Source organism: Daphnia magna, unplaced genomic scaffold (assembly GCF_020631705.1).
Source record: "Daphnia magna isolate NIES unplaced genomic scaffold, ASM2063170v1.1 Dm_contigs083, whole genome shotgun sequence".
NCBI lineage: Eukaryota > Metazoa > Arthropoda > Branchiopoda > Diplostraca > Daphniidae > Daphnia > Daphnia magna.
Genome location: NW_025533121.1, coordinates 14,605 through 86,693, shown reverse-complemented (window position 1 = coordinate 86,693; position 72,089 = coordinate 14,605). Strand labels below are relative to the sequence as shown.

General features: G+C 41.8%; 4 protein-coding genes and 2 long non-coding RNA genes across 6 annotated transcripts; 5 read left to right on the top strand and 1 right to left on the bottom strand.

The window, feature by feature from the left end:
* Nucleotides 1-6,697: 6,697 nt before the first annotated feature.
* On the bottom strand, nt 6,698-7,667 carry LOC123477545. Its single transcript, XR_006652667.1, has 2 exons — nt 7,143-7,667; nt 6,698-7,064 (listed from the first exon to the last, which is right to left on the bottom strand). It is a non-coding gene; the product is annotated as an uncharacterized LOC123477545 (long non-coding RNA).
* Nucleotides 7,668-8,057: 390 nt separating this feature from the next.
* Nucleotides 8,058-9,975, top strand: LOC123477551. The gene has a single exon (XM_045180932.1). The coding sequence runs from the start codon at nt 8,058-8,060 to the stop codon at nt 9,771-9,773; it is 1,716 nt and encodes a 571-aa protein (XP_045036867.1). The 3' UTR covers nt 9,774-9,975.
* A 28,202-nt stretch (nt 9,976-38,177) lies between these two features.
* LOC123477544 lies at nt 38,178-39,480 on the top strand. Its single transcript, XR_006652666.1, has 3 exons — nt 38,178-38,360; nt 38,527-38,718; nt 39,418-39,480. It is a non-coding gene; the product is annotated as an uncharacterized LOC123477544 (long non-coding RNA).
* Nucleotides 39,481-39,489: 9 nt separating this feature from the next.
* On the top strand, nt 39,490-40,148 carry LOC123477542. Its single transcript, XM_045180919.1, has 2 exons — nt 39,490-39,664; nt 39,745-40,148. The coding sequence occupies exons 1-2, from the start codon at nt 39,571-39,573 to the stop codon at nt 40,119-40,121; spliced, it is 471 nt and encodes a 156-aa protein (XP_045036854.1). The 5' UTR covers nt 39,490-39,570; the 3' UTR covers nt 40,122-40,148.
* A 12,778-nt stretch (nt 40,149-52,926) lies between these two features.
* Nucleotides 52,927-54,934, top strand: LOC116919330. Its single transcript, XM_045180931.1, has 2 exons — nt 52,927-53,799; nt 53,861-54,934. Exons 1-2 carry the CDS (start codon nt 52,927-52,929, stop codon nt 54,932-54,934), a joined length of 1,947 nt encoding a protein of 648 aa, XP_045036866.1.
* A 1,656-nt stretch (nt 54,935-56,590) lies between these two features.
* On the top strand, nt 56,591-57,553 carry LOC116927531. Its single transcript, XM_032934570.2, has one exon. It carries the CDS (start codon nt 56,591-56,593, stop codon nt 57,551-57,553), a length of 963 nt encoding a protein of 320 aa, XP_032790461.2.
* Nucleotides 57,554-72,089: the final 14,536 nt, after the last annotated feature.

Genomic DNA, 72,089 nt, shown 5'->3' with positions numbered 1-72,089 from the left:
CAATCAACTTCCCTTTTAGCTAAGTTTACGTCAAAATTGTCACCCGTTAATCCTACTCCCAAATCTTCGTCAAAAACCAGTTTTCTCTCGAGCACAATTTTAAGTTTTTTCAAGAGGAAGAACACAACTAATGGAAAAACAGTTGACACTGAGTCTTCACCACCTATACCACGAGATCACGACGAATCAGGAGAAGATTTTCCAGATTCAGACGAGCAGGTTGCCATCCCTAATACTAGCCATCAGGAGCCTGAAGGAGAGGGAAGCGGATTTCCAGTCGAACGACCCGAAGATCCGGACCCAACTAATCTGGTTGCTAAAGGACATCCAATTGACATATCTTTATCCGAACAACCCGCAGATAACGGAGTGGAAGAAACCAACGTCTCTTCTGAAATATTTGACGGCGATTCTAGAGGTGAAACTCAGCATACGGGCGAAGAAGACGAAGAAAACGGAACAGCAGGCGTCCGAACTAACGGCAATTTTCACGACATATGCGAGGCAGTTTCTGACCTTCCTCTTCGGACAGAATTACAACATCACCGACTTAACGAAACTCACTCAAACGAAAAACAAGATCGTTTGTACTATATTTCCGAATCTGCGGATCACGGGAAGCGACGTAAGACAACCCACCTCCCACCTAATTCTGGAACTGAAAGAGTTCTCCTTCCATTTGGAACGTCTACTACTAACCCACCAACAAACATTTCTGGCGGAAATTCACAACCTTGTCCTATACCTAAAAAACCTTCAGTTACTTACGCTATTGGAACCACTGACCCCGGAGATAAAATCACTTCTGACAAAACTGGACAACTTCCCAGCAGTCATCAGACCAAACAACGTGCAGTTGACGGAGAACATCAAACAAACGCTAATCCAAACCAAAACAAACTTGAGACAATTGTTACCATTGAATACCACAAGCCAACCGAACCAAGCACTACAGCAGTCGAGACCCAGACGACGTCCGAGGCCATCACCACACAGAGACTAACGTCACATCCAGCAATAACTCAATCGGTACCCAAATCGACGACACCCTTTCTTGGAACAGAAGTCGTATCAGCTACAAACAATTTTAGGGAATCTGGAACAATTCCAGTTAGCATTCCAGAACTCGTTCAGAATCCGCAAAAGAGAAGCTTAACCTCCCAATTTCCCAATCCAAATAGCAAAATGGCGTACTCTCTTTCCCACACTAGAGCAGCTACTGTTAAAGATCTGGATGATTTCCAAAACAATCAACATACATTCTCTCGTTTGCAATTACTTCCTTCTTTTTCTGGAAGCCCAATTATCCGTTTTGACTCTTGGCTGGAATCTTTTGAAAGTATAGTAGATGGATCTGGATGGTCAAATGAAAAAATAATTCAGATGTTACGTGCAAAATTTACTGATCGAGCATTTTCGGTTATCCAAGCCATTTTAAAAGAAAATCCAGACGACTATGCTTCCATTAAGGAATCCTTGCTTGATCACTTTCATGGTGATGAAAATGCTGATTTATATCTTAAAAAGTTTAATAAAGCAAAACGTAAGCCAGGAGAGAAAATTGTAGATTATGCCCATCGTTTACAGGAAATTTTTAAACGTGCGTATCCCATGGGCTATGGCGAAAAGTCGTTTACGGTTATTTTGATACAAAAATTCATTGAGGGATTGGATTCTAAATTACAGTCGAAAGTAAAATATAAAGAATTTAAAGATTTCAATGACCTTGTAGCATCAACTCGCGTTTATGCCCTTCGATTAGAAGCATTAGAAACCGACCGCGATAAGAACGAGTTTATTAGGAAAATAGACGGGTCTTACGAATCTAAAGATGCTGAATTAAAAGAAATTAAACAAATCATAATTGATCAGAAAGAACTTATGACTAATGCAGTAGCCAACATTCGTCTCGGAAATCGGCAGGTGGAAGAACCCAAAAACAAAAGCGATGAGATTAAAAATGTTCTTCATGAACTAACACAGGCCGTGAAAAAACTGCAATTTGATGCAAAAGATGGCGTTTCGTACACACCTAACGCACCATTTCGTAAACAGGTTTCTTTCCAAACCCCCACTTTTAATCGCGAAAAGAATTGGAATTATTCTCCCTCACGTTTTGGTAGTAACGACAACAACACTCAGCAATTTTCGAGATTTCCGAATAAACCTAGGAATTTTACTTCGTCCTTTTCAAGACCTTCTAGTGATTCCCCATACAGGCCCTCACAACCTTTGATGACTTGCAATTTTTGTGGATTTCGAGGCCACACCCAGTCTACTTGTCGCAAATTTCAACGCCAGAATCTAGAACAGGCACAACCCCCTATTTGTTATTCTTGCCGTGAAATAGGTCACAAATCTAATAATTGTCCTAAGATAAGAGAACCAAATAGACCTAACATTCCAGGCCCACCTCAACGCCAGGGAAACCACTAGGGATCAACTGTAGCTTCGGGTCAGTTGATATCGAGCCTCCTTTAAAAACCCGACAAGTCGCAAAATTAACAACCATTACAAATGAATCGACCCCAAGAATTCCATTAAAGATTTTCCAAATCCCTTTACAAGCATTATTTGATACAGGCGCGTCTAAAAGTATTATACACGAGAGATTATTTAATAAGTTGCCCCCTAGAGGTCAAGTGATCTGCAGTCAGCTTGATTTTGATTTATACGATGTAGGGGAGAGAAAATTACACACACTGGGAAGAGTGACATTGCCCGTTCGATACGGAGAGTCAGTTTTAAGACAAGAATTTATTGTTACAAACGGTGTTACAGAAGACTGTATCCTTGGATGGGATGCAATCCAGAAACACGGATTTCGGCTTGATGGAGAAGCCAAGAGCATTTATTTAAAAAGAGATGAGCAGGGCCCTTTAGCTATCTCTAGGGTACCAGACATGGCAATTACAACGGTCAAAAAGACGACGCTATTTCGTCAGACGTCGCTGGTAATTGCAGCGCAAATGAAAGGTTCATTTCCGTATGTCCCCCCTCAAACAGCATTTATATTTACCCCAGAAGAAAATTTGCCGGCAGGATTATATATCGAAGAATTCATTGGAAAAGTATCGGGAGATGGAACGTATAATATTATGGTCGAAAATCATTCATTCACTGAAGTCAACATACCAAGAAACACTAAGTTAGGAGTAATTGAAATAATTCGTCAAGTAATAGGAAAAGTTGCTTTAAACAAATCAGACCACAAACCTAACGAGAAATTTGAGCCTGTTGTAATTTCGGATGTCGACCCGGAATTTCAAGTACCACTCTCTAAATTATTAAATGACTTTCACGACTTGTTCGCTTCAAAAGATTCAGAATTAGGGAATACTAATCTCATTAAACACACAATTGATACACAAGGACGAGGCCCCCTTCGACAACGCCCATATAGAGTAACAAACAATCAAAGAAAATTGTTAGAGGACAAAGTGCAAGAAATGCTTGAGGCGGATGTAATCCGATATTCACATTCACCATGGGCTTCACCCGTGGTATTAGTAGAGAAAAAGAACGGCGAAGTTAGATTTTGCGTCGATTATAGAAAATTAAATAGTATTACAAAAAAGGATTCTTTTCCCATGCCACGAATTGATGAAACTTTAGACAAATTATTCGGAAAGAAATTTTTCACAACTCTTGATTTAGCTTCTGGCTATTGGCAAATTCAAGTAGATGACTCAGCTATTGAAAAAACTGCATTTGTAGTAGAAAACAACCTTTATGAATTTAAAAGAATGGCATTTGGTCTGTGCAATGCACCGGCTACTTTTCAAAGACTAATGAATTACGTACTAAAAGACGTCTTAGGAAGTAAAGCATTAGTATATTTGGATGATGTCATCATCTTTTCGGACTCTTTTGAAGATCACTTACGTGATATTCGTGAAATTTTTGACTTATTAAAGGCTGCTAATTTAAAATTAAAGCTTAAGAAATGCCAGTTTATAAAACAATCGGTAAACTATCTCGGTCATGTTATTTCAACAGACGGTATTAAACCCGACCCTGGAAAAATTGATAAGATAGTGAACTATAAAACACCCACGTCTGTTGACGAAGTACGGTCATTTCTTGGACTTGCTGGATATTACAGAAGATTTATTAAAGATTTTGGATCAATTGCTAAACCACTGACTAGATTAACACATAAAGATCTTAGTAGAAAACCTTTTGCTTGGGGAACTGAGGAACAACTTGCTTTTGAGAAATTGCGCAATTCTCTAGTAACGCCCCCAGTTCTTGCTTACCCCAATTTCAATGAAAAATTTTTACTCTTTACTGATGCATGCGATTATGGAATAGGATCTGTACTTTCTCAAATGCAGGATGGTCATGAACATCCAATTGCATATTCAAGTCGACAACTGACTAAAGCTGAATCGAAATATGGAACGACAGAAAAGGAAGCATTGGCCGTAATTGATGCAATTAAACATTTTAGGCATTATCTTTTAGATAAACCGTTCGAAATTATTAGTGACCATAGACCTTTGCAATGGTTAAAGAACCAAAAAGATAACAATGGAAGATTAGGAAGATGGGCTATACTTTTAGCAGCGACCAATTATGAATTAAAATATAGGCCAGGTCGTATTCATCAAAATGCTGACTGTTTGTCACGCTTAAAAATTGCTAGTATTCAGCCAGCGTCAACCAATATCAAATTCATTTGCGAAAAGCAAATGGAAGATGATCTTTGTGTTGCAATTAAAAATTATTTAGAAACAGGCGAACTCGAAGAAAAATTTTGCGTCTCTAAGCCCGATTGGGTGAAAGAAATTGAATACTTTGAAATTCTAGAAGGTACACTTTATCGCCATGAATTGCCTTCTACAAATAGCAAGCGGAACGAATTAAATCACCAATTAGTTTTGCCTTTGTCACTCCGTCATCTTGTGCTAAAAGAATTACATGATGCACCGATGGGAGGACATTTAGCTTTTTATAAAACTTACTTGAAAGTGAAAAATCATTACTATTGGCCAACTATGAGGGCTGATATTAAAGAATATTGCCAGGCTTGTGAAATCTGCATGGCCAACACTTCTTCAACATATAGAGCACTTTTGCACCCACACGAAATTGCGAAAGCTCCGTTTCAAGTAATAGGAATGGACTTTTTAGGTCCTATCACTCCGATTTCCCCAAATGGTAACAGTTATATATTAGTAATAACGGATTATTTTAGTCGCTGGGTGGAAGCAGTTGCGTTGAAAGATCAAACTGCTCACACGACAGCGGAATGTGTTTACAAAACAATTATTGTGAGGCATGGAATGCCTAAAGCTATTGTTTCTGATCGAGGAACCAATTTCACTTCGAAATTATTCCGATACTTTTGTAAAAAATTAAAAATTGACCAAAGATTGACGACAGCATACAACCCAGCTAGCAATGGAGAAACAGAAAGATTTAATCGTACATTGACATCAATGTTACGAAAAGAATTAAAAGATGGAGAGCATTCCAACTGGGAAGATATGTTGGATGATGTTTTATTTGCATACCGTAGTTCTACGCATTCTTCGACACTTGAAACCCCTTATTATTTAGTGCACGGTAGAGATCCCAATATTCCTGTAAATGAATTTTTAGATGCTTCCCCTTCAACCTTTAAATCTGCTTCTGATTACGTAGGAAATTTAACTGATCGCTTGCGTTATAGCTTCCAACGAGTTCGCGAAGAAACCGAGAAAGCGCGGAATCGTCAACGCGAACAATATAACAAGCGAGCAAAAGAAAAGAAATATGTTGTAGGCGATAGAGTCTTATTAGATATTCGTGTAGTTAAGGATGGAGATAGTAGGAAGTTTACGTCAAAATATAAAGGCCCTTATAGAGTAGTAAAAGTTTATAATAATAGTACTGTTGATATAGCTGATAATTCTTATAAATGTCAACGTACGCATGTAAATCGTTTAAAACCACTGTACGAGACAATGCTGTGGAAAACAGAACTTTGTCCCCCAATTGAGAACCCCTCTGATTTTGAAAACCGATTTCGTAAGTCAATTGCGACTCAAACCCAAGAACATGACATTGCCGTGGAAAATCAAGATCACGAAGAAATAATGGCAAGTGACAGCCCCGAAAAAGACACCGCACAAACAAGTGATCATTTTGCAGATGAAAATGGTTCACAACAACAAGACGACGTCATCAACGTACATCGACCTTCATCAGCAAATAATACTTCTAACACAGACGAGTCCGGCGACGAAACAACATCAATTCAGAAAGACGCAATTAACAAAGATGACTCCGCACGCGCTGAAGTTAAGGCAGATGATCGTCCATCAGAGCCCAAAGAAGATTTTTCAGCTGAGAAACTAGAACAACTTCATGTTACCAGACGCCCGCAACGCAATCGACAAAAACCTCTGCGTTATCGAGATGGAGTCCAATAACAAGAAAAATATGGCTATATTCTGTTATTCGCCTATCACTTTTCTATCCTGTCTTCTTTTCCCTCTCAGTATTTCCCCTCTCAGTATTTCCCTTCCCTCGTCAAAGCGTTGTAGCCTCAGTAGTGTTTTTCCATAAATAAAAACGGCAGACGTAACAATCAGAATAGTCTCCAAATAGATTAAGTAAAAGAAAGAAATTTTTTTTTATTCAATTGGAATTGGAATTAAATATAATTACATTGCGGAAAAATTACTTTAAAAATTTCCAAAAAAAATGCAAAAGCCGTTCGCACACGGATTGAGTCCAGCGCCAGACTCTCCCCTAGCCAGAAAGGAACAAATCTCCATCGTCAGTAGTCAATTCTGCCAGCCAACTCTTGCCACCCACAAGAGTTACTCGGCCAACGGAATTGACAGCTGAGAAGAGCGCGAGGCGACCATGTACAAGAAGGGGGTGGAAAGGCCACGATGGTAAACCACCGCGACCCACCTTCCGTACATTGGAGCCGACGCACATTTGTTCCCTTTTACAAGCTTCCCCCGGGATTTGAACCCGAGTACCCACGCATCGCAAGCAAGCTTGCTAACCAACTATCTTTGCGTGGGGTACAATCAATGCGTATATTCAAGCATGTCATTCCATCTCTGACAAACAAAATTTCTTTTACTTATCATAAAATAATTAATACGCATAAAATAATAGGGAAGTTATATTAACATTACCGTAGTAATCCTTTAGTCCAGAATTCTTCTCCTATTCCGCCTCCTATACTCTTCTTTCACTTCTTTTCCTTTCTTCATATTTTTCGCTTATCTTTCACTTTACAAACAATCAAAACGACTCCGTAAAACCAAAAGAATGATTTGTAAAACCAATCAGTAATGATGTCGATATTTGAATATTTCATAAAGTAAAGTTATAGAAAACTTTCCATAGATTCGGTATTTCGATAATGCCACTACAATGTGCCACGCCCAAACGTCAGCACCAACGCTATAGCATTCCCCACACACCCACGCACTTAGTTTTACCGTTTCTTTTGCTCCCCTTTTCGTACGTTACCCGCTAAAATGTGGAACTTGGACTGAGGAATGTTTCAAGGCCACCTACACACTTGCTAGTATTTCACACCACCCTCCCCCCTCTGTTTCCGTGCATACCCCTTTCCCATGTGTTGGACTTAGAAAATTCTCAACTTCGCATATGATCCTTAAATTTTTTTTCTCGCCATGAATTTTTTTAACGTTTCTTTTCTATTCCCCGTGCCAAATGAATGTTTATTTTTAAATTCTTTCTTTTCAATAATAATGTTTAGCTTCCCCTCTTTCCAATAATACTAATTAATTGTTGAAATATTGTTTCTCTTTATGCTTAAACAAAATTATAATATGATGCATTTCATTTCCGTATCCTTTTGCCGTAGCGTAACTAGCAAAAGCCGACGGAAAATCTTTGACATTTTTAAGCCTAGAATATGTTTCTCCCATTTTTATCTTTTGCTACCCTTTTCATTTTTTGATTTTATTTTTTTTTGTATGAAAACCATAAAAGTTTCGTCTATTTTGTTTTATTCCATTATTGTACGTACTATTTTTCCCAAAATTTTGTTTTGTTTTGTTTTGTTTATGCCTATAGAAATGTCACCATTGCCATTTCTGCTACTGCTTAGCCTTTGCTGGATTCGTCCGCAAGCCTTTGAAACAACCGTTTGCGATTGCTCAGAGCCATTAAGAATGGGAATTCTTCAATTCTCTGACGCAAATTGTCGGCCAAAAGAAATTGACAAAAATAATGTTCAAGTGAAATACGGTGTTTACAGTGAAGAACGGGCAGCAGCTCATTTTCCGGGATATATTTGCGCAAAATGGAAAAACATTAAACACATTACTGTGAGTTTTTTCGGCCAGGTAGTGATTGTGCCGGACAAAATTTCCATCGATACGACACCTTCAGAGTGCAACGACATGATTACCCATAAAAAGTGCAACGGAAATGAGATGAAAGCTTCGGATAATAAATATGTATTCGATCACGATCCAACACCTTTGAAATATTGGATGAGTACAGTAACAGCACAAATTACTAACTGCGTCCTTGAAAAAGTGCAACTTTATCAACAAAGTGAAGACACTAATTTCCAGACACCTATTGGCACAGCATCCGCGACGGCAGGTAACTTGTCACATAATCATTTAACATTGGTATGGGACACTACCTACACGCATCACACGGCACCAATCAATCGACTTGTTGAATCTGGTGTCGGTACGCTAACAAGACAGTTTGAAGGCGAAAAGTCATTCCGTCTACAGGATGACGACAATCAACTAGATTTTCACTTAACTCTTCGACCTCCTTGTCTCCCACTTCAAAACAATTGTACGAACCAGTACGGTACGAACCGTACATCAGCCTACGATGTCGTGGGTCAACCAAAATTGTACATTTTGACAGGAGAGATAAAGGAAAATTCTTCTTCAGCATCAACAACGACACCACCGCCACCTAACGCTGAAATTTTCAGTATACCAGCTAATATACAATATATTCGCGATCAACTCACCGATCACGAAAATGAATTAGCGAGACTAATTCAAATATTACAATGTGATTCCCGAAAGGCGAAACACGAACGAGCTATCGCAGCCGCTCAATATAATGGATGGTTAGCGGCTTCCCAATTAAATTTACCCCAGTGCACGAAACTCCAAGCTTTGGGTAGAACGGCAGTTGTCATTCAATGCAAAGAACTAAATGTCACATTTGACACCGTAGTGACCTCTTGCGGTCCACAACCAAAATTCCAAAATTTTACAATAAACCTTGATGGATGGGAACTTGTAAAATTTTCACCCTGTTATTGGACCAATGGATTTGTCAACTTTAATGGCAAGCCGTACGCATTCCGTAATAACACCTGGAACCCAATCGAGGCAAATATTATTTTACCGGAGCAGTCACTCGCCCACTCCTTTCGTTACGAAGATGTCAAATTTTCTGATTACGAACATCGAAGCAACCCAGCATACAGTGATACCATGCTTAACCACATGAATATCATGGCCGATATTGCGGCAGCAATGAACGAACACTCACAAGATATATCTTCGGTACACGAAACATTGAGTACCTCCAATGTTTTGATAACAGCATCCAATGTCGGGACCTACACCAGCTGGTGGGTAAAACTGAAGGATTATTTTTACATCGGTTTACTCTGTGTCTCCGGTGTGGTCCTCATGCGTATCTGCTATTGCTTGGGATTTTTCGAAATGATTCGGAGTTTATGCTGTACCAAATTGAAAACTCCGACCAGAACAACTTCCGGATCAATTGAAATGAATAACATGTGATTACGGGACGTAATCTCACGCCGCCGGGAGTGATGTAACGAAGCCATCAAAATATATATACCTTTGCAAGATACCCACAATATGATCTATTTGCTTATGCTTATTTTATATTCACATTATATTCTTATTCACTATTACAAACGTATTTGCTAGTTGCTTCATGTGCAACCATGTTGACCTAGATAAAACTTCCGGGTTCTGACTCACGCGGGTGACGCACCTACGCGTCACGAACATCACGCCACATGCGAAGATGCGACGTTTCATGGTGAACCCACTTTCTGACAAGAGTCAGACAAGTATCAGCTTGCAAGACGTTCAGTCGCCTTTAGCTTGAATTGTCACTCTTAAACAGTAGACTTTTATCTTGATGTGTTAGCTTATTCATTTTAATCCATTAGTTATTCCTCCAACTTATTTTGTTCTTCTTTCCTCTCCGAGCATCGTGTGTATTCGAATTATCTTCTCAACACGTATTCTAAATACTATACGTGTCGGCAAGTAGTATTGTTTCCCGTTTTCTCCTATTATTCCCTCACGCTTGTACGCCCGCGCTACCACGGTAAGATCAAATTACTTTGTCTCGAACCTCACGCTCAGTTTCCCAATTGGACTCACGTCCATGTATCCTTACTCGTTTTGTAAACCTTTGGCCTCAGCTTAGTAATACATAATCATCATTGTGGGTAAATACGCCTCTGAGTTTATTTACACAACAAATTGTCTTAATTCGTAAAGCCATTCACCCGAGAGGGAGAATGCTTTACAAATATTCGTTTGATGCACAGTTTAGATCTTTAATTTAGTCATTATATTTTTATTTAAAACCAATAACAAGTACTGAACATTGTGTGTTTTATTCCACTGATTCATAAAATGACAGTGATTTTCGCGTTGAAGGGTAAACATAAATATAAATCAACAAAAACAAGTTTCCGTTTGTAGTATAAGCAAGGATGACTCTCCTGTCGTGTAATGGTGCCTCTTGAATTTTCGTTTGATGCACAGTTTAGATCTTAAATTCAGTCATGATATTTTTATTCAAAACCAATAACTAGTACTAAACATTGTGTGTTTTATTCCACTGATTCATAAAATGAAAGTGATTTTCAGGTTGAAGGGTAAAAATAACCATAAATCAACAAAAACAAGTTTCCGTTTGATGCACAGTTTAGATCTTAAATTATGTCATGATATTTTTATTCAAAACCAATAACAAGTACTGAACATTGTGTGCTTTATTCCCCTGATTCATAAAATTACAGTGATTTTCGGGTTGAAGGGTAAACATAAATATAAATCAACAAAAACAAGTTTCCGTTTGATGCACAGTTTAGATCTGAAATTAAGTCATGATATTTTTATTCAAAACCAATAACAAGTACTGAACATTGTGTGTTTTATTCCACTGATTCATAAAATGATGGAGATTTTCGGGTTGAATGGTAAACATAAATATAAATTAACAACAACAAGTTTCCGTTTGTAGTATAAGAAATGATGACTCTCCTGTCGTGTAATGGTACCTCTTGAATTTTCGTTTGATGCACAGTTTAGATCTTAAATTAAGTCATGATATTTTTACTCAAAACCAATAACAAGTAGTAAACATTGTGTGTTTTATTCCACTGATTCATAAAATGACAGTGATTTTCGGGTTGAGGGGTAATCATAAATATAAATCAACAAAAACAAGTTTCCGTTTGATGCACAGTTTAGATCTTAAATTAAGTCATAATATTTTTATTTAAAACCAATAACAAGTACTGAACATTGTGTGTTTTATTCCACTGATTCATAAAATGACTGTGATTTTCGGGTTGAATAGTAAATATAAATATAAATCAACAAAAACAAGTTTCCGTTTGTAGTATAAGCAAGGATGACTCTCCTGTCGTGTAATGGTACCTCTTGAATTTTCGATTCATGCACAGTTTAGATCTTAAATTAAGTCATGATATTGTAGCACGGAGGAATAATGCTGAGACTCAAGTAGCGATTAAGATTGTATTCACGGTCGATGCGCTCACACACACACAGTACTAACAAACAGTTACAACTAGACTGGGGGCGCAGCAAGGGACACACACAAGTATTTATGCACTTACGTAGACAGCAGCTACCGGGAGAAATATCTGCTGACAAGTCTGCCGGACATATCGGGTAGAGTTGCGGTCAATAGCCGATACAGAAGCGCCGGACGTGACAACTAGTCCATGGGGCCTCAATAACCGCGACATCTTCCTCCCTAGATAGCGAGTCGTCCCGACCGCTATTATTTATTTTTAACCAGAAAAATGAATCTAAATTTCGATATTTCTCCCTTTAGCTAAAATTTCTACAATTCGCTATACTTCTGTTTCCCACTAAGGCCTACGGTTCAAAGCTTTCTTTACTTTTATTCGGATACTGTAAGAGTGCTATAGCCTCTTTTGACTAAACTATGGAAGTCATTTGATCTGATCTACCCATTACAAGGTCAACACTATGCGAAGCATCAAGAAAAAATAAAACAGTCTTCAGAACATGGAATAACATCAGTAGGGGGATTTGCCGCGTCTATTTAGTTAACTTCTCCAGACTTTGAAGCGTCTCCAAACAGTGCTGCCCATGTTCTACTATTCGAACCTCCAACTTAGCCAGTTGAGTGCTCCGTTGTGCAGCCTGCTCTCCGTCACCTGCACCTTCCACGCTGCTTGTGGTCTCCAACACCTCGAGTCGCTTTCTCACCTCGATTCTTTCCCGGTCGTGTTGTTGCTTTTCCCTGTAAAATAGAAACAACAAAGTGAGATTTTCCATAACCGTGAGTATCATACCCATGAACAAATCGAATGGGTAAGACGCGGGGTTGACTGTAAACGTATTCGGATTTCATCCTCTTCTTTCAGCTGACGTGTAGATTTCCCAACTATATCGGCCATTGTTCTGTCTGCCTTGTTTTTTCCAAGGATCGAGGCGATCATAGCCTGTAGTGACGTCGACGCCGATTTTTGGGGCTTGTCTACGATCCTGTTGGAGTGTCCAGTTGATGCCCTTCAGTTGGGATGGCGGGGAATACTCCCAGAAAGTGGATGACTCCCTCTGATAGCTTGCCTGAAGGATCCAGTCATTTGTCTGACCCGAACACCCTTTTGGAATTTCCACAATTTCGACGGTCGCCAACTCTCGTTTATACTGTTTCCGACTTCCAGCTCGCGCCGGGCACGTGATTACCAACGTTTGGGTTCTCCCTATTGATCACGCCCACTGACGCTGTCCAAGATACAAAGCTTCAGATCCTTTCCATTTCACAAACACTTGTTCACACTCAAGTTTTTGCTTTTTTGTATCTTGTAAAAACAACGCCATGGAACACGGTTTCTTTGCATTTTTCCGCTCGATGGCCCGAGGGGGCATACCGAACCCGAGTTCTCTTTTCAGGATCTTACTTCTTCCTCGGTTAATTCGATGAACGTTTGTTGATCTTCTGCTACTGCCAAAAATTGGGGTAAAGAAGAATGACGAAGTCCTTCCCCACCTTCTGCGTCATACACGGGTAACACAAAAATTTCATATAACTCAAAAGTCTTTTCAAATTCTACTATAGGGAAATGAATAAATAACTTGAGACCATTCTCTGTGGATGCTGTCACAACATTCGGTTCCTGATAAGCCCGCCAAAGATCTCCTCTTTGAAGTGCGGGAGTTAGGGCCCACCCTGAGGCTAGAGAGGAACGGATTTCAGACAGAACGGTTCTTAATGGTGCGGGAGGAAACATTTCGGGAGGCAATCGGCCAAACGCCAGTAGAGCTAACCCAATGCTTATGTCGTCTACTGTCATCTTGGTCCATTCCAATAACCGGTGTGCCGCACGGAAAGCCTCATCCACTCTTGCCGTGACTATTGATTGTCGTTCCAATACATTCATTGTGTTTACGAAATTTATTTTGGCTCTATTTAATTCCTTTTCCAGCGTCTGATGGGCTCGCTCCAATTGACCCAAGACTACAGTGTGCTCGTGTAGTTCCCACAAACTTTCATTGACAAGGGTCGCTTGCTCAGCCAGAGTGCTCACAATACCGGATGTCTCTTTTGACAGAGAGTCGAGATGTTTACTAAGCTCCTCCAGTTCTCGATCCGTCGCTACGCCGAAAAGCCATTTCAGGGCACTCTCACCGGCATCAATTAATCCTCTCTTGGACCTCTGCTGTTTCCCGGATATTGCTTCCTTCAGGTGATTGAATCTACTCTTGACTACCCCTAGTTCCTCTAGGCAGCCTGTCGCTCGTTCCGTTAATTGTTCTTTGATTCGATTACCGATCTTAAAATCCTCGTTCAGCGGCCCACCTTCGTGCTGTGTTAGTTTCCTCCGCCAGCCATTTTCCAAGATGGCCCAGGGTAGCCTAAACTTGTCGAAAAGACACCTCAGTCACGACTACCCATTCCGAATCGCTGAAGTTGACTTCCCCAAGATTTTGAAAAACTACCCCACTCATTACGAATCCCTCCCAAGGAGATGCCCCACATGGCATTGCCCCACATAGTAGCGTCAAGAGTAGCATAAAGGGGCTGAAGGTTATTAGGTTGCCATAGCGCTTGGGTTGTTTTCGACTTCTCTCCGATATCCTCTCCCCTCCCTTACTTTGCTCAGGTTCTTGTGGTTCCGGGTGGGATATTTCGGGATCGACACCCTCCTCCTCCTCTGGCTCCTCCTGGATTGCTTCTAGCCGTGCAGTTCTTTCCCCTTTCTCCTCTCTCTACTGACGCAGCTCGCCGATTGTGTCTTTTTCACATCGGGGTTCAGTTGTTACTGGCCGTTGACTCCCCTCCAGTGGCGGCGTTACTGGTAAAGTATCCCCTAGGAAGTTTTCTTCGTTAGGCCTAGCCGTCACCTCTGGCGAACCTCTAGCAAATTTTTTCATGCTGACCACGTAAACAATTTCTGATTTTTGCGCCCGTGGCAGCTTTACCTCGTAATTTAACGACGACGTTTCACGGACAACCACGTAGGGTCCTCGCCATCGATGTAGTAATTTTTCAGACCGCTCTATTTTGCGAAAAGGTTCATACACCAGGACTTCATCCCCAACCTTGAAATCTGTTGCAACTCTTCGTCCTGCATCATAAGCGTCCTTTTGTTTTTCTTGCACTCTATATAACCATTGGGCCACCACTTGCTTAGCTTCCCCCAGTTTTTTCACCACCTCTTCAGCTAAGGTGCTCTCTTCTAGCGTCCCAAGGACCATGTTTCTCGGTACCCACTGGTTTCGATCTGAGAAATTGGTTACCAGCACTTGATTGAACGTCTCGCAATCCGCTACCAACAGTCGCCCCGTTGAGACACCCTTCCGCTCCAGTACGCTAGTCGAGGGCTCTATCATTGCCCCGTTCTTCCCTGGGATTCCTGATGTCAACGCTATTTCGACCCCCACCGATGAGCGTGCGGGTCTCATGCGTCCTACTCGGGACACCAGCTCCAGCTCGGGTGTTTTAATCTCTTTTTCTGCCATCATCCCCATTGGAATGTCTTCAATGATGAATTCAGGCAGAGCCCCTATTTTCATTCTCGTTCTAAATCTCTCCAGGAAGTCTTTACCGAGCAAGAGGTCAATTTCCCCCATTTCTAACACCAGAAATCCGCCGACTACTTTTGACTCGCCATCCGATATTTCCAACTCTACCGCTCCTCCGGGACGTATTTTCTGGCTGTTAATTGACACGAGCCTGTTCGCTAGCCAGGGTTTTATCTCAAGGCGTAATAACGTGGCTACCCCGGGTGAGCAAACGGACACTGCTGCCCCCGTGTCAATGACAGCGGGTATCTTTCTCCCATTACACATAACATCCTGGACGACAAGTTTCGTTACGTCACTGCGAAGCAATGGAAAACTTAATCCGCTCTCTTCCTTTAGGAGGCCGAGGAACGTGGGTTTAGTCCTTTGAGTATCTCCCGTAGCCCGGTGGTTCCCCCATTCCCGTTTCCTTGCCGATTTTCCATGGGAATCTGGCAATTTTGTTTTAGGTGCCCCGGCTGCCTGCACCTGAAACAAATGGGCTTACCATCGGGTGTCCAATTTGGTGTGGCCTTTGGATCTCTCCCTCTATTAATGTTTCTCCCTTGGTTGAAATTATCTCCTTTCTGCATTAATTCTTCAAACATCTTCTTGATTTTCTCCAACCTTGTAGCTACGGACGCATCTTGCTGCCCCGCTGGGCTTTGCTGGGTTCTTTCCTCCCTTCCCATAACTCCCATCGCCCACTCGTCTTGCTTCCCTCGATCAGTCATCTCCTGGAAGCATTTTACTTCTTGGAGAAACTCATTGCAGTTGGTGGGCTTTAAACTCCATAGTTTTTCTAGGACACTAGGACGCAAACCCTGCCAGAGGTGTGCTAGCTTCGTGGCCTCAGCCATATGCGGATCTACCCTACGGCATAGATCGAGCACGTCGTAGTAGTATTATAGGGTTGATTCTTCAATTCCCTGCTTCCTCCCACGCAGTTTAACCTCGTTATGTTGAACATAGTTTACGGGCGTAAACTGTGTCAACAGCGCTGATTTTAATCCTTCGACCACCGGGGGCCCTTGTGCGTCTGACCATGCAGCGGGAAGGTTGCCTGATGCCTCCATGCATGCATACCATTTACCCGCAGCCCCTTCTAACGACCGCTCGATGTGGTCCCTGAGCTCGTTTTCGCCCCACCGGTTGTATCTCCCCACCTTTTCGTAGCGATGAATCCAACTTACTACGTCTTCCCCATCCCGCCCGGTGAATGTGGGGGGAGTCTGGAATTTAATCTGGGCTGCCATCCCTACGGGATTAAGGGGTACGACTACCCCGGCTACAACAGAATTTCTCGAGGCTCTGCTGCGTAGCAATCGAGCGCTTACCACCGAGGATCTGCGCCGAAAAGCCTCAAAATCCCACTCCAACCTCCCTTCAATGCTTTCCGAATCGAAGCTGTCCTCGCCGTCAGCCCACGCTACAGTTTCTTCCTCACTAATACTAGCCTGGTGTTGTCCCAAATTACTTCCCCTTGCTATAACCCCTGAACGGTCTTCTCTCTCGGATAATCCTCCCGGCTCCCCTACAACGTCGTCCAAACGACTGAGGGTTCCGCTGGCACTGCCTACGATTGCCTGAACACTCCTTGGCGTAAATCGCCCAAATTCGTCTCGAGGGCGCTGTCTTCCCTTGCCTCTTCCAGCAACCCCACTCATCTACCGCCTTCTGCACGAAACTCCTACTCCCCCACCAACGAACGACCGTCGTTGCCTGACGGATGACACTCCGTCTAAACCACGATCCCTAGATCGTCACCCACGACCACCTGCCGCTTCCCGACGAACCCCTCTTCGTCCTTACTCCCGATTTTTACCGGCGGTGATCTACCGCCTTGCAGCGCACCACTGTCCGCCTCTACGCCCCCTTAATCACCAGTATGTCCCACCTACCTCCCCAGAAATTCTTATGGCCGTCCCCGTGCTATCACACCCTAATCGCCCGTCACATGGCCGGTGCTGTGGCTTCGTACCCCAACAGTTTGAGGCGCATAGGCCAGTTGGGTTGACGACTCTCGGAAGCCCCAAACAGCCTCCGCCTCCGCACAACTAGAGCACAATAGAATGAAACAGCGCAAAGACTTACCACAAGTTCTGCATCTCCAACATGTAGCACGGAGAAATAATGCTGAGACTAAAGTAGCGATTAAGATTGTATTCACTGTCGATGCGCTCACACACACACAGTACTAACAAACAGTTACAACTGGACTGGGGGCGCAGCAAAGGACACACACAAGTATTTATGCACTAACCTAGACAGCAGCTACCGGGAGAAATATCTGCTGACAAGACTGCCGGACATCTCGGGTAGAGTTGCGGTCAATAGCCGATAAGCAAGGATGACTCTCCTGTCACGTAATGGTACCTCTTAAATTTTCCTTTTATGCAGAGTTTAGATCTTAAATTCGATCATGATATTTTTATTCAAAACCAAAAACAAGTACTGAACATTGTGTGTTTTATTCCACTGATTCATAAAATGACAGTGATTTTCGGGTTGAAGGGTAAACGTAAATATAAATCAACAAAAAAAAGTTTCCGTTTGTAGTATAAGCAAGGATGACTCTCCTGTCGTGTAATGGTACCTTTTGAATATTCAATTGATGCACATTTTTGATCTTATATAAGGTCATGATATTTTTATTCAAAACTAATAAAAAGTACTGAATGTTGTGTGTTTTATTCCACTTTTTCAGAAAATGACAGTGATTTTTGGGTTGAATGGTAAACATAAATATAAATCAACAAAAAAAAGTTTCCGTTTGTAGTATAAGCAAGGATGACTCTCCTGTCGTGTAATGGTACCTCTTGAATTTTCGTTTTATGCACAGTTTAGATCTTAAATTCGATCATGATATTTTTATTCAAAACCAAAAACAAGTACTGAACATTGTGTGTTTTATTCCACTGATTCATAAAATGACAGTGATTTTCGGGTTGAAGGGTAAACGTAAGTATAATTCAACAAAAAAAAGTTTCCGTTTGTAGTATAAGCAAGAATGACTCTTCTGTCGTGTAATGGTACCATTTGAACTTTCGTTTCATGCACAGTTTAGATTTTAAATTAAGTCATGATAATTTTATTCAAACCCAATAACAAGTACTGAACATTGTGTGTTTTATTCCACTGATTCATAAATTGACAGTGATTTTCGGGTTGAAGGGTAAACATAAATATAAATCAACAAAAACAAGGTTCCGTTTTTAGTATAAGCAAGGATGACATTCCTGTCGTATAATGGTACCTCTTGAATTTTCTTTTTATGCACAGTTTAGATCAAAAATTACGTCATGATATTTTTATTAAAAACCCATAACAAATACTGAATATTGTCTGTTTTATTCCACTGATTCATAAAATGACAGTGATTTTCGGTTTGAAGGGTAAACATAAGTATAAATAAACAAAAACAAGTTCCCATTTGTAGTATAAGCAAGGATGACTCTCCTGTCGTATAATGGTACCTCTTGAATTTTCGTTTTATGCACAGTTTAGATCAAAAATTATGTCATGATATTTTTATTAAAAACCCATAACAAGTACTGAACATTGTGTGTTTTATTCCACTGATTCATAAAATTACAGTGATTTTCGGGTTGAAGGGTAAATATACATACAAATCAACAAAAACAAGTTTCCGTTTGTAGTAAAAGCAAGGATGACTCTCCTGTCTTGTAAAGGTACCTCTTGAATTTTCGTTTGATACACAGTTTAGATCTTAAATCAAGTCATGATATTTTTATTCAAAACCACTAACAATTAATGAACATTGTGTGTTTTATTCCACTGATTCATAATATGACAGTGATTATCGGGTTTAGGAGTAAACATAAATATAAATCAACAAAAACAAGTTTCCGTTTATAGTATAAGCAAGGATGACTCTCCTGTCTTGTAAAGGTACCTCTTGAATTTTCGTTTGATACACAGTTTAGATCTTAAATCAAGTCATGATATATTTATTAAAAACCAATAACAAGTACTGAACATTGTGTGTTTTACTCCACTGATTCATAAATTGAGAGTGATTTTCGGGTTGAAGGGTAAACATAAATATAAATCAACAAAAACAAGTTTCCGTTTGTAGTATAAGCAAGGATGACTCTCCTGTCGTGTAATGGTACCTCTTGAATTTTCGTTTTATGCACAGTTTAGATCATAAATTAAGTCATGATATTTTTATTCAAAACCAATAACAAGTACTGAACATTGTGTGTTTTATTCCACTTATTCATAAAATGACAGTGATTTTTTAGATGAAGTGTAAACATAAATATCAATCAACAAAAACAAGTTTCCGTTTAAGTATAAGCAAGTATGACTCTGTTACTCACGTTCACGTGCAATGAAACGTGATAACAGAGATGAGGGATGGAAAGTGAAAGAATGAAGATGAAAATATGACTTAAGGGGAAAAAACGAACGGCTTTTTTCTCGATTGGAAATTGGGGGGAACAATTTGACAAAACGGTCAGAGGGTTTAGTAGAGAAAATTGGGGGGTACTTGATAGATACTTGATTACGGGGGGAGGTAGACGAGATGTCCTCGTCTACGACTATTACAAAAATAACTGAACTTAAAAGGGGCAAGGGCCACTTCCAACTTAAACACAAAATAGAAGGCCCTTGCCACCTACAATCCTACCCGTGAGGGAAGCACTGTAAGTGACAGCGGGCCCTCCGGTCCACAAGTACTAAAACAATCAAAACCAAACTAAAAAAAGGAACAGACAAAAAACAAGACCGAAAAGGAAAAACAAAAACCAGAAAAGAAGGCAAACTCCATCATCGCCACTGGCAAAGGCCCACGTCCACTTCTACTCCGGGATGACTTCTTGATAGGCCCGTCGGGGTGCATATAGGATCTGGTGGTGATCCGGGGAGTCGCAGATTGCGTAATGCCGCGGATGGGGGTAATCAGCAAGTTTTAAGTGCCCAGCCACCGACCAACCGACAACTCCAATCGCTCCCGGTTGGTCCTCAACATAAAATCGTCACATTCTGAGATTTTACGGCCATACCAGGCTTTCCAAGGTGGGTCCTCAGAAAGCAGAGGATGGACGGGGTATGCTGGGGCGCGACGAACCGCGGGGCGTCCGATTGGGAAACGGGTTTGGAAGCTGCCTTCTTGCGTTCCTTACGTAAGAGGGAACCAACGTAACTGCTAAGCAGGGTTTCACGCTCAGAAACGAAGTGAACGTGCACGTTTTCCAGATCCTTTGCGTTTTCCTCCAGCTCCTCGTCGAGTTTGACAACGGCCTTTTGTTGGGTTAGAACCACGTCGATGGCCGCCGTTTGGGCCTTCAAAAGATCCTGCCGAAGTAGCTGAAGATTACTCGCACACTCAACTTCACGTTCACTGGACTTCTTCAGTTTTTCTTTCACTGATGCAGCAGATGGAGGTGGATTCTCGGCCATGATGCACGTTGAGAAAGGGCGGTCACTTTAACGTGTTGTGAGCACAAGAGTCAAAGGGTAACTGTCGTCTACTTTTCGTAAGGGACTAAACAGCTTCCCTAAGCGGTCAAGGGCTATACAGTAGGTGACCTGATTTTTGCCTTTGCCCTTTGAACTGGGTATAGATGGCGTTGCTGTCGGAAAATTTTACACTGTTCTTGCAGTGACCTCTACGATGTTTACATTGGGAATGAAATTTTTTTTACAGTCTTACATATGACTTTATACTAATTTTACATTTTACGATTCCGACATTAGACAATTTTTGACAACTTTATACCTTAATTTACATTTCATACAGAGAATTTTACCTTTTATACAAGAATTTACTATTTACACTACATTTTTTACCTCACGACACCGATTTTGACTCAGACGACCCAATATTTTCGTTTTTTGCGTAAACGTCCTGCTCTTTGGCCGTAGCCATAACACAGAGCTTAGTCACTGGACGAATACAGGAGTTTTTGTGGTAGCTGATCTGGACTTTTACTACTCTAACAACGTTATCTGATTCACTGGGAAGAACTTCAATCACTTTTCCTAATGGCCACTGTCCACGTAGGGTATTCGTTTCGATGACGAGTACAAGGTCACCGTAGGTAACTTTTGGCCGATTTTCATTCCATTTTCTTCTTTCCGTTAGGTTTGGAACATTTTCACGTAACCACCTGTTCCAAAAATGTTGGAGGATGGCCTGACTTTGAAAGAACTGCTTTGCTGTGACGTCTAAGTACTCTGCATCTCCCAGTTTTAACGGAACGTACGGCTGGGCTCCTCCATGTAGAAAGTAATTCGGTGTTAACGGATCGGGATCTTCGGGATCCATGCTGAGGTGCGTTAGTGGCCGAGCGTTTAAGAGGGCTGCTACTTCTGCGATTACCGTTCGTAGGACCTGATCGGTAACTAAGCGATTTCCCACGCTGACTTTCATGGCCCGTTTGCACGATTGCACGATTCTCCCCCAAACTCCACCAAAATGTGGTCCGTGAGGGGGAGAGAAATGCCATTCGATTTGTTGACACGCCATCTTTGACTGCAGCTCTTGGTGTTGATTCACCAGTTCCGTTAGAGCCTGGCGAAGTTCTTGTTCTCCAGCGATGAGATTGGTTCCATTATCGCTGTAGACGACGTTCGGCTTTCCGCGTAGACACACGAACCGGGTAATGCATAGAAGAAATTCTTCGAGACTTAGGCCATCGGAGACTTCTAGGTGAACTGCTCTCGTTGTTAGGCACGTAAACAAGCACACCCAGCGTTTTTCCTGTCTACATCCTCTTCCACCGACTCATACTGCTAGAGGGCCGAAGTAATCGACTCCCGTATATGCGAAAGGTGGAAGATAGGGAGTAAGCCGGTGAACTGGTAATGATGCCATGAGTGGTGGAATGGGTTTCGATGATCTCCGCTTGCAAGGCCAGCAGGTGACAACCGATTCGATGACGTTACGTCCAGAGATTATCCAGTAACGTGTACGTAAATCCGCCAGCAATCTTTCAGATTTAATGTGGCGATTCCGCATGTGATGATCCCATACAATTCGCTGCGTCATTAGTTGGTCGGCTGGAAGCAGGATGGGATGCTTTGTGGAATAATCAACTTGAGCCTGAAGTATACGTCCGCCTACACGTAGCTTTCCTGTTTCATCCAGGAAAGGGCTGAACGTGCGTAGTTTCGACTTCAGAGGCAACTTCAAGCTCTCTTTCTCAAAGCGTAGATTTCTTCCGCAAATGCCAGTTCTTGGGTACGTTTGACACAGTGTGAGTGCGTCAACTCTTCCACGGTTGGCTTGTAAATTCCCATCTTAGCTCTGGCGTTGGTCGCGAACCTTCTGCACCAAGCGATAACTCTTTGGATCTTCAATAAGCTGGAATATCTTCTTACACAGTCATCAATCGGGTGATTTTCGTCCTCTGTTTTGACTTTGAAGACTCGAATTACGGTAATGTCACTTTCCTCCGGCTCTGCGATCTCTTCCCAAATATCCCACTCCGACGGATCGAGTTTCAGGACCGATGGACCTTCGTGGAATTTCACCAACTCGTCGACGTTATTTGGGTCGATGCCACGACTACACAGGTGCGCTGGATTGTTAATTCCTGAAACGTGACGCCATTGTCTTCGATTCGTGTTCCGGAGGATCTTGCCAATCCGATTGTTCACGAAGGTTTCAAATCAGCAAGTGCGGGAATGGATCCAACGTAAGACGGTTTGAGAGTCGGTGTGGAAAGTAACTCCACGTAAATCATATTCGAGCTCTCGACAGATTACTAGGGCGATATTTAAGCCTTCTACTCCGCAGCCTGCAACTCCAATCTTGGGATCGTGAGTCCTTTTACTGGTGTTACGTGAGTTTTAGCCATGACGAAGGATACGTTGATCGACTGGTCCTCGAAGATGAAACGGAAATATGCCATAGCTCCAAATCCTTTTGTACTTGCATCCGTGAATACATGCAGGTGCTGCTGCGTCCAACGTCCACGTTGATGCCGAAAACATCTTGGTGCCATTAACAACTCCAGTTTATCCAGATTCTCGTACCGGTAGTGAAAGGGTTGGCCTAATTCTTCGGGGATAGGGTCGTCCCAGCCGATCCTTTTCTCGCACGTCCATATATATTGCAGAAGTGACTTCATTAAGAAAACAACAGGAGCAACGAGTCCCAACGGGTCGTAGAAACTGAAGATAATACTAAGGAAGTTCCTTTTAGTGAGAACGTCATGGCTGGGCGGCATCCGTATCTTGAACATCAGCATATCCGTTTCACTGTTCCACATTACTCCAAGTGTTATGGGTAACTTTTCCAAATCAAGGTCCAGTGTTGGTGAGGCCAGACCAAACTCACGTAGAGCCGATACCACCCTCCTTAATGAGGACGTCCACTTTGTTAGGTTGAAACCGCCAAGCTGTAAGAGTTTCTTTATTTGGCGTACCCGTTTTACTGCCACGTCTTCGAAATCGAAGGAGTCGAGGTAGTTGTCAATGTAAAAGTTTCTTCGGACGCTATCTGCTGCCTCTGGGTACTGGTCGCGATGATCGTCGGCAGTCCGGTTGAGGGCGAAGAAACAGGTCGTTGGGGAAGATACTGATCCAAAAACGTGGACTGTCATTTGGTACGTTAACGTTGCTTGATTACTGCCAGGCGTCCGGTAGACAAAACGGTAGGCTGCCTGATTTTCTACTGGGACCTTTACTTGGTGAAACATCTTCTCGATGTCTGCACTGACCGGTACTAGGTTCCTTCGGAAGCGTAGTAGGACACCGATCAGGCTAACGAGAAGATTGGGTCCTCGTAACAGGTTCTGGTTAGAGACGTTCCTCCATACTCGGCGGCTCCGTCGAATACAGCTTTAACTTTGGTCGTAGAGCTGGATGGGCTTACGACCCCGTGGTGCGGTAAATACCACGTCCTTCTTGACTTCTTCCGCAACTCTTCGGTCGTGAAGAGTCTGGTGTGATCCAGGCCGATGTACTCCTTAACAACTGCATCATACTTCTGGGCGAAGTCTCCATCTCGTTGAAATCACCTCTCCAGAGAATAAAGTCTCTTCAATGCAGTTGCCCGATTGTCCGGAAGGTTTACGTTGTCGGTCTTTCACATTAGGCCGACTTGGTACCGATTTCCAACATTTTTTACTGTTGACTCGAGGATACGTTTTCCACGTAGATCGTCTTCGGAGAGAACAGGCTGCTCCATGTCTACGTCTTTCGCCTCCAGCTGCCAGAATTTCTTGACTAACTCGTTGAGGTCTTCGGAACGGTCCTCTGATGCTATGTGGGCGACGAACGGACGTCCATCTTGTGGTGGGCCCGTTTGACCACCCAGGTACCATCCAAACGGTGTTTTGAAAGCGATAGGCCGAATTGTTCCAGCCGGCGGCTTGACGGAATCCATGTGGTCGTGGGCTTCTGCTACTTCGAGTCCAATCAATACACCAACGTCTTCGGGTTATACGTTCGGGACATCAAGACCACGTAGGTGTGTCCAGGACTCCATTTCATGAGGGTTGATTGGGGGGTTCGGCTTCACCTTCAAATTGTCGACGGCGTAGGCGTGTTTAACTTCAAACCGGCTTTTTCCGTCGACGGACGAGAGGGAGAAATCAATAACTGCAGCTTGGACGTTCGATGTGGCTTCATCATAGGAGACAACGTTGATGCGTTTAGGCTGGCCAACGAGTCCCAACTTCTTTACTATATCTCTCCTAATCAGTGGGATGTCGCTTCCGGTATCCAAGAATCCGAAAGTGTCGACCCATCTTGCACCGACGCTAATACGAACAGGCATGATCTTAAAACGTACACGTCGCTTTACTGTTTCCGTCTGGGTTAGTGTCCCAAGAAATGCAGTCGATGTAGACGCTGGTGTAGGTGGTTGATCCCTTTGTTTCCTCAGTGGGATGAATTCGGATCCGTGAAGCAGGGGATGGTGTCTTGATCCAACACATCTACCAATGGTACATTTGATGTCTCTGGAACACTCCCTGCGTTCGTGCTTGCCGGTGAGTCATAGTAGATACCTTCCGGACTTAAATACAACTTCGGCCCGTTTCGTGAGCGTGAAATACATAAACACGATACAGCTGGCCAAGTTGTGAGCCCTGCCGTTACAAGTGAGGCACCTCCACTGGTCAGTCTTTTCGGCTGCTTTCTCCTCCGTCTTCGGTCATCTTCCCATGGGAGCAGCTAACGGAGGTGAGGATGCCGTTACTTTAGAGCCTTCCTCTGTCGAAACTTGTCCAATGGTTGACGTGTGAGAAGCGTTCGGTCTCTTGACTGGCTCTTTCTCATCAAACCGTACTGATTTGGACGTCGACGTGTTCAGAGACTCAAATACGTTTTTACCATGTTGTTTATTCGTGAATTTTACTGTTACCCAGTCTTCCAGGTCTAGAACGTTCAATTCTGCATCTGCCTTTTTTCTCTTCTCGTTTCACTTCTCCTGCAGGTATGTTGTCAGCTTTGCTTCTATGGCCATCAGGGAAGTATGGCTGTGAAGTTCATGCACGTATCTCGACTGTGAATGGGTCACCACTGCTCCGTGCAACCGGTTGGCGAAGGTCTTGAGGCTCGCAGCATCTTGGCTCTTCAAAGGTAGAATCTGCAGCAGGTCGTCCAGATAGGTCTGGTCCATGACTTCGGTGCGGCCGTAGACTGCGTCGAGACGATCCCAAACCACGGAGTACATGGTTCCATCAGCAAGGCACTCGCCGATCTCGTTCCGTACTTCTTTCAACAGCAGCTCTTCCAACATGAACAGGACGGCAGGAGAACCGTTGTATTCGTTTTCGTATAAGGCTCCAAATTAGGCCTTAAACCGAGCGTGATTCTTCGGATTTCCATCGAACGGCTGGATCGTAAAGTTCGGGGTACGTGGACGACTACAGAAGCCTCCATGAGGATGGTTGGAGCTGCCATTAGCAGGCTGGTGCTCAGAGGACGTGTCCGAAGACGTGTCGTCCCCAATGGAAGGGCCGCAGGCTGGATGCATGATAGGCAGTGGTCTTGAAGGCTGCTCTCGTGAAGAGGTGTCGACGTCAAACAGAGTTCTGCGATGTAGTACCGTGGCTTCGAGTGACTTCAAGGTATACCGAGCGGAAACGTCTTGTCTAGCTGATAGAGTCTGTGGCCGGCTAGGTATGCGTGCTCCTTGGTCGATGACTTGCTCCTGAATCGTTCTCAGGTGTACCTTGCTGACGCCAATCTCCGTTCGAAGGCGCTCGATCTGTGCGTTTAAGTCTAACTTAATCGTTTCAATCTTCTGATCCATGTCGTGCAACGTCTAACGTGAGTCTTTAACCAACTGAGTGTTGGCGGCGATTTCAGTGGACGTGACATGGGAGCTGTCTATGAGTTGGCCTAGTTGCTCACCCATACCCTTTAAAGCCTTACTCAACGTTTCCGTGACTGACGTTGCGTTGGCTTTCATCTGGAACTTTGACTGTTCCAACTTGACTTCCAGCTCCAACATTTGCTTCTGGATGTGCAGGTCTATCTGGCTGGTTTATCTGGGAAGATCGGTTGGCGCCGACCGAGTAGATCTCTTCTGCGATAACGTTGTGCTAATCGTGACGTCTGAAGCTGACGTCCCAATAGAACTGACTGAGTGACGAGACTACGTGGCATACCTAATGGCGAAGTTGAGGATTTCCACGTGGTCGGTGTCAAATTGAACCTCCCATTTTTCACATGTTTGACGTTAATATCGGTAATATCGGGCAAGCTTTCCATATACTTGTGGTGAAGATCTTTGACGTCTTCGAAGATACGAATGAATTCGTCTCGCCATGCTGCAACTTGCAACTTCTTGAGTCTGATGGCTCCCATCTTGTGATCTGCCACTGCTTTTCTGAGCTGATTCGTTAACTTCGTGTGGGCCGCATTTCTTCTCACATGCTTCTGCTTGAGATCGTTGTCTGGGAGGAGGGGGCCTTCATTCTTCACTGCTTCTGGCTTCATTTCGTCTTCTATAGAGATCTTGCCGCCCGACTCAATACTCTCGGCTTTTGCTACGGCTTCACTCATGACGTAGAAACGTTCAAAGACAAGGAGGTAGTCACACGTAAACGGATGTCGATGATTCACGTAGATACAGTGACGATACAGTTAGATACGCAACGCGTGATAGACCAGGCTCTGCCTTCAGGCTGGCGTAAACGTATGCCAAAGTTTTGCAACAGGGAAAACCCGACAATTTTACTGAATCATAATACGTTTTACTAGGGATGACAAGAGAAATGCACGTGTTCGTTAAATCCCTCGTTTCGGCAAAATTTGTTACTCGCGTTCACGTGCAATGAAAGGTGATAACAGAGATGAGGGATGGAAGGTGAAATAATGAAGATGACAATATGACTTAAGGGGAAAAAACGAACGCCTTTATTCTCGGTTGGAAAAAGGGGGGAACAATTTGACAAAACGGTGAAAGGGCTTAGAAGAGAAAACTGGTGGTACTTGATAGATACTTAATTACGATGTCCTCGTCTGCGACTTTTACAAAAATAACTGAACTAAAAAGGGGCAAGGGCCAATTCAAAATTAAACTAAAAAAAGAACGCCCTTGCCACCTACAATACTGTAGGTGGTACTGCACACGCACTGTAAGTGACTGTAAGTGAATTTTCGTTTCGTTCACAGTTTAGATCTTAAATTAAGTCGTGATATTTTTATTCAAAATCAATTACAAGTACTGAACATTGTATGTTTTATTCCACTGATTCATAAAATGACATTTATTTTCGAGATGAAGGGTAAAAATAAATATAAATCAACAAAAACAAGTTTCCGTTTAAGTATAAGCAAGTATGACTCTTCTAACGTGTAATGGTAACTATTGAATTTTCGTTTAAATCACAGTTTAGATCTTAAATTAAGTCATGACATGATATTATTTTTTTTACCAATAACAAGTACTGAATATTGTGTGTTTTATTCCACTGATTAATAAATTACAGTGATTTTCGGGATGAAGGGTGAATATGAATATAAATCAACGAAAACAAGCTTCCGTTTGTAGTATCAGCAAGGAAGACTCTCCTGTCGTGTAATGGTACCTCTTAAATTCTCGTTTGATTCACAGTTTAGATCTTATAATAAGTCATGATATTTTTATTCAAAACCAATAACAAGTACTGAACAATGTGTGTTTTATTCAACTGATTCAGAAAATGATAGTGATTTTCGAGTTGAAGGGTAAACATAAATATAAATCAACAAAAACAAGCTTCCGTTTGTAGTATCAATAAGAAAAACTCTCCTGTCGTGTAATGGTACTTCTTGAATTCTCTTTTGATTCACAGTTTAGATCTTATGTTAAGTCATGATATTTTTATTCAAAACCAATAACAAGTACTGAACATTTTGTGTTATATTCCACTGATTCATAAAATGACAGTGATTTACGGGATGAAGGGTAAACATTAATATAAATCAACAAAGACAAGTTTCCGTTTGTAGTATAAGCAAGGATGACTCTCCTGTCGTGTAATGGTACCTCTTGAATTTTCGTTTATTCACAGTTTGGATCTTAAATTAAGTCATGGTATTTTTATTCAAAACCAATAACAAGTACTGAACATTGTGTGTTTTATTCCACTAATTCATAAAATGACACTGATTTTCGGGACGAAGGATAAACATGTATATTGTGACGGGGAAAAGGCTTGGGGAAGTCGAGGTACGAAGTAAGATCACTTGCGACGGTGTTTAGAGGAGAACGGAATGTATTTGGAAGGAACAATCTAAGGCACTTTGTAGAAAAGACTGAACCCCGAACCTACTTAGGCTCGGGGTATTTAAAGGCAAGGGTCACCCTGTTACCGGGTGACGCCGGAAGAATCTAGGGAAAGATCGTCATCTAGATAACACCTAAATGACCGCTACGAACGTTCTAACCCGTTTCTAGGTTAAGTAGAAAGTAAATACGGAAGAAATAGTTAAGATGGTCAAGCAGATAACTCTACTTGACCTTACAGTCTAGGACGGGAGAAGAATTTCACGTGAAATCCATTAACACGTGTGTGTCCTTGGATTCCACGTGACAGATCCCCCCCACGAAGAGGCCATCGACCCGATGGGCCAATTCAACACGAAAGAATCAGTTGTCTTCCTCCGGCGTCGGCGGTCCAGTGGGCCCAACGGAATGATAATCGGCGATTTCGTAAACTCCTTTGCTTCGGCGAAGATGGTTCATCACCCGGCGAGACAGGAGCAGTGTGAAGACAGTCAGCCCACCTAAACCGAGGGTTAATAGAGTAAACGCTACCACCCATTCATAAGGGGAAGCGCATTGATGGGTGGCCGTTGGACTGGAAGAGTCCAGCAAACGCACAATTTGGTCATGCGTCATCGATGCTTTCACTTCCACAGCTGCCTGTTGTAACAATAATTCACTCATGCGAGTTAAATGAGAGATGTTGGTAGCCGGGAATGGGATTACGGTTGCGGCTTTATTATACGTGATATTGGGACGAAAGTCTGGTTCGGAATTTGGAGTGTGATAGCTGTGGACACCGTAGAACCTTCCAAACTGGCTGGAAAAATCCAGTGATCGGTTCTGGTCGTGCAACCCGGGGGAACTTCGAAGTATCCAATAGGAGGTAACTGTAATCTTTGCGGTGGAGGTCGTTTGTTATCCGGTGGACAGGAGAACACCACACTATTAGGGTTTACGGCCGAAAAGGCCCATTGGTTTTGGCCTAAATATGCCACTTCCGGACCATTCCACTGTACGAATTGAGATTGATTGTAAGAACCAATTTGTGACACGTCATTCGTAAATAAGGCAACAGCACAGGATGTACGGGCCCCCCGTTTGGAGAATCTAGTATGGAAAGCGCAAAGTTGTTTGTCAAGTTGACGGCAATTTAAAATTTCTATACTGGATAGTTCGATGAACGTATCAAGATCTGGCGCAACAGCCAAAAAATCCGGAATGTTGGTAAAAAGTTTTTCCTTGATTACATTCTGGAAAATCCCGAACCGCTGCTATTTGGTCCGGGTCGGGAGCAATGCCTTGTTTTGACACTATGTGTCCTAAAACTTTTAGCGTAGTCATGACAAACTGACATTTAGATCCTTTTAATTTTAATCCCGCTTTGCCTAGGCCGGATAGGACCGAATTAAGGCGAAGTAGATGGGTTTTAAAGGTAGGGGCGTATACCACCACATCATCCAAATATACCAAACATGACGACCATCGAAGACCGCCCAATATAATGTCCATCGCTCGTTGGAAGGAACTAGGAACATTTGAGAGACCAAAGGGCAGTACCTTGAAGTGATATAGTCCATCCGCTGTAATGAAGGCTGTTTTTTCTCGATCCTCTTTACGCAAAGGTAGCTGATGGTACCCCGACTGGAGATCCATTATTGAAAAATATTCGGCACCTTCCAGCTTGCTTAAAATATCCGAAATGCGTGGTAACGGGTAAACATCCCTAATTGTGACCTCATTTAAACCGCGGTAGTCCACACAAAATCGCCATGACCCATCTTTTTTTTTAATGAGCACCACCGGAGCACCCCATTGACTATCGGATCGTTCGATAATGCCTGCTTGTATCATATCTTCGGATAAAGTTTGAATTATTTTTCGAGCTTTCCACGCACTAGGATATGGACGTTGACACACTGGAGTTGTACCTTCTTTCAGATTGATTGGATGTTCTGCCACGGTACAGGAACCGATTTCCGTATCTGATAATGCAAAAGTTTGCCGATAACTTTGTAGCAGAGCCATCAGAGAGAGTTTTTGTTGCGGGCTCAAGTCAGGATTAATGCTGGTTTCGAGACTGGTCTCTGACATGTTCTTTTCCAACGGTAGGGTATCATTTGAGACGACTTGGTTCGCTCCATCGAACGAGTCAGGAAGATCACAAGCTACCACGTCGTCCGTATAAGGTTGGAGAGTCCCTAGAGTAGAATGTTTGTTTAAACAGACCGGAACGGCGGAAAGATTGGCCACTGGGAGCGATCGTGTTGCGTTAGACAGCAGTGCATGACCCACCGACAGTGATTTAGTTGATAGCAACTTTTCCGACGGAGTAAACAGAGAAACCCCGGGAAACTGAGTGTCCAAAGTCGTAAAAACCGGTACGACCGAAAATGCCGGAATTATACACCCTTCCAGCGACCAAAGTTTAGTGTGTCAAACGGGTGGTTCCGGGAAATTTAACGCAAAAGATGGCAGGTCCCCCAAAATAACGTGTGCTTGTTCGCCAGTGTAATCCACATGAAGGTGTCCAAATTGTCGCAAAAAGTCGTTTCCCATTAAAAACTCAATCTCATTCATGGGCAAAACTACTGCTGTTCTTGAAACCGTTTTATTGCGATATGTGATAAAAATCTGTGCCCCCCCCCCCTAATGGTACAGCATGAGTTCCATTTGCTAGGACAATGGCCGGTCCGTGCCATTCTTGAAGGAGGTAGCCAGTACGATGTAAAAGTGTTGGAGACATAACGCTAATCGCTGCACCAGTGTCAACCACCGCATTGGTAGTCACTGGCCCACACGTTACAATTTCTTTAATTAAGCGGGACGTATCTGACCTCCAAGCTCCGTTGCCCTCCTGGTGATGGCAGGTGTTAGGTTGCGAAACCGTTGGTGGAACAAGATCACCATCGGTCTCTTGTTGAAGATAGTGATCAGGATAAGGAAAATCGATGTGATGAACTGGATAAGCTGAATAATTTTGCGAATCCCCAGACGGCATCGTTTGAATATTATTAACTGGCCGTTGTTGTACATTATTTCGTGGGCCTGAAAGTCCTTGCTGTTTATTGTTAACTGGTTGTTCTTGTCTGTTGTTTTGTTGAAATCGGAAATCCTGTCCTCAATAATATGAGGAAGATGGGTTTTGGAAGCAACGTGAATCCGTATGTCCCGCCTTTGAACAAAAACCGCAAATAAAACGTCCTTCCGCGGTCCTTCTATTGCGACCCGACTGATTCCAAATAGGTGCTTCCGAAGCGTTGAGCCCTCCCTGTGAAACGGCTGTCTGAGGGTGATTGAGCTGTTCAATAGTTTGTTGAAGACCGGTTAACAATCCCGCTAATTCCTTTACCAGTTTCGTCGACGCCACTGCTGACGAATTAGGGACGTCTGGAGTCACGGCTAACAGCGATTGCGATAGAACTTTTCGATTAACTAAACTGCTGGCCTCAGCGTGTAATTTGGCTACGTCCAGGAATTCCGTCGTTGATGCTGGTTGTAGGAAATAGATCTTTTGTAATAATGTTGGTTTCAATCCACGATACAAGTGTTGAAGCTGCTGCTCCTGCGACATAGTCGGATTGACTATGCGACACATGTTTATTATGTCGTAAAAATATGCCACTACGTCTTCCTCATTTCCTTGTTCCCTCTGTCTGAGTTTGCTCTCCTGTACTAGTGAAAAATTTTCTTGTCGGAAAGCCGTCGAAAATTGCGATTTTAGACCGGTAGCCGCCGGTAGGTTGGGTAATGTGGGATCAGTTGGGTCTGGACGTACCGGTAGATCGTCCCAAGATTCGGATGAGTATGCACGAGGAACCATTTACGAGCTGGCCCCTCTAGATACATCACGAAATTTCTCGCTTGATCAGCATCTGACCACCGATTATATGCCGCAGCTAATTCAAACCGTTCTAGCCAATCCACTGCGTCTTCTTCCGGCGAGGCTGAAAAAACGGGGGGTGCGATGAATTTTTAAACGCTTGCCGCCATGTTTGCAAAAGGGAATATACGTAAAGGGGGCAGTAGGGAAGCTCTAATAGTCGAGGAATCGTTGTCGGAATCCGCTGATGAACTCTCTGAAGAATCCTCGTCAGTGCCGTGCTGTGTTGCCAACGAAGCTTCTTCTGAGAAAATAGAACTCGAGGAAGACGGCGTCTGAGGTGTGGCCCGTGCAACTGGTTGCTCCGTATCCGTGTCTGCGTCTCCCAGTTGTGGACGTCGAGATGAAAAAAAAAGTTCAGGATGTAGTCGCCGGCTGGGGGACCGTCCACACGTTGGATAGCGTGAAGATCGTTTTTTTATTTCACTCATGTATAACACCTCACAAGAACATACCCGTTGGGGATACCACTTCACCAAGTTCACGAAAAGTAGACCCGAGAAAAACACACGGAAACTACGTAGTTTTCAAAAATGGATCGGAGAGATAAAGGAACAAAGTACATGAAACGAAAGACGATTTTAATGAGGTGAAATGAAACACGGGTTGAATAAGGAATATGAACGGGACTCAGCGAAAGATGAATTAAATGGGGTGAACGGGAATACGAGTTGGGTAAAAAATACGAACGGGGCTCAACGAAAGACGATTTAAACGGGGTAAAACGGAATACGGGTTGAGTAAAAAATATGAACGGGGCTCAACCAAAGAAGATTTAAACGAGGCAGAACGGAATACGCGTTGAGTAAAAAAAAATACGAATGGGGCTCAACGAAAGACGATTTAAACGGGGTCGAACGGAATACGCGTTGAGTACAAAATACGAACGGGGCTCAACGAAAGACGATTTAAACGGTGTAGTACGGGGTACGGGTTGAGTAAAAAAAAATACGAACGGGGCTCAACGAAAGACGATTTAAACGGGGTAAAACGGGGTACGGGTTGAGTAAATAAATAAAAATAAAAAATACGAACGGGGCTCAATGAAAGACGATTTAAACGGGGTAAAACGGGGTACGGGTTGAGTAAAATAAAAAAAATAAAAAATATGAACGGGGCTCAACGAAAGACGATTTAAACGGGGTAAAACGGGGTACGGGTTGAGTAAAATAATATAAAAAAATTAAAAAATACGAACGGGGTTCAACGAAAGACGATTTTAAACGGGGTAATACAATAACTTGCTATAAGGAGTAAACGGACTGGAAGGAAGAATTTCTACGAAACAAGAATCAGAACGAGAGAGGTGGATGAAGGAAGCGAAAGGAAATGTGAAATTCCCCCCCGGGAAAAAAAATCACAAGAAGACGAACGATAAAAAGAAAACAGAACAAAAACAAATTCAACCTGTATCTCCACCAATTGTGTAGGGGAAAAGGCTTGGGGAAGTCGAGGTACGAAGTAAGATCACTTGCGACGGTGTTTAGAGGAAAACGGAGTGTATTTGGAAGGAACAATCTAAGGCACTTTGTAGAAAAGACTGAACCCCGAACCTACTTAGGCTCGGGGTATTTAAAGGCAAGGGTCACCCTGTTACCGGGTGACGCCGGAAGAATCTAGGGAAAGAGGTCATCTAGATAACACCTAAATGACCGCTACGAACGTTCTAACCCGTTTCTAGGGTAAAGTAGAAAGTAAATACGGAAGAAGTAGTTAAGATGGTCAAGAAGATAACTCTACTTGACCTTACAGTCCAGGACGGGAGAAGAGTTTCACATGAAATCCATTAACACGTGTGTGTCCTTGGATTCCACGTGACAATATAAATCAACAAACAAAAGTGTCCGTTTGTAGAATAAGCAAGGAAGACTCTCCTGTCGTGTACTGGTAACTCTTGAATTTTAGTTTGATTCACAGCTTAGATCTTAAATTAAGTCATCATATTTTTATTCAAAACCAATATGTGTTATATTCCACTGATTCATAAAATGACAGTGATTTTTGAGTTGAAGAGTAAACATCAATATAAATCAACAAAAACAAGTTTCCGTTTCTAGTATAAGCATAGATGAATCTTCTGTCGTGTAATGGTAGCTCTTGAATGTTTGTTTGATTCACAGTTTTGATCTTAAATTAAGACATGATATTTCTATTCAAAACCAATAACAAGTACTGAACATTGTGGGTTTTATTCCACTGATTCATAAAAGGGCGGTGATTTTTGGGATGAAGGGTAAACATCAATACAATGCAACAAAAACAAGTTTCCGTTTGCAGTATTAACAAGGATGACTCTCCTGTCATGTAATGGTACCTCTTGAATTTTCATTTGATTCACAGTTTAGATCTTAAATTAAGTCATGATATTTTTATTCAAAACCAATAACAAGTACTGAACATTGTGTGTTTTATTGCACTAATTCAGAAAATGTCAGTGATTTTTAGGATGAAGGTTAAACATAAATATAAATCAACAAAAACAAGTTTCCGTTAGTAGTGTTATAGAACGCAGCAACCCCTCCCAGCAACAGCAATTCCACCCAGCAAGAAGGTCGTCACGAATGCAACCTTGCCTAAGGCTAACTGTTTATGACAAAAGCAAAAGTTATTGTTAACCCCTCCCTTCTTAACCTTCAATCTTCGGTATATAAGTGCATGGTTGTAACATCTTATTCAGAGTTGTCTATTGGCAAATACACCGACATCGGAACACCATCGAGGTAAGCGAATGCCGTTTGATTCACCTGTACAAAAGACTGGTCTCTACGAGACCACACTACTACCTTTATACCCCGTACTACAAAAATCTGATTAAACCGACCAAGACCCAAACCTAAGTCACCATCGAGAACAATTTTTGGACCATTAGAAGACCTTAATAGACTTAGAATTTAAGCAAGACTTAGAAAGAAGTAAATCATACCAGACAATCTCAACATCTGAAAATATCCAACAGTTACAAACACAGAAACAAGAAGCAAGTCAGGTGACGCAAAATGCGCTGCATTTTTACACTTACTACCTTCTAGAACAAACTTTAAAAGTAACAGATGGTGTAACGGCAGAAACCATTGCAAATGCTACTAAAACACTCAAAGACGATATAATCGCACAAGTTGGGAACACCAGAACACTCGATAGTTACTGCAACAGCTACTCACATTGCATGGAAAGAAAAAATAATTTTTGTTCGGTACCATCAGTGTATTGCAGAAAGAGTCATTAATTGCACTAATTGAAGATAAAAAGCAAATATCTACCCTAAAATTTGAACTTACAAATGTGCAAAAACAATTGGAGAGTCAAAAAAAGAAAGCAATAAGTTCCAAATTCACTAAAAGCAGTTCATTATAGCAACTTCAAGAAAACAACGAGGCTCTGAAGAACTCCCTTGAAAAAGCCAATTCCCGAATCGCCGACCTAGAACAAAGCCTTGAATCCACCTTAGCAACCGAGAACCAATTGCAGAACCTTCTCAAACGAAAAGAGGAAAACAACGCAGCTGTCGAGACCGAAGGGAAAGAAATAATCATCAAACTTGAAGTTGAGAAGACCAGACTGATCCAGAAACTCAGCAGTGCGGAAAACCAGATAAAACAAGTATCAGAAATAGCAGAACAGCTCCAGAAAGAGATAAAAGTTTTGGAAGACAGACTCGACAAGGCTACAACAGAAAAAATAAATTTAAAGAAAAACTTGCTAGATTTTACTTCGAAGAACAAGAACCTTGAAAAAGAACTTCAAGAACTCCACAAGCGGGTACGAGGACAAGAAAATCAAATAACATTTCTAGAAAACCGAGCGAAAGAATACAAAAATCTTCAAGTTAAATTCATCGAGACTGAAGACTCCAACGACTCAAGGTTAGACGAGGATGAACCAGGAGAAATAACCAAACTAGTGGGTGATATAAACGAGCTGACCTTTTCGACAGACAGTGGAGACAAGTCACTCCATACCGAGCTGGAAATAGAAAAAACCAACGATTTCGACCAAACAATAGAAAACCTTAAAACACAAATAGAACACCTTAACAAGACAATCATCTATTTGGAGCAAGAAAATCAACAATTAAAAAAGAAGGTCGACATGGGCGTAACACATGACGACGAGGACACTTCGAAGAACACAACACAAAAGACGTTCGCTAACACTTCCAAGAAAAATCCCAAGAATGATGATATTCCAACAACTGAGCAGGACGACGAAGACGCGAAAAAAGTGAACAGGTACTTCACTCAACCAATAGTGAAGGCCCTAGGAGAGCTATTCTCCAAAGAAGACAAAAAGGCAATCCCAATCTTCAAAGGAAAAAGCACTGACAAGCTAATATCAGAGTGGCTACGAGGTGCCGAGCATGTAGCGTGAAACAACGAATGGGATGACAATAAAAAAATACGTTTCTTCTCTGATCGATTGAAAGGCGAAGCCTTTGAATGGCATGAAAACTACGCTGAGGAGGATGGCGATGATCTAAATTAACAGGATTGGAAAGAAGCCCTAATAACAGGATTTCAAGACCCTTACGATTTAGCTCCGCTTGAGAAAAACTTTCAGAAATTACTCAAAAACCAGAAGAAAACTGCAGAGCTTTCGTATCAAGGTTAAACAATCTTTACGATACCATCGTTGGTGAAGAAGAAAGGGCTGATCATAACCAAACTATTATTGAAGGCGAATTACTAAACAAACTGAAAAAAATGAGGGACCACAGAAAAAGCAAAATCCTACTGCAAGGATTACTACCGAAGTATAAAGCAGAACTTTATCTACGAATGCCAGAAGACTTTGACGCATTATGTAAACAACTTTTCATTTCTGAAAAAATTCTACACACAAAACAAGCTACAGACGACAAGGAGATGTCAGCTGTCATAGCAGGGATAACGCATCACGAAAAACAACAAGACGATAAAATCCAACTACTTGAGCCAAAATTATCAGAAGCTCTGTCAGAATCAAAATGTACTAATACGAAACGTGGATCCTCACAGGAAAACGACGTTTCCATAGCTGCAACTGACCAATGCGAAAAAGGATAACAACGTTCAAGTGAACGCTACTCAAGATCTCGTGATTCGCGATTGCGATTTGCTAACAGTCATAACAGCCGAGAATCAAGTCGAGAAAGAGGTCTCAGTCGAAACAGAGACAACAGCTCCTATCGCAGAGATTACCATTCTTCAGGACGATGAAATTATAATCCTTCAGGATACAGGCAAACCAGATTTCCATCTCACCAACGTCCCCCACATCGGAACGAATACCCCAACCGCCAAAGAAACTACAACGGACCAAATTTTGTTGAGTTTTATTTTCTATAAATCAAACCAAATAAACATTCGCGCCGACGGAGATGCTGTTTAGCATCTCATGTCAAATAAACATGCGCGCCGACGGAGATGCTGTTTAGTATCTCATGTCAGTCTTCGTTGACTTTCATTCGTCTGCTGTTCGGGTTCTCTGTGTTTAACTGTCATCTGGTAAAGAGGTAAAGTCTATTGCTTGTAAAATAATTGTAAGAAATTATCTTGTGTAAATTATTGCACTGTATTGCTTGCTATATGTCCCAGCAGTGAAAACCTCCCAGGTTACAATACAGTATTGGATTAATGAGACTAACTCTTTCTGTGTACTTGTTTATTTAATACCAACAGGTTATGGGCCCAGGATATTCACGTGTTATTTAAGTATATTCATTCATCATGGCCGAAAGTCCCGATAGACGACGTGACTATGTCAAATTCAATGGAATCAACTTTCCCCAATGGAAATTTGCTGTCATGCTTAAGCTGAAGAAGAAAAAGCTTGACGGAATAGTGCTTGGGACTGAAACAAGACCAGTTGAGGTAACAAAATTCATTCCAATAAAGAGACAACTTGAAACTTTAGATTGTTCCTGTATTGACTAAGTTGTCTCACACACATGTGTCACACTCGTAGAAATTCTGTATAGCCTGAATGTGTCATCGAACAATGATTAATATTTGTAACAAAGCATTAGTCAAATATTTCAACGAGTGAGACACAAGTGATTGAGTCAAAAAGAACTTCAGACGTAATCAACTGATCAATAGAGTACGACAAATGTGAAATTGACTGTTGGTTGGACAACAGGTAACTTATTGTTGGCTGTGTCATGAATGACATTGACTGTTCAGTGCAACAGGTAACTTATGCGACATATTGACTGTGATGTGAGTATCACAGGTAACTTATTGTTGGCTGTGTCATGAATGACATTGACTGTTCAGTGCAACAGGTAACTTATGCGACATATTGACTGTGATTTGAGTATCACAGGTAACATATTGAATATGTCTGTTGATTAAATATTGAGAATACCACAAGTAACTTATCGACTGCGATGATTGAATAGCACTGGTAACTCAATAGCTGACTGTGAAAACGAGTGTGTATTTTGAAACTACAGAGGAATCTATAATTATTTCAACCTATCCTTGATGATAGAATTTGATGCAGTACTGTGTTGTGGATATCATTTTGACATATATTCAGAGAGTTCTATTTTTGAATCACAACAACAGGTGCCTGAAGAGATAGATGGAGTAAATGTGGTGACTAATCAGAATGCAATTGACTCATGGAACAAAAGAGACGTGGATGCCTGTTCCATCATATTTTACAATATTGAGCCAACGTATCAAACCTCCATCGAAGGATCTGCTACTGCTCATGAAATGTGGAATAGGTTGATACTGCAATATGCCCAAGTAGCTGTGGCCAACTCTGCCCATCTTCTTGGAAAGTTCCATCAATATCGAATGGATCCCGGTAAATAATTATTGAAGGAACTCGTTTAGACACGAAATGTGAATGACTGAATAATGTTTGACATTTTATTTATTTACCAGATCATTCAGTCATGGCTCACATAAATAGACTCAGATTGATGGCTGACGAACTAAAGAGTGTCAATTCCCCAATATCTGAAGAAACTCTAATTGTGAGAATTCTTCAAACACTACCACCCAGTTATCGATCTTTTTTGTCGGCCTGGGATAGTGTTCCACGAGCTGATCAAACTATCGCTAACTTAACGGGGAGACTCGTAACGGAAGAACTCAGAGCCAAAACCCATGGTGTAGCAGATCCTGCTGATGTTGCCTTCTTTGCCTCACATCCATCAAGAATTCAGCAACAACAAATGATACAACAACATCACTCAGAAGCTAATCCTGCTCGGAGCCGAGGTTGTATTCTTTTATCAACAGTACAGTTCGCTAAGTAAGTGGAACTCAACTCATATTTCTGCAACTTATAGACTCAAAAGGTGACCACTACAACCGGGGAAATAAGCATAATTTCCGTGGCGAACAGTCAGGCTATCGCAACGATCACAATCAACGTAGCTACAGCCATCGAGGTGGACAACGTGGAAGAGGTGGAAGAGGCTGTTGGAGTTGCGGAATGACAAACCACAAATCCTACAACTGCAGAAACAAGAAAGATGAAGAAAGAAAAGATGCAAGAAATGGTCAGTTTGACAAAAACCGCGACTACGACTCTAAAAACAACTCCTTTGCCGCTCTCTCTTCTCTCTGTTTTGTTGCACGAAAACCCATCGACTGGTATGCCGACTCTGGCGCGACGCATCATATGACTGATCAACGTTCCTTTTTCAGCTCATTTAAGGAAATCGACTGTGAAACTTGGAAGGTGAACGGCATCGGTGGTGCTCAGCTAAACGCGTTGGGAATCGGCACTATCCCAGTTCATTCCTATGTCCACGGAGAAAGAAAAAATGGCGAATTTCATGATGTCCTTTTTGTTCCTGGACTGGGAACCAATCTTTTCTCGATCGGAATTGCCACCGACTCTGGTATTGACGCGCACTTCATCAAGAACACTGTTGCATTTGTGAAGAATGGCACAGAGATAATGTCTGGCCAGAGAGTCGGCAAGTCGCTGTATCATCTGAAAGTAATAGCCAAGAATTCCGACCAAGACAGCACTTATGCAGCCGCTGCCAGCACTACTCGTCCCGTTCCAATCTGGCATCAACGTCTAGCCCATCTCAACTGCAAGACTATTTTGAAAATGGCAAGAACTAATGCTGTCGCTGGACTCGATCTTGACTTAAACAATCTGACTACCAACTATGCGAAGGATGTATATTCGGAAAGATGAGCAGGTCTCCTTTTCCTACCAGCTCTACTCAGGCAGAACATGTAGGTCACATCATCCACTCCGACATCGGAATCGTTCCTGTTCCGACTCCTAATGGTGAACGCTACTATTCAATTTTTAAAGACGACTATAGCAACTGGACATCGATGGCGCTGATGAAAAAGAAATCCGATGCAGCTGATTTTTTTATTAAATTTGTTGCTTTTGTAAAAACTGCAATGGGAAAAACGGTGAAAATTTTAAGGACGGACGGTGGTAAAGAGTATGACAACGGTTACCTTAACAACTTTCTGGCTACCTCCGGAATCGTTCACCAAACTAGCAACTCCTACACTCCCCAACAGAATGGTGTTTCTGAAAGAATGAACCGGACAGCAATGGAGTCAACCCGAAGCAGTTTGCACATGAGAAGCAACAGACTAACAAATCTGTTTAAGAAAGCCCACAACTCAATTCTGGAGCTGTGGGGAGAATTTTTGAAAAGCGCTATCTACGTACTGAACCGCTCACTGTCTAGTTCTGCCACGTCTAATTCATTCACCAAGACACCTCATGAACTGTTCTACAAGAAGAAACCCAACATCGAGAATCTTCGCGTAATTGGCTGCAGGGCCTATGTCCATGTTCCCGATTGTAAACGAAAGAAGCTGGACTCGAAGGCAACTCCTTGCTGGCTGGTAGGGTATGGTGAAGAAACGAAGGGATGGAGACTATGGGACCCCGTCTCTAGAAAAATTATCGTAAGCCGGGACGTCATATTTGATGAGAATTTGCTGATCAGTGACTTCAAAGACGACTCCAATCACAACGCATCGAACCAGTCCTATAGTACTATATTTGATCCATTCTTGCTGGCAACTGGAATACTTGGCCTGGTATATCATGTTTTATTTCTTAAATTGTGCATGTGATAAACAGTATTCGTATTTTTTTTCCAATGCGTCAAATTAGGACCCTGGTACGCCACTTGAGGATGAAACGACGGGTCCCGATATGATTAACCTGGTTGAAGAGCAGCATGACGTCGACATTCAGCACGTAGAAGATCAGCCAATCAACGTCTTGGAACCAGCAGATGAACCACCTAACCTTGATATGGATATCAATGATGATCATCAAGTGGAAGAGCTTGAAAACCTTCCACTCCCTCAAAATGCCCAACGTGCACTCGAGGACAATGCTCTACTTCCTGAAGTTATTCAACCTCTCGACCAACATGATATTGAACAGGAAAATGCTTTGCGAAGATCAGACCGCACTCCAAAGTACAATGCGAGATATCAAGAGTTCCGACGATCACTCGGGTTGACGACACTAATCGATCATTTCAAAATTAAGCATGCCACTGCTTTGTTCACCGAGTCTTTTGAACCACAGAGCTACAAGGAAGCTCTTGAATCTGAACATGTAGACAAATGGATGGCGGCATTTAAAGAAGAATATGATTCGTTGATTGCAAACAAGACTTGGGAAATTGTTCCTCTTCCTCCCGGCAGTACCTCAATCAATTGCAAGTGGATTGGGAAAGTTAAACCAGCTTACGACAGCATTCCAGAACGCTACAAAGGAAGACTTGTGGCTATCGGTTCGAGACAGAAATATGGCGTTGACTACGATGAAGTTTTTGCTCCTGTTCCACATCAAGAAGCCGTCAAAGCCGCATTTGCTGAAATAGCATCCCTTGATCTTGAAATCATACAGTTTGACATCAAGACTGCCTTTTTGTATGCAAAACTCGACAAGCCTATCTACATGAAACAACCCGAAGGATTTGTTGTTCCGGGAAAAGAGGATCACGTATGTTTACTCGTCAAATCTCTCTACGGACTCAAACAAGCTCCCCGATTGTGGCACCACAGACTCGACGAAGTTTTGATCAAATTTGGACTTAAAAACTGTGCGGCTGATCGATGCATCTATATTCGACGTACTCCAGATGAAACGACTATCGTAATTGCTCACGTGGACGACGGCATTGCAGCAAGCAGCAAGAGGAGCGTCCTCGTTGACATCGGGACACATCTTGGCGCTGAATTTATAATGCACACTGTTCCACCCACTCGTTACATTGGCCTTAATATTTCGCGTGATCGACCAAATAAGAGAATCTTTGTATCCCAGTCCCACATGATTGAAAAACTGTCTAGCCGATTCGGAATGTCTAATCTAGCCCCAAAATCCATTCCGGCAGATCCATCAATCCGTCTTATTGCGAACAAGTCTCCGAAGAGCGAGGGAGAGAAGTTCACTTCACCTTACCCCTACAGAGAAGCGGTTGGCGCTCTTCTATACCTTGCTCTGATGACCCGTCCGGACATTTCCTACGCAGTAGGCCAAGTATCCAAATATTGTCAAAACCCCAACGAATCTCATTGGAATGCCGCTACTCAAATATTTGCTTATTTAAACGGAACTATGGATTTTGGCATCTGGCTTGGTGGAGAGCGGATGGGACTAATTGGTTACACCGATGCTGATTTCGCCGGCGACAAAAACGATTATCGATCAACATCTGGAAGTATTTTCTTCTTCCACGGAGGTCCAGTATCGTGGTCAAGTAAGAAGCAAACCTGCACGGCTTTGTCCACGACCGAAGCTGAATACATTGCTGCATGCGAGGCTACGAAGACTGCTGTATGGCTTAGCTGCCTTCTCCAAGATTTCTCTGGAACGGATCAACAAAAGGTCCCAATGTTCTGTGATAACGAAAGCACCGTTCGGCTGGCGTACAATGCTGAATTTGTCTCTTGTTTCACCAGAGAACAAAGCACGTGCTGGTTCGATACCACTATATTCGGCAACAAGTTGCAGAAGGAAAAATTGAAGTCAAGTACATTTCTACTAATGATCAACTGGCAGATATTTTTACTAAAGCACTTCCAAGTCCAAAATTTATAACTATGCGAAAAAGAATTGGTGTTGGAAAAAGATCTGACTAAAAATCTTATGTCCATGTTTATGTTTTGTGTAATGTTATGTTTGTTAATTTCTTTTGATGAATGAGGGTTATTGGTTTGAGGGAGAGTGTTGAGTTTTATTTTCTATAAATCAAACCAAATAAACATTCGCGCCGACGGAGATGCTGTTTAGCATCTCATGTCAAATAAACATGCGCGCCGACGGAGATGCTGTTTAGTATCTCATGTCAGTCTTCGTTGACTTTCATTCGTCTGCTGTTCGGGTTCTCTGTGTTTAACTGTCATCTGGTAAAGAGGTAAAGTCTATTGCTTGTAAAATAATTGTAAGAAATTATCTTGTGTAAATTATTGCACTGTATTGCTTGCTATATGTCCCAGCAGTGAAAACCTCCCAGGTTACAATACAGTATTGGATTAATGAGACTAACTCTTTCTGTGTACTTGTTTATTTAATATCAACAAATTTTAACAACTACAGACATCAAGCGCGTTATAACAGCAACCAACATCTACAGCAGCAACATAACACTGGCAACAATCCTCGAACCAATGAAAATCGAGAAATAACCTGCTAAAAGTGTAACCGAAGAGGGCATATTGCAAGAGAATGTTGGACAGATATGGCACGTACCAACAACCCAGGTCCCCGATAAACACCAAAAAACCAATACGTAACTCCCAACTAACATACAAGTTAGGATAGGATGTAGAAATAGAAATCCCTAAACTGATTCTAACTTATCTGACCTTAACGTATTCCCGTTAAAATTTTTAATAAGGAAATTATAGCTTTAGTGGACACTGGTGTCGCTGCTAGTTTAGTATCTAGTAAAATATTGGATACTCTAGAGTGTATTGAGAACTTAAAGCAAGTAACAAATAAGTATCATCCAATTTTTAGAACGGTGTCGGGATAAGAACTTAAATCAATAGGGAAATTTGAATTTTCAGTTATTATTAATGATAATCATATTATTAACCATAACTTTAATGTTATGAACAACTTAAATGAACAATGCATCGTCATTATTGATCATCATTAAATTAACACTAGAAATCGTCAAATATGTTATGATCACTTTGGATTAGAACATAATTTTGGAAGTAATACCATTCCCATTTATAGCGTAACGTTTAGCAAAGCAGGCATCCATATACCACTAATCCCAATTGATAGAGAAGACGAAGATCTTAGACAACAAGATTATCGTAACTTAGAATCCTTCACTCAATTAGACTTTAATAATGAAACTAAGCAGATTGCTAAGATTGCTGAAAAAGTAGAACAAGCACTCAATGTATCAGACAACATACGAACTAAAATAGAAATTTTACTAAAGAAACACGAAGGTCTTTTCGCAGACCAAGAATCCGACTTGGGTCTCGCTACACAAGTGAAACATCACATCAACATAGGCTATAACGCTCCCATTAATCAAAGACTACGAAGAACACCCGAATCCCTTAAACTTGTTGTTAAGACTAAGATAGAGGTAATGCTAAGTAACAAAATAATAAGAGAAAGCCACAGTCCTTTTGCTGCAGCCATAGTAATGGTACCTAAAAAAGATGGAGAGATGCGTATGTGCATCGATTACAGAGCTTTGAACAAAATTGCTGTTAAGGATAAGTACCCTCTACCTAGGATAGATAACACAATCGACCCGTTGTGCGGATCTGTTTATTTTTCAACATTGGACTTAATAAGCGGCTACTGGCAGATAGAAATAGAATAAGGTGATAAACACAAAACAGCTTTCATTTGTGAATTTTGCCAATACGAATTTAATCGAATGCCATTTGGTTTAACAAATGCTCCCAGCACTTTTCAAAGAGCAATGAATAACATATTGAAATCTGTATTGTACAAATTCGCATTGGTTTACCTAGATGACATCATAGTGTTCAGTAATTCAATTACTGATCATGTGACATACTTAAAAGCAATTTTTAGACTTCTTAAACAAGCGGGATTATACTTGAAAAGGAAGAAGTGCGAATTTTTTAAAGAAGAATTAGATTATTTAGGATACATCGTGTCCGGGAAAGAAATTACACCAAGTACAAAGAAGTTAGGCGCGATTATTAAATATCAAGTTCCCAAAAACGTAAAAGAATTGAGCTCATTTTTAGGTCTAGCTAGCTACTACAGAAAATTTATTCGGGCTTTTGCTGATAAAGCCCACCCACTTACTGCGCTCACTAGAAAGTCAACGGAATGGAAATGGGGGGAGGAACAAAGGGACACCTTTGAATGTATTAAGAACTGTCTCATCACTAGACCTGTTCTAGGTTATCCGGATTTTTCTCGAGAATTTATCATCTACACGGATGCTTCAGGATATGGAATAGGAGTAGTCTTGGATCAAATACAACCTCCACCTCAATCAGCGGATTTAGCGGAGTCCGACGGACAGGACCTCCGTAAATCAGATGGCGTAGAAGTCGTCATAGCCTATACCTATAAACATCTGAATGACCGCGAGGCCAAGTGGTAACCACAGAGAAAGAGGGCATACGCAATAATCGACGTGTTCAGGACGTACCTATACAGGCGTAAGTTTACGGTATTTACAGATAAAAGACCTTTAGAATGGCTAATGAGTAAGACAGAACCAGCAGGAAGATTAGCTCGATGGGCCCTTAAGATCCAAGAATTTGATATCATTATTGGGTACCGACCAAGAACGTCACACCAAAATTCTGACACTCTTAGTCGCACACCACTAGTATCGTTAGTGAAAGTAGACACAAAGTCAACAGGTACAAAAGAGAAATCAGAAGTATAAAACGAAAATGTAGAAGCCAGGACAACTAGAACAAAACAAGTAATTTTCGAAATTAAAAGTGATCAGTCCAAGGACTCGGAAAAATGGATCGAAATTCAACACAAAGACGAGTATTGCCGAACAAAATTTCAAGAAATGGCAAAGGCCAATCCATGTAAGGACGTTAAAAATAAATTTAAAATAAACGAAAAAGGATTATTAGCAGATATCAGAGCAAGAAATGTAACGCCAGTAAGACTGGTGCCACAAATTTTTAAGGGAAATCACGATCACATATTGGCAGGACATTTAGGAGTAGGAAAAACATTGGCTAGACTTCAAAGACAGTATACATGGCCATTGTAAGGATCCGCCGACCAAATCAAAATTCAAACGGTAAAATTTAACGCGTTGCTTTTATTGCCCTGTTTTGACCCCAAATTTGTTGCCCCGGATGACCGGCTTTCTACTTTTATTACTCTAACGGTAAAGTCAGCCTTCTTCCGCTGACCTTATATTTTTGAACACGCCTGACTTCGTTTGACTTTAAATTCGACTCTCTGCGATGCCGTATAAAAGACGGAAAAACTTCACCAGCAGGGGAGTCACCAGTCGACCAGCGAGGAGTCAGTGAGTCAGTCTTCCTCCCTCCGTCTGTTATCTTTTCTCTTTTGTTTTTGCCGCTGTGTTTTGAAATGTAATTGGTGTCAAATTTAAATACACATCATCACCCCAATTGTTTCATCTGGTGGCAGCGAGGACGAACCCGCCGACCGAAGTCTTGGCCGTTACGGACGCGTTACCAAAAACTCTACTACAGCAGTTCTTCGCCGATGATGGCACAAATTGAAGACAAATATTCTGTCACCGACATCAAAGAAAAACCTTTAAAGAAGAAAATAAAGGCATTGTGGTAGGAGAAATTCAAGAAACTAAAAAAATTTGTAAGCAAAACACTGAAAATTAAAATATCTCGACCTGTTATTTCGGCTGCTATTGTCGCAAGCTGAGTCACCATTGAGAAAGCCTCTTCCCACCCGAAAAAACACCAAGACAAGGAAAATCACCAAAATGGAAACAGCATATTCGCGGATGAATCTGTCATACGACCATCAGTGTTGGAACATCAAACGTCTGTAAGTTGCATTTTTCCATCCCTTTTCCTGAACCAGAGCGTGCTTGTCTGCCCAGCCGCCTAAGCCCTCATCACCTAGACCACGCGAAGACCCGACCAAACCGACATTGGAAATTCAACATTACAATTCGAAACCGATCCAATTTATTTCCTAACTATCTTAGACCCCCCTTCTCTTACATAGTTTTTCCACCTAAAACTAGTTCCCCTTTGAATTTGACACCTCCAGATTTATATAGACTACGGCAAAAGAAAATCAACTTCACTTCTATTCCCCCCTCTATACCCCCACTTAACCAAAGAGGACATTCTCATGCAAACCACTCTTTATCTTTTTTTTTATTTTGGAACAGCTGAAGTTTTATTGAGGTTATAATCTCGCTTCTTCTCTTATTGACACATCTGTTTGCGAAGCGGTGTTCTAGGTTTAGGCCCACCTCTTGCAGAGGCAATTGTATCTGTACCGGGCTCCGGGCTCGAGGGCGTTACATATTTCCTTCGACGGAACACGCCACATTGAGCTCCGCGCTCCCAGACGTCCACGTCACTACTCATTTTTTCATATTCATTATTTTGCTGTTTTTAATCTGATTCGTAAAGACTGTCTAGGCTTAGACACTTTGGCTTCAGATTTGTTTTATCGAGCTCCGCGCTCGAAGGCGTAAAAATTCCTTCGACGGAATGCGCCACACTGAGCTCCGCGCTCGTAGACGTCTGCGTCACCACTCTTTCTTCATATTCTTGGTTTTGCTGTTGTAAAATCTGATTTCAAAAGACCGTCTAGGCTTAGAAACTTTACTTCAGATTATTTTTTATCGAGCTCCGTGCTCAAAGGCGTACGTATTTCCTTCAACGGAACACGCCACACTGAGCTCCGCGCTCCCAGACGTCCGCGTCACTACTCGTTTAATGCTGTATTTTTTCTCCTTCGCCGTATTTCGTTCCAAATAAAAAAATTGTCTCATTACATCTGAGAAAGCTACCAACGTGATAAAGCTCCTCGAATATTCCTGGCTTACTTTTTCTTCTATTGAACTGTATGTTTTACTATGTTGAGAAAAGAGATTGCGAGACGCAATCGATTTTGACGGGGACCCATGTAAGGATCCGCCGACCAAATCAAAATTCAAACTGTAAAATTTAACGCGTTGCTTTTATTGCCCTGTTTGAACCCCAAATTTGTTGCCCCGGATGACCGACTTTCTACTTTTATTACTCTAACGGTAAAGTCAGCCTTCTTCCGCCGACCTTATATTTTTGAACACGCCTGACCTCGTTTGACTTTAAATTCGACTCTCTGCGATGCCGTATAAAAGACGGACAAACTTCACCAGCAGGGGAGTCAACAGTCGACCAGCGAGGAGTCAGTGAGTCAGTCTTCCTCCCTTCGTCTGTTATCTTTTCCCTTTTGTTTTTGCCGCTGTGTTTTGAAATGTAATTGGTGTCAAATTTAAATAAACATCATCACCCCAATTGTTTCACCATGAATGCGTACCGCCGTAATAGAATAAGTTAAAAGTTGTTTGATTTGTAATAAAAGAAAAGAGGTAGGTGGAAGTAAATCACCATTGCACCCTTTTCCTTTAGTAGAAGGAGTATGGGAAAGGATTGTAATGGATATAGTGGGCCCAGTTACAGAAAGCGCCAAGGGATACAGATAAATATTAGTTATTTGAGATTATGCCAGTAGGTTTGTTTTTACAGTTCCAATAAGAAATCAAACTGCCCAAACAATTGCGAAGGTTTTAGTTAATAACATATTTACTAAATATGGATCTCCAGAAGTAGTTCTAACAGACCAAGGTACTAACTTTCTATCCAACTTGATACAAGAGGTGTGTAAACTATTCAAAGTCAAACAAATAGGGACTATGGCCTATCATCCACAAACCGATGGATTGGTTGAGAGGTTCAATCGAACTCTCTGTGACATGCTAGCTTGTTATGTCTCAGACAACCTGCTAACTAGGACAAATACCTTCCGTTCGTTACTGTGCCTACAACACAGCCAAACAAGCTTCAACTCAAGAAACACCATTCTTTCTATTCTTCGGACGAGAACCAATAATGCCCAATGATATCAAGATTAACAGAAGATACGAGACCTACGAAGATACCAGTATGGTGTATTCACAGCAGTGGGAAAAAGCTCAAAAACTGGCAAGAGAACATCTCTTCAAATCCCAAACAAGACAGAAAATATACTACGACGTAACCACGAAAATTACAAAATACAAGATAGGTGACGAGATCCACACTGAAAAAAAAAAATGGAAATCTGTGTTACATACCAACCGTCTCAAACTCTACATCCCAAGAACACAAGAAACAACTAAGGAAGAAGAAATACTGTAAAACCTTCCAGAAAATGTTGAAGCCCAACGACGACCAATAATTCACCAACGCCGACCAGGCCGACCAAGGAAACAGTAGCTGGTACATCCAGTGAAGATGAACATCAAACCACGCAGGAACGAAAGAGAACCAAAAGAACAAACAAACCACACAATACCCAACCGTTACCGTAACCAACTCCAAAACGCTCCAATAACGAACCACCGATACAACTTACGAAGACGATATCAAGAACCAGATTACTATACCCTTTCATTTTTCTTCACAGATGCAGACATTACTCTTCCTTCTTTGCCTCCTTCATTCACTTAACCCTACTTACCCTATCTACGCATCCGTCTGCGATTGTAACAATATGAAAATACGAGGAATCCTGGACTTCAAATCGCCTTACTACTGTGACAATGAAAAACCTGAAACACAACACTTACCAAGGATACCAACTGCTTACACATTGGTAACCAAACAAAAACCAGAAGCCACTTCGAAAGGATGGACATGTCGACAGTGGACTAAAACAAAGAAAATAACCGGATCGTTCTGGATCGGATCCTTTATTCAGTATACTCACAAGAAACAATATTAATAACCCCTCTGGAATGCTGGCGGATGGTCAACGATAAAAAATGTGGCGAAAATAACATGCAAGTTGGACCGACGGGACTCAGTTTCACAGCCACCCCTACAGGAGAAGGTAAATGGTACGCCATCAAGGAATACCAAACCCTCAACTGTATTTCGGAACAGATCACGCTACGACAGGAGAAACCAGATCGCCCAATTGAAAGCCCTTTCGGATTACTAAACACCACCCAACAGGAAGGACAATTCATCCAAAATCAAAATACGATCGTGTGGGGAGAAAGAACAACCAACAATTCATACACCCAAACATTACTAAAAGGAAAAGGATACATGGAAATTCCTCGAATACCGGAGTCGGATAACACCAGCCGTCTCTACGACACCAGCCGACATATCCAAATATCGTTTCTTAACAAACCAGATAAGGACATCGTACCAATAGGACACAAAGTGGTTGGAATCCCTCTGACGTACTTGACGTTTCCTGTAGAAACATGAGATATTCAGAGATTACATGAGATGTTCAAAACCACGCTAACTTCATGCCTTCAAAATACCGACCTGGATACTTCAGTATGCAACGATTACAGAGAATTGTATTGTAAGTCTAGAACAAGACGTTGGACTCTTCAAGATGTCCAATTTCTATTCAACAGCTTATTCGAAGACGAACAACTTGGTACTCGACTATACAGCATCTCCTACGCCTGGGGAACTATAAGATTGGCACACGGAAAAATGGCAGTTATCGAAGAAGAAGGGAAACTAGAACAAAAGAATTTAACCATCTATATTGCTTACGAACCAGGAAGCAGCAACTCAATAATAACCCATAACCAACTTTCAAAAGATGATCCTCTACCATCAAGGTCGGAATTCGAATATATCATCGACCAGACGATACGTATACAAAATAGCAACATCTGCATCACGGAGACGGAGGGAGATCTCATTTTCGCTGCGACCTGTTCTGAAGAATCAACTAAATGGATTTTGGAAAAAGAAAATAGTTATTTAATCTCTCAAGAATCACAAATGTGTCTTACCTTAGGTGTCACGTACGGTGCTGCCCTCATCGGGCAGGGCTGTGGGAGGCAAGGGCCTTCTAAGTCGTCGTCGGGTGTTCTCGTTTTGTTTTTGGCAGTCTTGTCTTGTCGTTTTTGTAACCAAGTTACCTCGTCCGTCCATTCAATTTTTCCCTGCCCCATTTTAAATAAAGTTCGTCCTTACGTTTTGTCCTCTACGTTTTGTTCCCCCGTTTTTCTCACAGAAATACAGTGTGCTTAAATTCCCCCCCAAGTAAATTCTCTTATCTTTCTCTGCTACGCGCCTGCATCCACGTCAGGTGCGTTACAAATGGCACCGAAACCCGGGAATTTAATGAACAAATGCATTTCTCTTGTCATCCCTAGTAAAACGTGTAAAAATTCAGCAAAATTGTTGGGTATTCCCTGTTGCAAGACTTTGGCTTACGTTCACGCCAGCCTGAAGGCAGAGCCCGGTCTACCACGCGTTTCGTATCTGACTGTATCGTCACTGTATGTACGTGAATCATCGACATCCGTTTACGTGTGACTACTTCCTTGTCTTTGAACGTTTCAACGTCATGAGTGAAGCCGTAGCAAAAGCCGAGAGTATTGAGTCGGGCCGCAATATCTCTATAAAAGACGAAATGAAGCCAGAAGCAGTGAAGAATGAAGGCCCCCTCCTCCCAGACAACGATCTCAAGCAGAAACGTGGGAGAAGAAAGGCGGCCCACACGAAGTTAACGAATCAGCTCAGAAAAGCAGTGGCAGATCACAAGATGGGAGCCATCAGACTCAAGAAGTTGCAAGTTGCAGCATGGCGAGACGAATTAATTCGTATCTACGAAGACGTCAAAGATCTTCACCACAAGTATATGGAAAGTTTAACCGATATTACAGTTCAACAACGTCAATCATGTGAAAAATGGGAGGTTCAATTTGACACCGACCACGTGGAAATCCTCAACTTCGCCATTAGGTATGCTAGACTCTACCATCTAGACAAGACGCTTCCGCTCGGTCTACCTTGAAGTCACTCAAAACCACGGTACTGCATTGCAGAACTCTGCTTGACGCTGACACCTCTTCAAGAGAGCAGCCTTCAAGACCACTGCCTATCATGCATCCAGCCTGCGGCCCTTCTATTGGGGACGACACGTCTTCGGACACGTCTTCTGAGCACCAGCCTGCTAATGGCAGCTCCAACCATCTTCATGGTGGCTTCTGTAGTCGTCCACGTACCCCGAACTTCATGATCCAGCCGTTCGATGGAAATCCGAAGAATTACGCTCGGTTTAAGATATTTGGAGCCTTATACGAAAACGAATACAACGGTTTTCCTATCCTCCTGTTTATTCTTGACGAGTTCCTAACAGAAGGCGTTCGAAACGAAGTCGGTGAATGCCTTACTGATGGTTCCATGTATTCCGTTGTGTGGGAACGTCTCGATTCAGTTTATGGCCGAACCGAGATTATGAACCAGACGTACCTAGATGACCTGCTCCAGATTCCGCCATTGAAGAATCAAGAAGCTGGCAACCTAAAATTCTTCACGAACCGTCTACATGGTGCAGTGGCGACCCTATCCCAATCCAAGTATGCGCAGGAACTTCACAGCCGCACTACCCTGATCGCTATTGAAGTGAAGCTGCCGGCATACCTGAGGGACAAGTGGAGCGAGAAACGTAAGATGGCGGGAGCAGAATTGAACATCCTTGACCTGGATGATTGGGTAACTTTAAAATCCATGAGTAAACAACATGGTAAAATCGTATTCGAGTCTTTGCCCACGTCGACGTCCAAAAACGTAAGATTCCATGAAAAGAAGCCAGTCAAGAGACTCAGCGTTCCTCATGTATCCACCATTGGCCGCGTATCGACAACGGAAGGCTCGAAAGTAACGGCAGTATCTTCCCCAGCAACCGTGCCTGCAAGGAGCCGACCGCACATGGAGAAGAGAAGAGCCGAGAAGAAGAAGCATTGGAAATGCTTGGTATGCCACGGCAAGGCCCACAACCTTATCCAATGCACCGCCTTCACCTCTCTCTCTCCAGAAAAAAGGGCGGAGAAAATCTTCAAGATCGGAAGGTGTTTGCTATGCCTCAAACGGCAACCACGAACGTAAGGAGTGTCCGAAAGACGTCAAATGCACCATTAGTGGTTGCACTGGCTCGAGACATCATACCTTGCTTCATGGAGCTGAATTCATCCCACAGTGGAAGTCAGCAGATCAACACACTCCATCAGCGCAAACATCGACGGCATTCCTTGGGACAGCTACCCATTTGGAGCCTTTAAAGCGACGTGTACGTTTTAAGATCGTACCAATCCGCATTGATGTTGGTGAAAGGTGGTTCGACACCTACGGTTTCTTGGATACCGGAAGTGACACCACTCTGATTAGGAGTGATGTAGTAAAGAAATCGGGAATCGTTGGGCCGTCTAAACGCATCAACGTTGTATCGTATGATGGGGCCACGTCTAACGTTTGTGCTTCCGTAGTACACTTCTCAATTGCATTCCGTGACGGAACGAGCAGGTTTGAAGTCAAGGATGCTTACGCCGTCGACAAATTAAAGGTGATGCCGAACTCCCCGATCGACCCTCGGCAGCTTGAATCTTCAACACACCTACTTGGTATTGATGTCCCGAACGTTCAACTGGAGGATGTAACCGTACTCATCGGAATCGACGTAGCAGAGGACCACGATCATGTCGCTTCCATCAAACCACCGGCTGGAACAACATGGCCCATCACCTTCAAGACTCCGGTTGGTTGGTGCCTGGCTGGTCCAACGTTCCCGCAAAACACCGATATCCCGTTCATCGCACACATTGTGTCAGAAGAACGAAGAGAAGACCTGAACGAGTTAGTGAAGAGATTCTGGCAACTCGAGGAAAAGGACGTCGAAGAAGAACCGCCAGTTCTTTCCGAAGACGACCTGCGAGGAAAACGTATCCTCGACCGTACTATAAGAAACGTATGTAATCGTTTCCATCCACTCGAGAGGCGTTTCCATCGAGATGCTGACTTCGCCCGAAAATACGATGCCGTAGTCCAGGAGTACATCGCATTAAAACATGCCAGGCTTCTCACGACTAAAGAGGCATTGAAGGAAAGCAACTAAACGTGGAATCTACCTAACCACGGAGTCATGAGTCCGTTTAGCTCATCGACCAAAGTTTGTGTTGTCTTCGATGGAGCTGCCGAGTATGGCGGAACATCGATCAACCAAAATCTTCTGCGGGGTCCCAACTTGCTGATTAGCTTGTTGGGTGTTCTTATCCGGTTCCGGCGAAATCTCATCCCGGTTGGTGCAGACATCGAGAAGATGTTTCATCAGGTTCAAATTCCCGAAGAAGATCAGTCAGCCTACCGTTTTGTTTACCGGACGCCAGGCAGCAGTACTGCTCCATTGACGTACCAGATGACCGTTCACGTGTTTGGCTCAATGTCATCCCCAACTACCTGTATCTACGCCCTGAACCGAACAGCAGACGATCATCGTGACCAGTTTCCAGAAGCTGCAGACAGTGTTCGACGTACGTTCTACGTCGACAACTACCTTGACTCCTTCGATTCCAAAGATGAGGTAGTTAAACGGGCCCGCCAAATGAAGAACCTTCTTCAGTTGGGTGGTTTTAACCTCACGAAGTTGACGTCGTCATCAAGAAACGTTATGGCAGCTTTACGTGAGTTCGGGCTCGCAACACCAAATCGGAATCTCGACCTGGATAAACTGCCCGTTGAAGGAACCCTTGGCGTGATGTGGGATGGTGAGAGAGACATGTTAACGTTCAAAATTAGCAAGTCATCAAACCCTAACACTCTTACCAAGCGAACGTTCCTAAGCATCATTTCCAGTGTTTACCATCCATTGGGTCTCGTAGCGCCTGTAAACTTCTTCATGAAGTCTCTCCTTCAAGACATCTGGACGTATGAAACCAGGATTGGCTGGGATGATCTTCTACCCGAAGAATTGCGTGAACGTTTTCTACACTGGTACGAGCATCTTGAAAATTTTGGAGACGCTTTCGGTGCCACGGTGTTACAGATTCAATCGGGGGAGCTGTAAGCAGCAGCGGTTGCATGTATTCACGGATGCAAGTTCAAAAAACTTTGGAGCTGTGGCTTACTTCCGTACCGTCTATTAAGACCATTCGATAGACGTGTCATTCGTCATGTCGAAAACCCACGTCACCCAAGTCAAAGGCCTTACAATTCCTAGGCTGGAACTTCAAGCAGCAGCTGAAGGTCTGAACATAGCCCTCACCGTTTGTCGAGAGCTAGGAATTGACCTACAAGACGTTACCTTTCACACCGACTCGCAAACAGTGTTACGTTGGATTTACTCACGAACGTGCAAATTTGAAGTTTTCGTGAACAATCGTGTTGGCAAAATCCTCAGAAACACCAATCGTCGGCAGTGGCGTCATGTAGCTAGAGTCGAAAATCCTGCTGACCTGTGCAGTCGTGGTATTGCCCCACAGAACGTAAACGAGTTGTTCCAGTTTCTTTAAGGACCGCAGTTCTTGCAACTCGATCCATCTGAATGGAACAATTGGATTGACATTGCTGAGCCGGAAGAGAGTGACGTGAATATGATTCGCCTCTTGGCAGTAAAAACAGAAGATGAGAACCATCCCGTAGACAATTGCGTAAAAAACTATTCGAGTTTGCTTAGAATTCAGAGAATTCTATCCTGGTGTTTGAGATTCGGGAGAAATACACAATCCAGAAAACGTGGGGACAAACTGAAGTTGGTGAGTTAACGGCGTTAGAAATGTCAACGTCGTTAGTGATTTGCGTCAAACGTGCTCAAGTGTTAGCTTTTAATGAAGAAATCTATGCCTTGAGAAAAAACCTGGAACTACCGCTGAAGTCTAAACTTCGTCCTTTCAAGCCATTTTTAGACGACGTCGGACAGTTACGGGTAGGCGGACGTATCCACCACGCTCCGGTAGACTACTCAGCAAAACATCCCATTCTGCTACCAGGAGATCAATTGTTGACTCAACGGATAGTGTGGGATCATCACGTGAAAAATTTGCATGTGAAAGCTGAGACGTTGTTAGCAAGTATACGTTCACGTTACTGGATACTTTCTGGTCGGAATGTCATCAAATCAGTCTTGAATAATTGCTGGACTTGTAAACGCCGATCGTTAAGGCAATGCCACCCCTTATGGCATCGCTTCCAGTACATCGGCTTACCCCGTATCGCCCTGCTTTTGCCTTTACGGATCGATTACTTCGGTCCTCTTACTGTACGAGTTGGTGGAAGAGGTGTAAGGCACGAAAAGCGATGGATCAGTCTTTTCACGTGTCTTACAACCAGGGCTGTCCATTTAGAAACTTCAGATGAACTCAGTCTGGAAGAATTCTTGCTGTGCTTCACCCGGTTCGTCAGTGTACGTGGAAATCCGGAGGTAATTTACAGCGACAACGGAACAAACCTTGTTGCAGCTGAGCAAGAACTTCGCCAGGCTCTGGAAGAACTCTTCGAAAGACGCAACGAACTCCAGACCATAATGTCCTGTCAGCAGATAGAATGGCATTTTTCTCCTCCGGATGGGCCCCATTTCGGGGGAGTATGGGAAAGATTGGTTCAATCGTGCAAACGTGAGATGAAAATCAGTGTTGGGACTCGCCTCGTCACTGATCGTGTCCTAAGAACCGTCGTTGCCGAGGTAGCCGCCTTGCTCAATTCAAGACCACTGACTCATCTCGGTCAGCATGGATCCTGATGATCCTGATCCCCTCACACCGAATCACTTTCTACACGGTGGGGCACGTCCTTATACACCGCTAAAGTTATCAGATGAAGAAAACGTAGACGTAACCGCAAAGCAATTTCTGCAAAGCCAGGCCATCATTCAACATTTTTGGAATCGATGGCTACGTGAATACGTTCCTCATCTGACTGAAAGAAGAAAGTGGGCCGAAAATCGGCCAAATGTTACTGTGGGGGATATAGTGCTTGTTATTGAATCAAATACCTTACGTGGGCAGTGGCCATTAGGCAAAGTGATAGAAATAATGCCCAGTGCCACTGAAAATGTCGTTAGAGTGGTTAAAGTGAAGCTTGTTAACCACAAAAACCCGTTTATACGCCCTGTGACAAAGCTCTGTGTTTTAGCTACGGCCAAAGAGCAAGGGGTAAACGTTAAAATGGATTGTACTGATCATTAAATAGTGTAAAACTCACTTACTTGTAGAGAAACGTTAACTTTATACAGGTTACAAACAATTGTGTAGGTAAAACAGCTGTTCGAGTTGATAAAGGTAGTGTGGAAACTTTCGTCGCCACCTATATTGAACTTCATACAATATTGCGTAAATCGTCCGCCAGGTTGTGCAATTTCCGTTAATTACTGCTAAATTGCGCAGATACCGTTTAGCACTCACAAGGCTAGCAGACGATCGGCATTACAGTTTCCACGAACCACGCGACTCACACGTGAACCTTCACCTCACCTGAACAGTGCTTGCGTAAACGTTTTTCTAAAATGAACGAGTGTCCCCCATTATCTGTGCCATCAGTAAATGCTTCTCTTAAAGAATCCAGTGACATGGAAAGTGACTGTACGAAAAACCTTCGTGACAAACAACATTTGCTCGTGATGGCCAGGGAAGAGGCCGTGAAACAAGTGTACCGCCATCAGAGGATGATAGTGAGTCTTGACGAAGAAATCGACAACGTGGGTCGAGATCTCGTCAACGTACACGTACACTATTCGAAAGAAAGAGAAACCTTATTGCATAAGTTTGTGGGTCTCTCTTACGTGAAAAAAAAAAAGGAGAATGGAATTCCCGTCGCTCAGCCTACCAACATGGATTTACCACCAATCGTGGTACCCAGGTTCACCCCATCCGTGAAGCGTTTCCTGCCTCACGATTTAGGAAAATTTGGATCATCCAGTTGCGGTCTTTTTGCATCGGAATGTAGGGAATTCATGGGTCTCTCAAATGCAGAGCGGCTGAAGGTGTTCTTCAAACAATGCCGGTGTTACGGCTGTTTTCTGTCGGTGGTGGTAGCCGGCCATTCCAAGTTAAGAGACTGCAAGCATCTTCGGTATTGTGTGATTTACAACTCATGGAAACATCACCAGCTGCTGTTCGGCCCTCGTGAGACTTACCGAGAGCTGCTACCCCAATAAGACAGTGAACGTTGGCGCGGCGGCCGGTAGAAGATTCCCTTTTTTTTATTTTCTATTTTTCGTGGTCGTTTTTTTTTGTATTCTGTACCTGTAGACAGATGGGCCCGCTGTCACCTACGGTGCTGCCCTCATCGGGCAGGGCTGTGGGAGGCAAGGACTTCTAAGTCGTCGTCGGGTGTTCTCGTTTTGTTTTTGGCAGTCTTGTCTTGTCTTTTTTGTAACCAAGTTACCTCGTCCGTCCATTCAATTTTTCCCTGCCCCGTTTTAAAGAAAGTTCGTCCTTACGTTTTGTCCTCTACGTTTTGTTCCCCCGTTTTTCTCCCAGAAATACAGTGTGTTGAAATTCCCCCCCCCCCAAGTAAATTCTCTTATCTTTCTCTGCAACGCGCCTGCATGCACGTCAGGTGCGTTACATAAGGAATCGACCGATCGTTAAAATTGGAACAATGTGCTGCAGAGGAAAACATGATGAAAAATCAGCAATGGATTTTTCAAACAATCAACACCAACCCGGATAGAGTAGAAAATTTCCCTTACGCAACACTAGAAGACATACAGGAAGTTCGATTAGAACAACGAAAAGCGGTTACAGCAACAATCAACTCAACCAAATTTGGAGGTATCCTGAAAACAAATCATGGCAGTGGAAATATAATCTGCGACATGATTGCCTGGGGATTGTTGAAAAATGGACAATATCCAAATGAAAAATGTGTCACACATCACGGACTTAACGAACAACTAACCGTGGAGAATTGTGACACAGATTGGAAAAATGTCAAGATAAACTAAAAACATTCATCACAAGCAACGATCCCCTAGTGCAATCACAAGTATCCGTAGGAAACTGCAGCAAAGTAACTAACAAAGGCCAAGTTTTCGAGTATACGTCTGATTTCACCATAAGACCGTTCAACACTAATGCTTGCGTCAAGGCAAACACAACAATGCTTATTCCACAGGAATGCGCCAACACCAGTTCAATTTGGGGCATTTTCGAACACACAAGACAGCTCATGGCAACAGACAGAACTGGCCTACACTCACCGGCGTCAGACAGAAAATGTCTCACACTAAAAGTAGGACGTCTGAGTTTAGGACATTGCCATGGATCAAGTAGGAAGCAACATTTTAGCTTCGAATATCGAAACCCGCACCAAATTCGAACGCTTTCGGCAGCAGCCATTATAGCGCTTCACACTCAACAATCATTGGACGGAACACAACTCCCACCTATACCACCTCTTCTCAAAAGAGAAAGTAAAGCAAACAATGAAAACTTAACCACGCCCACCACACAATAATCTATTTCGTCTACTTCAAGCACCACAACGACAGCAAACCGACTACAAAATTAAGCACAACAATAATTAAAACAACAATAGCCACAACGGCCATAAAAACGACCGTTAAAAGCACACCACGGACAACTAGGCCTACAACAACTACAAAGCCCATAACTACAACAACTAAGCCTACAACTACTAAGCCTACAACTACCATAACTAAGCCTACAACTAGAACATCTAGGCCTACAGCTACAACAAGTAAGCCTACAACTACAACTACTAAGCCTACAACTACAACTACTAAGTCTACAACCACAACAACTAAGCCTACGACTACAACCACCTCCCCAACAACTACAGCTACCACGCCTACAACTACATATACTAAGCCTACAACTACAAATACTGAACCTACATTGCCCTCAACTACAACTGAAACCACGTCCACTACCATATCATCAACAACAACTACGGCAACAACAACAACTAAATTAATAAGCCAATCAACAACACATGTCACAACAACTGAAAAAATAAAAGATCATCCAGTTACGAAAGATCACACCATTACGGAATATGCAATAATGGAAATTATTGATGACACTGAACAAACAGCTCAGCAAGAAATACCCGAAGCAGCATCTTTAACACTAGAACCGATACCGGAGGTACCAATAAAAGGAGACACAGAAAGCGGTCTACCCGAAAATATAGATGAATTCAATGACAAGATCAAATTCGAAATTTCAAAAATGCAAGAGCAATATAAAATAAGTATAGAAACGGGACACGAAAACAAACTTGCAAAAGAAATCCGCGGTGTATATTGTCCACTTTCGACGATAAAGAGAACTCAAGCCGTGATTCTGGCTCAAAGTAACGGCATTCTTGCTGCTTCAGTGCTTGGGTTACCCATTTGTACGAGACTGCAAGGCTTGGGACAAGCGATGACACTTCAACAATGTGAAACAAAACGGATTTTTATCTCCGCAAAAGAATCCAAATGTGGATTTCAACCATTTTTTACCTACGAAGATAAAAACTGCACAATTGGAGTAGATGAATGGTCTATACATCCATATTCTAATTATTTTTGGAAAACTCATTTGGTGAATTTAAATGGATTCCATCACACCTGGGAACATAATTCAACAGACGGAGAATGGGTAAAACAAAAATCAAACATCCACATGCCGAACTTAGACCTTATCACGGAGTTCGAAGAATTACAGTTGAATGACTTCGATTACAGTTTGAAGAGCCATCCAGCGTATGAAACAATGGAAATGAAGCAATTGAATATCCTAAACGATTTAGTAAGCCTAATGCAAGAATCGGATTCAAAATCAGTTTCTGACATAGTAATGTCAGAAAAACGGGATAATCAGATAGGTACCATGTTTTCATGGTTCGACACATTGAAAATTCTTATTCTATCTATTATCGGATTCATTGTATTCATCGTATGCCTACGCATATTTATCATTTGTGACCCTTTCACAAGAATCATGGAAAAAATTCGCCAAACTAGAAGATTAAGAAGATAAAGAATCAATATGGAAGAAACACACGAATTACCTTCAATTATCGCAAATTCAAACATTCAACCACCAGAAGAAATAATAGAACAACCATTCACTAGGATGACGGCTCCTACGCCTCTTACGTAAGTTAAGTCACAATTACGTCACGGTCACGTTAAGTTAAGTTAAGTCACGATATTTTATTCAAAACCAATAACAAGTACTGAACATTGGGTGTTTTATTCAACTGATTTATAAAATTACAGTGATTTTCGGGACGAAGGGTAAACATAAATAAAAATCAACAAAAACAAGTTTCCGTTTGTAGTATGACTAAGGATGACTCTCCTTTCGTGTAATGGTACCTTTGAATTTTCGTTTGATTCACAGTTAAGATCTTAGATTAAGTCATGATATTTTTATTCAAAACCAATAACAAGTACTGAATATTGTGTGTTTTATTCCACTGATTCATAAAATAACAATGATTTTCGATTTGAAGGGTAAACATAAATCAAAATCAACAAAAACAAGTGTCCGTTTGCAGTATAAGCAAGGATGAATCTCCTGTCGTGTAATGGTACCTCTTGAATTTTCGTTTGATTCACAGTTTAGAATTTTAAATTAAGTCACGATATTTTTATTCAATACCAATAACAAGTACTAAATATTGGGTGTTTTATTCCACTGATTCTTAAAATGACGGTGATTTTCGAGTTGAAGGGTAAACATAAATTAAAATCAACAAAAAGAAGTTTCCGTTTGTAGTATAAGCAAGGATGAGTATCCTGTCGTTTAATGGTACCTGTTGAATTTTAGTTTGATTCAAAGTTTATATCTTAAATTAAGTCACGATATTTTTATTCAAAAGCAATAACAAGTACTGAACATTGTGTGTTTTATTCCACTGATTCATAAAATGACAATAATTTTTGATTTGAAGGGTAAACATAAAATCAATCAAAAAAACAAGTTACCGTTTGTAGTATAAGCAAGGATGACTCTCCTGTCGTGTAATGGTACCTCTTGAATTTTCGTTTGATTCATAGTTTAGAATTTTAAATTAAGTCACGATATTTTTATTCAAAACCAATAGCAAGTACTGAAAAGTGTGTTTTTTATTCCACTGATTCTTAAAATGACGGGGATTTTCGAGTTGAATGGTAAACATAAATATAAATCAACAAAAACTAGTTTCCGTTTGTAGAATAAGCAAGGATGACTCTCCTGTCGTTTAATGGTACCTCATGAATTTTCGTTTGATATACAGTTTAGATCTTAAATTAAATCACGATATTTTTATTCAAAACCAATAACAAATACTGAACATTGTTTGTTTATTCCACTGATTCATAAAATGAAAGTGATTTTCGGGTTTAAGGGTAATTTAACGAAGGCCTACAATACATTGATCTATTATGCCCACATTTTATTCTCTTATATTTACTCCATTCTTACATTTATTATATCCGCTTTCTTACTCTTTGTTTTAACTCTTATATACTGCATTCCTCTCAGATTCTTTTTTTTTATATTGTAAGTCGCATCGTAGCTGTTGGTCATCGACGCTTTGGGCTTGACCCATTTGAACACCTGCATCTGACGCAAGGTCGCTACGCAGATGGCGTGATTAAATAAACAACTGTTTGATTGGTTGCACGCACGTCATCATCAGTCTCTTAAGTAAACATCTTCTGATTGGCTGCACGTGCCGCGCATCCATGTGCCATCAGCATCTGGGTCACTGACCAAATGCGGATTTCGTGGTGAACCCACAAATTGAAATACTGGAGTCGATTCGAAGCTGCAAGACGTACAGTTACTGATTTGCTGAGCTAAGAATTGTGAATTTCTCTTGTATCTTGCCGTAGAAATTGTCTTTTGTTTTTGTACGATAACGTGCTATCGCTGAGTCCCATTTTTTCTTGACTAACTGTTCGTTCCGTTTTTCCCCGACGTTTTGACGAACCGTGCCCTATTCGTTTCCTCCGTCGTGTACTCGTCGTATCTCTTGCTCTACGACAGTAAGCCTATCTTTATTCTATTCCCATCATGTCTTTGCTCTTGTGTTTATTTCTAGTCTTGCTTTATGTTTATTCCCGTGTATTTCTCATGGCCTTAGTTCAATAATACACCTTAATCATTGTGGATATATCGCCTCCGAGTTCCGTTCCTTAAATACAATTTATTTATTTCTGGTAATACTATCCACCCTCCCACGGGGATGTATTACATAATGGTGGCAGTGCTCTTTGAAACTCAACCACAATGAATGAGTATGTTATTACTTGCGGGCCTAAAATTGCACGTACCCCTTTACTACCAATTGTGCCCGAAATTTCTGTCCCCCTATCTAATGAGGAATCTGTGGCCATATCCCTTAATTTTGACAAATCACCTACTGTATCTCAGCTGGCTCCTCATACATCTTCAGAGGGTATGACTCCTGAAATTCTTACTGAATTAACTAGTAAATGTATCTCCCCTGTTGTAATTCCGCAAGTTGGTAAAGATAATTCCCAGGTATGAAAACTTAGGTCAAACGTTGCGTACGAGGCCGTTGTGTTACGCATGAAATAGCGTAACATCAGGAGGTGCTTCAGGAAAGCGCTCGCCCTCCATTTTTGCTAGGATTGGTGCTCGTATTTCGCCAGCTAAGTCTCCCCCCAAAGTTTCGCCTAAATCTAGCTCAGTAGCAGGGGCAGTGTTAGGATTTTTCACGACGAGGAACACTCCGAATGGAAACTCACCTGAACCTTAGTCTTCGTCACCTATTCAACAAAATCAAGAGCGACCACAAAAATATCTTTCAGCCCAAGACGAGCCAGCTTCCGTTCCTAGTCCTTGCGATCAAGAGCCTGAAGGAGAGAGAAGCGGACTTCCAGTCGACCGATCCGAAGATCTGGGTACAGCTGATTTGGTTGATCCAGGACATCCGGCTTTCAAACCTTTACCAAGTCAACCCGAACCCAGCGACGGTGTGGATGGAACCAACAATCCTGCTGATACATCTGACGTCGATCCTTCAAGTGCAACTCCAAGCACGGGCGAGGAAGACAGCGACATTGGAGCCACAGGCATCCAACCTGACAGCGATCTTCACATCGTACGCGAGATAGTTCCTGACATTCTTGCTGAGTAAGATTTATTACATCAAGGAGCTGCAGAACGTCGCGGCAGAATGACGAGACTATTCTGGACTCTATTCCGGATTCTGGGCCTTTTATCAGGCACAGAGAGGAACGCTACCTTCACCTGTCGAGCGAGGTGAAAGAGTTATCCATTCCCTTGGAGACGCTGCTGCTGGCCTACCAAGAGACATTTCTGGTGTACATCCAAAATCTCATCCTATACCTGCGAGAACTGCGCCTTTTAACCCCACTGGAGCCGCTGGTCCCAGAGATCAACTCGTTGCTGAGGAAATTAGACAACTTCCCGGGAGCGAACAACCCGAACAACCTACAACTCGCGGAGATCCAACCAGGAGATCCAACAAACGTTCTCCCAAACCAAGACACGACTGAGACGATTCCTACCGTTTAATACTGTGGGAGAGAAACCACTGCAGTCCGCGGTCCCACAGCAAGTACCGCCGCCGGAGAGAGCTGTTCGACGACCAAGACAGGTTCGATTCTCCGCCCCACCCCCTATTCGGCCATCTCTTAATCGGCCCCCGATCCGACGTCCCCATACGTCCCCACCGCCCAGGAACGCGGAGAATATTGTGGAAATTCTCGATCGTCTGCGAGTAGCATTTCAGAACAGTCTCAGAATTCGCGACAGGGAGATTTAAGATTTCAGTCGGCAGACCTAAATAGCAATATGGCCTATTGCCCTTTTTCCAGTATAGCGGAAACCGCCAGAGATCTCGATGATTTTCAAAATAATCAGCATACTTTTTCCCGTTTGCAGTTACTCCCTTCGCTTACAGGAAGTCCTTTCACTCGTTTCGACGCTTGGTTAGAATCTTTTGAAAGACTAGTAGATGGATCAGAATGGTCAGAAGAGAAAACTATCCAAATGTTGCGTGCCAAATTGACAGACAGAGTTTTTCCGTCATTCAGGCCATTTTGAAAGATCAGCCGCATGATTATGATTCGATCAAAGAGGCTTTGTTTGATCATTTTCACGGCGATGAGAATGTCGACTTATACCTTAAGAAATTTAACAAAGCTAAACGTAAGCCAGGCGAAAAAGTCGTGGACTATGACCTTCAGCTACAGGAAATTTTTAAGCGTGCATACCCTGTAGGTCATTCTGAAAAGTCATTTGCAATTATTTTAATACAGAAATTTATTGAGGAGTTAGATTCAAAATTGCAGGCAAAAGTTAAATAAAAGGATTTTTGAGACTTTAACGAACTGGTCGCATCAACACGCGTGTATGCAAACAGGCTAGAGGCGTTAGAAACCGATCGTGAAAAGCAGAAGTTTATTCGACCTATTGACGGCTCACATGACACCAATAACGCGGAATTGAAAGAGCTGAAACAGATGATAATAGACCAGAAAAAAATGGTGAATAAGGCAGTCGCTAATATTCGCCAAGAGGATAAACCGATAGATGAAAAGAAAACCGAGAGCGAGAAGATTATAGATGTCCTTAATGAACTTGTATAGAGCACGAAAAAACTCCATCTCAACAGGAAAGACGTTTCGTACCCGTCGAACGCGTCGTATAAGAAGCAGGTTTTGTTTCAAATGCCGACGGCTAACCAAGACGGTAATGGGAGACCACTGCAACAGCGTTTTTCTAACAATAACAGCAGCAGACAGTTTGAATACCCGAAAAATAGGCCTACAAACGGTACTCCGTCATTCTCAAGGCCTACAAACGACCCGAACAATAGGCCTACACAACCATCGGTTATTTGCATTTTTTGTGGTTACAGAGGTCATGTGCAGTCCAATTGTCGCAATTATCAACGTCAATTACTAGAACAAGCTCAGCCGCCAGTTTGATATTCGTGCCGTGACATCGGGCATAGATCTAATAATTGTCTGAAGTTCAGAAACGCCAATTGGCCTAACCTACCAGGTCCCCCTCAACATCAGGAAAACCAGTAGGGATCCACTTAAGCTTCAGGTCAGTTGATGAAGAGCCTCCTTTTAAATCCCGACAAGTCGCACAATTAACAAATGTTACGAATGAATCAACTCCAAGAATTCCATTACAAATTTTGCAGGTTACATTACAAGCATTATTTGATAAAGGCGCGTCTAAGTATTATTTATAAGAGATTATTTAATAAGTTGCCTCCTATAGATCAAGTGATCTGCAGTCAGCTTGATTTCGATTTATATGATGTAGGGGAGAAAAAGTTACATACGCTGGGAAAAGTGACTTTGTCCGTTGGATACGGAGAGTCAGTTTTAAAGCAAGAATTTATTATTACAAATGGTATTTCTGAAGATTTTATCCTTGGATGGGACGCAATTCAGAAACACGCATTTCGGCTCGATGGAAAAACCAAAAGCATTTATCTAGCAAGAGATGAGCAAGGTCCATCAGCTATTTCTAGGGCACCGGAAATGGCAGTTACGACGGTCAAAAATACGACGCTATCTCGTCAGACGTTGCTCGTAATTGTAGACCAATTGAAAGGTTCATTTCCGTATGTTTCCCCTAACACAGCATTTATATTTACACCAGTAGAAAATTTGCCGGCAGGAGTTTATATTGATGAATTTATCGGAAAAGTATCGGGAGATGGAACATATAATATTGTAGTCGAAAATCATTCGTTAAAGCAAGTCAGAATTCCAAGAAACACCAAGTTAGGCATAAATGAAATTACCCATCAAGTTGTCGGGAAAATAGCTTTAGACCAACCATAAGCTAGGCCTAACGAAATAACGGAGCCTATTGTAATTTTGGAATGCGACCCGGAATTTCAAGCACCGCTCTCTAAATTATTAAATGACTTTCATGACTTGTTTGCTTCAAAAGATTCTGAACTAGGGAATACTAACCTCATTAAACACACAATTGATACAGAAGGAAAAGGCCCCATTCGACAGCGCCCGTATAGAGTAACCAATAGCCAAAGGAAATTATTAGGAGACCAAGTGCAAGAGATGGTTCAAACAAATGTAATCCGACACTCGCAGTCACCGTGGGCTTTCCCTGTGGTGCTTGTAGAGAAAATGAATAGAGAAGTAAGATTTTGCGTCGATTACAGAAAATTGAATAGCATTACAAAGAAAGACTCCTTTCCTATGCCACGCATTGATGAAACGTCAGACAAATTATACGGAAAGAAATTTTTCACTACTCTTGATTGAACCTCCGGTTACTGGCAAATTCAAGTTCATGATCCAGATATTGAAAAAACTGCTTTTGTCGTAGACAAAAATCTTTATGAATTTAAAAGAATGGCTTTCGGATTGTGCAATGCACCAGCCACTTTCCAGCGACTAATGAATTATGTACTGAGAAACGTCTTAGGAAGTAAAGCGTTAGTTTATTTGGATGACGTCATTATCTTTTCGGATACTTTTGAAGTTCACTTACGCGATTTTCAAGAAATTTTTATTCTATTAAAAGAAGCAAATTAAAAAAAAAAACTTAACAAATTTCTATTTATTAAACGTTCAGTAGATTATCTAGGTCATGTTATTTCGATGGTATTAAACCCGATCCCGGTAAACTTGATAGAATAGTAAATTACAAAACACCAAGTTCCGTTGACGAAATAAGATCATTTCTTGGACTTACCGGATGTTATTGGAGATTTATTGAAAATTTTGGTTCAATAGCAAGGCCGTTAACTCGATTATCGCATAAAGATTTGAGTAGGAAACCTTTTTCGTGAGGAACTGAGGAACAGGTTGCCTTTGAGAAATTACACAATTCTCCAGTAACTCCCCCAGTTCTTGCGTATCCAAATTTTAACGAAAAATTTTTATTTTTCACTGACGCGTGTGAATACGGTGTAGGAGCGGTATTGTCTAAAATTCAGGATGGGCAAGAACATCCGATAGCCAATTTCAGTAGACAACTAACGAAAGCCGAAATGAAATAAAGGATTGGTGGTGAAATAGGACCGAAACGAAATAGGACTGGAGAAATAGGACTGGAAATTTTCAGTCCTATTTCTCCTGTAGGAATAGGACTGGGTGAAATAGGACTGCTTTTTAGACACATTTTGAACAGTCCTATTTCTCCTTTGACCAGTCCTGTTTCTCCTTGGATATAAGGCTATTTCGCTTGCCTTTATCTTACATCTTTAAGGGACAATGAGCCTCCAAACCGGTAGGCGAAATGGGGTAGGAAACTGTAGTAGAAGAGCGTTGGCTTTATATGCCTACGCCCTTGAAAATTACCGTTGACAAAATGGCAACGCTTACTTCGCTTGCATGCTAAGAATTCCTTATCCTATTTAACATTTTATTGCAGAATATTAACCGTCATTTTTTACTGAATACAGTTCATTTAACAAATAATTAAATTAAATAAATCTAAATGTTGTTTAACTTTTTCTATTGTAAATTTTTCGTACATCTTGCAACACAGAGGGGGTTGCGGGGGATGATTCGTACCTTGGAATCTCAGCCTCTTTGGTGAATCATCCCCCTCCCTAGAAGGGTGAGGACCACACCCATCGTAGCCCCTCTATGATGCAAGTCGTAAGAAGAATAAATAATAACCAAAGTAAAATTGCACTCATATTTATGAAATGATTAATTTTTTGATAAATGAACTATATATTGTAAAAAATTTCGGTTAAAGTACTGAAAAAAAAAATTTTATCATAACGAGTTCTTAAGCTGCAAGTGAATTAAGCGCTGAAATTTTGTCAACGGTAATTTTCAAGGACTGAAGGGTATAAGCCAACCCGCTTGTCTTCAACAATTCCCCTCCCATCTTGCCTATCGGTTTGGAGGCTTTTTGTCCTGAAATATGAAAGAGTAGGAATAAAAAAATAGACCTAACCTTAAGGAGAAATAGGACTGGTCAAAGGAGAAATAGGACTGTTTCAAATGTATTTAAAAATCAGTCCTAATTCTTCCAGTCCTATTTTTACTAGAGAAATAGGACTGGAAATTTTCAGTTCTATTTCTCCAGTACTATTTCGTTTCGGTCCTATTTCACCGGCTACCAAATAAAGTACAACAGAAAAAGAAGCGTTACCTGTGATTAATGCAATTAAACATTTCCGCCATTATCTTTTGGATAAACATTTTGAAATTATTAGTGACCACCGACCTTTGCAATGGCTGAAAAATCAGATAGACAATAAACGTAGATTAGGTAGATGGGCTATACTAATAAGCGCAACAAATTATGAATTAAAGTATATGCCTGGACGTATCCATCAAAACGCAGACTGTTTATCCCGATTAAAAGTAGCTAGTATTCAACCAATACCGAATAATGTTAAATTGATTTGTGAAAAAAAACTGGAAGACGAACTTTGTACAGCCATTCGTAATTATTTGGAAAAAGGAGAACTTCATGGGAAATATGACCAATCCAAGCAGGATTGGGCTAAAGAAATTGAATATTTTGTAATTATAGAAGGTACGCTTTATCGACACGAACTGCCTGCCAATTATAGTAAACGTGATGAAATTTGTCATCAATTAGCTTTGCCATTATCACTCCACCATCTTTGTGCTAAAAGAATTACATGACGCACCGATGGGTGGACATTTAGCTTTTTATAAAACTTATTTGAAGGTAAAAAATCATTATTATTGGCCTACAATGGGGAATTGTATTTTAGAATATTGTCAAGCTTGTGAAACTTGCTAATACTTCTTCCACTTATAGAGCACTTTTGCATCCCCTTTAGAGAACATGCTAAAGCCCATTTTCAAGTTATAGGCATGGACTTTTTAGACCCCTTTACTCCCGCTTCACCAAATGGAAATAGTTATATTTTAGCTATTACTGATTATTTTAGTCGCTGGGTGGAAGCAGTCGCATTTAAAGACAAAACTTCCCAGACCACAGCTGAGTGTGTATATAAGACAATTATTTTAAGACATGGAATGCTCAAAGCAATTGTTTTTTATGGCGGAACGAATTTCACTACGAAATTGTTCCGTTATTTTTGTTACAAATTAAAAATTATCAAAGACTCACCACGGCCTACAATCCTGCTAGTAATGGCGAGACCGAGAGATTAAACGGACACTAACCGCTATGTTAAGAAAAGAATTAAAAGATGGAGAACATGCTAATTGGGAAGATATGTTAGACGATGTTTTATTTGCGTATCGTAGTTCAGTTCACTCTTCGACGCTTGAAACCCCTTATTATTTAGTCCATGGTAGAGACCCTAATCTTCCCATTAACGAATTTTTAGATGCTTCCCCTCAAACTGTTAAATCTGTATCCGATTATGTAGGAAATTTGGCTGATCGTTTACAATTTGCGATTTCGCAAATCCGACATTGACAATCCAGACGATACCTTTGACAGGGACGCCCTCCCATTTGACATTTATTTTCCGACTCAAGAAATTTATCAACGAAAGTTATATGTATAAGTATAAGTTATGAATAAGAAACATAAAGTGCGTACGTTCACACTTTCAAATTTTCAATGATAAACTTTATGTATCGGGTTCAGCAACAAATATTGTGCCACGAAAAAAATGCTGAGGGCAACAAAGTCACATCTTTCTAGTAGTTGCAAAACCCTTCTCGTATTGTTCTTATGGGGCGCCACGAAGTGGGAAAAACCGGAAAAGTGGGAAGCTTCTCCCCTCGCACGACTTGTCCCACTTCATGGACCGCTACTGTATGCACATTGAATACAAGTATATTTGATGCTGTTTACATATAGAAGTGAAAACTCATGGTATAACAGTGTATTCACATTGAATACAAGTATATTTGATGCTGTTTACATATAGAAGTAAAAACTCATGGTATAACAGTGTATTCACATTGAATACAAGTATATTTGATGCAGTTTACATATAGAAGTAAAAACTCATGGTATAACAGTGTATTCACATTGAATACAAGAATATTTGATGCTGTTTACATATAGAAGTAAAAACTCATGGTATAACAGTGTATTCACATTGAATACAAGTATATTTGATGCTGTTTACATATAGAAGTAAAAACTCATGGTATAACAGTGTATTAGCATTGAATACAAGTACATTCCATGCAGTTTACATATATCAGTTAAAACTCATGGTATAACAGTGTATTCAAATTGAATACAAGTATATTTGATGCTGTTTACATATAGAAGTAAAAACTCATGGTATAACAGTGTATTCACATTGAATACAAGTATATTTGATGCTGTTTACATATAATAGTAAAAACTCATGGTATAACAGTG

Bases quoted from the DNA above. Each gene is read 5' to 3' on its own strand.
- LOC123477551 (XM_045180932.1), top strand. From the start codon at position 8,058: ATGTCACCATTGCCATTTCTGCTACTGCTTAGCCTTTGCTGGATTCGT.
- LOC123477542 (XM_045180919.1), top strand. From the start codon at position 39,571: ATGTGGAATAGGTTGATACTGCAATATGCCCAAGTAGCTGTGGCCAAC. The intron at 39,665-39,744 runs GTAAATAATTAT...TTTATTTACCAG, and splicing joins TCAATATCGAATGGATCCCG to ATCATTCAGTCATGGCTCAC.
- LOC116919330 (XM_045180931.1), top strand. From the start codon at position 52,927: ATGCATCCAGCCTGCGGCCCTTCTATTGGGGACGACACGTCTTCGGAC. The intron at 53,800-53,860 runs GTATGCCACGGC...CTCTCTCTCCAG, and splicing joins AGAAGCATTGGAAATGCTTG to AAAAAAGGGCGGAGAAAATC.
- LOC116927531 (XM_032934570.2), top strand. From the start codon at position 56,591: ATGTCAACGTCGTTAGTGATTTGCGTCAAACGTGCTCAAGTGTTAGCT.